This window comes from Boleophthalmus pectinirostris, unplaced genomic scaffold (genome assembly GCF_026225935.1).
Source record: "Boleophthalmus pectinirostris isolate CB_2022bp ecotype Guang Dong unplaced genomic scaffold, ASM2622593v1 HiC_scaffold_14, whole genome shotgun sequence".
Lineage (NCBI taxonomy): Eukaryota > Metazoa > Chordata > Actinopteri > Gobiiformes > Gobiidae > Boleophthalmus > Boleophthalmus pectinirostris.
The window spans coordinates 3,169,553-3,241,641 of NW_026571047.1; the positions used below are offsets into that span (position 1 = coordinate 3,169,553).

Here is a 72,089-nt window from a genome sequence, read left to right on the forward strand (position 1 = left end):
TCTTTCCTCATGCCCGGCTCTTTGGACAATGTGTCTTTGTGAGCAATTAGAGCGGAGGAAAGAAGGAGTGTGAACACAGCGGAGGAGTCCCAACAGAGCCTGAGCCGCTGTACAGGAGCTTAGCCACAACCTGTCATATCACAGGGACCAAGGTCGGCAAGGGGAGGACAACGTATGACCCACTGACTAAAGCTGATGGTGACTGTCATAGTGCCTGTTGTGAAGGAAATATATTGGACTATTTTGGATCTATGTCATAAGGCTGTTCCCCATCACAAATATATAAAGATGTGTTTTGTTTCTAGAGCCCGACCGATATATCGGCTAGGCCGATATTATCGGCCAATATGGGCACCTGGAGACATATCGGCTATCGGCCGATATGCTTGCTGATATGGGCCGATATTTCACGTGGGCATGTTATACCTCGTTACAAAGCTTAGCCTCTCTACATTATGTTCATTTAATCCAATTCACAGACAGATAAATGTCCTAATATGTGGCTCCACATCAGTATTTATCTGCGGTGTAATTTGTCTGTGTCTGTACTGTCTCTGAACACACCACCAGAGTGACGTCACTTCACTCGCGTGTGTTTGTTTACACCCGCAGCCGTGCGCAACACTGAGATTATATTCTTTTTCGGACAATCGTCTTGAGTCTGGATTAAAAGGACATTTATTAGTGTAGACTTGTGATGTGAGGAGGAGCCTGTGTGAGCGGTGAGTGTTGGAAATACATCGACTTCGAAGCTAGTTTAGGTTTTGTTATGGGTTAGCTGCTGTAGCTCCCACACATAAACAGGCTGTTTTCTATTGGTCTATTGTAAAGTGACTGTATTGTCCGTGTATTTGTTACTGGGCCTGCATTGATATGTAAATGAGCTGTGAATAGACGTGTGAATGATCCACATTTATGCATATAATTAACTACCGCTTTGTGCAGCATTTACGGCTAAAGGCTAATAGCGATAGTTTACTAGCTGGGAGTTATGGGTCGGTCGCGATCGAAGCGGCTCTTTGAAGCGAACAACGGGAGCCTGCTTCTGTATTTTCTTTTTTTTCACTTTTTCTCTTCATGTCGCATGTAGACCCGTAGTTTGACAGCAGCAGCGGCTGAAAACGAAACTTTCAGAAATCTGCGTGTGCATAGGATTAAAAAAAAGTGCATATTTGGCTGCAGTTCAGCATAAAACGAATAAACCAGGACTAATCTTGGGCTCGAGTGCAGGAGAGAGATAGAAACCGAGTCCCGACACTCAGTCCTGGTTCAGTTCTGGTTTAGTCCTGCTTGCAACAAAACAATCTCAAGAGTCGCTTGGGAGCCAAAAGAGCCAGCTGCTTTAGTGAGCCGAGCCAAAAGAGCCGGTTCTCCAAAAAAAAAAAAAAAAAAAAAAAAAATGGAATACCCATCACTAGCAGCTAGAATGTGATGCAAAAATGCCATTAGGCCAAACTACTGTATGTAAATATGATGTAAAGAGTCAGAATAACAATAAATGTTGCCTAAATAAACCCAATTTAGAATCCACTAGAGCCAAACCGAAGTTTTTTAATCAGTTCAAGATTTACAGTGAATTTTTACATCACTAAATATATCGGTGATTATATCGGCTATCGGCAGCTCCAACCTCCATTATATCGGTTTCATATCGGCCACAACAAAATCCATATCGGTCGGGCTCTATTTGTTTCATTCACATATTCACTTTTCAATTCTTGTTTATTCCAGACTCATGCTCCATTCCACAGTGAAAACACAAAACTTTAAACATTTATGTTTTTAAAAGACAGTCATACCAGTGTCTCCACATATTGGACTGAAACTCATATGTGTGTGTGACTTTATTATTTCATTGTCTGATTTGTTCAGTGTGCAAATATTTTATTTTATTTATTTATTTGTTTGAGCCGGGTACAACAAAATTCAAAAACAATAATACAAATAGTGATATGTATATGAACATATTTGGGACCTGGTTCTCAAAAGGAGGAGGAAGAAGTTTAAAAAACGTATAGAGTCCTACCCCAATTGTTTTACATAATCATGTGGTTCACTTTTTTTTTTTTTATTTTTTTTTTTTTTTTTTATATATATCATTTTTGGAGTGCCAATCTGTCATTATGCAGAAATATACCCACATATATAAAAACATATCCACACATGCATCCATACATACATCCATACATGTATATGTATACATGTACACACATATGTACATACACACATACATACATATACGCATCATAGATACCAGTACATATACTCTGTATAAATGTTTATACACATATGCATAACACACATATACATACATGCAGAAACATATTTTCGTATAGTCGTACTATAATAATAGTTAATGTAGGCACAAAGTTTATCGTTTATGATCATACAAAATAAACAGTAATGACAATGAAAATGTTAAGGATTTTTTTGTTTTTGTTTTCATTTATGGTCGTACAAACTAATAATAGTAATGAAGAAGGAGCAAAAGTTTATCGTTTATGATGGTACAAAAACTAAAAATAAAAAATAAAACTGAATATTAGTATAAGTATAGTATATGTATAAGTTCTTAGTAGAACTGCAAAGTGTTCACTCGAGTAGGAACAAACATCTGAGTCGCACTCGTCCATCAAGGCTTCATCTAAAAAACACCCACAAAACATCACTGTAGGCACCTGCACCTTAAACTAGCTTAATACCGTATTTTCCGGGCTATTAGATGTTCTCTTAAGACTCCAACCGCATCAAAAAACGACCGCGTGCCCCACAATCCAGAGCGCCCCATACACGAATCCACTCTGGTGTCCCAGCTTGACTTCAGTAAACTACAAAGCAGCACCACCTGCAGAACACACAAACACACACGGAGCAGACAGCGACCGCACAGCCAAAAACACCCAGAGACACACTCATCACTCCACGCCGACGAGGAACGGAACCGAAAAAACGAGTGCAATGTGCCACTTCTAGACACAACTGAACAACTGAGTCACTGTGAACACGCCGACAATCCGTTGGTCCCAGACAGCACCCTCCCTACACGCCACAACTGAACAAAGCCCAGAGTCACCGTGAACGAACAAACAAACAAAACCACTCACCCATCACACTGTTGGGTTTCCTTTAAAGTCCAGTGTGGTTTATTTGTGAAAAAAGTTTGAAAATAGACCATTTAATGACAGGCGTCTTATAATCCAGAGCGCCTAATAGCCCGGAAAATACAGTATGTTTGAAGATGGGCTATTTTTCTTGTATGGCATATTAACTACTAACACACTGCTAACATATTTCCATGGAGAGTCTACAAGGAGCAAGCGCTGGACATTTAAAATGGCTTTTTAGTAGGAGTGGGACATTAATGTGTTCATTACGATTAATTCATTACAAATAAAATAATGCATTAAAAATATGAATGCATTTTATCGCAGTTTTGAATGCCAAAGAACACAGACGGAGTTTGTCAGTGCAACATGTTACGGCACACAACATGGTGCACTCATACTGACGGACACAGTTCTGAACAATGGCACATGAAAGCGCTCTGGGTCTGCTGGACGGTAAATTTATATTTGAAAAATGACCCAACGGAAGTATCATTAAAAACATTGTTTATTACAAACTGTGCAGAAAAGAGTTTGCATTTCACATAAACACCTCAACTCTACGATATCATTTAAATGCAAAACATGTGAGAGAATCACAGAAACACGACGCTCAGAAGGAAACAACTTCAAGTAAAACAGCACTGTAACTTTAGTCTACTGTTTTGAAATGAAATGCCATTTATTTTTTCAACACATTTTGTCCAGACATTAAAAGAGCTCGAGTTTAAAAGTGTGTGTTATTTGATGAAGTCATCCACTAAAATCTAATTACATAAAATAAATGTTGCTTTGGGGGCAAATATTATGCGATTAATTCAGATTAATTAATTGTAATTAATTAGATTTTTTTTTTTTTCATTAAGTTTCACCCCTACTTTTTTCACCAAATGTTATAGATAATACTCCCTACAACTGTGCAACAATCACCCTTATGTAACAGATAATACTCCCTACAACTGTGCAACAATCACCCTTATGTAACAGATAATACTCCCTACAACTGTACAACAACTCATCCTTATGTAATAGATAATACTCCCTACAACTGTACAACAACTCACTCTTATGGAACAGATAATACTCCCTACAACTGTACAACAACTCGCCCTTATGGAACAGATAATACTCCCTACAACTGTACAACAACTCGCCCTTATGGAACAGATAATACTCCCTACAACTGTACAACAACTCATCCTTATGTAACAGATAATACTCCCTACAGCTGTACAACAACTCACCCTTATGTAACAGATAATACTCCCTACAGCTGTACAACAACTCACCCTAATGGAACAGATAATACTCCCTACAACTGTACAACAACTCGCCCTTATGGAACAGATAATACTCCCTACAACTGTACAACAACTCATCCTTATGTAACAGATAATACTCCCTACAGCTGTACAACAACTCACCCTTATGTAACAGATAATACTCCCTACAGCTGTACAACAACTCACCCTAATGGAACAGATAATACTCCCTACAACTGTACAACAACTCACCCTTATGTAACAGATAATACTCCCTACAACTGTACAACAACTCGCCCTTATGGAACAGATAATACTCCCTACAACTCTACAACTCGCCCTTATGGAACAGATAATACTCTCTATTTTCTTCTTTATGACCTTATGAGCTCCACCTCTACTTTTTACTTCATATGTGGCAGAAGAGCTTCAGAGGACATACTTTGAATGAACCATTTCCTCTTCAAGCTGCTGTGATCCTGCATGTTTGCTTTTATTGTTTGAACATACTGTATTCACCGAAACCAACATATCATCCTAACATATTCACATATTCAAACCATGTTTATTATCACATTACAGTCTGTGTGCATTTTGCTAATGAAACTACTGCACATCACATCAGGTTTGTAGAGTATTGTTTTGGATCCTGTTTTTGTATATTTATGGAGACTTGTTGTGTGGGAGCATGGGTGATGGGCGTTGGACAGAGATCACAAGATTACTCAGACATGCGTGGATGACATCTAAAACCTCTTGAGGCATGTTTTTGATGAGAGAACGTTATAACATGATGCCTCTGAAAAGTCAATTTTGCATAATACTCCCTGTTACTGTGAGTTGCCTGATTTGTGTAACTGCTGCTGCTAAAAAAGACCCCACAGGCCTTGAACTTTGATGATTTAATTTTATGACTATAAGCTTGACACTTGATCGTTTCAAATATGTCTATGAACTGACAAACTAATCCAAGAATCTCATGGATATTAGAAGGTGTTTTGACAGATCTGAACGACAGAATTAGCAGTTTTCACAAGAATAAACCAGGATATTTTGTTGTTTATAGAGGAAACACTTTTCACAGTCTCGCTGTTTCATGGATTTTGAGTGCAATGTTGCATGTTTTTTTTTTTTTTTCTTTTTACAGCGTATGAACATGCATTGTGTTCCTCCTCCTGCGTCCTGATTGGATAAGGGACTGTAGACCATTGTCAATCAATCTCCTCAGTGTCGTGTCTCCTGTACAGTACAGAATGTGTTCAGCCAAATTTACATAAATGTTGCACTATCATTCTGAAGTGTATGTTAGTAAGTTTCTCCCCGACAAAACCCACAATGTCAGTGAAATGTTCTGCACCGTCAAAGGCTCCTGCGGTCGCACCCAAAAGTGTGGAGCTCTGTGCTGGTCCTTTCTCCTGCGCTCACCTCCGAGCCAGTCCCGACAGTGAGTCCTGGTTCAGTTCTGGTTTAGTCCTGGTTTAATCCTTGTTTACTCCTGTAAACAGTCCTGTTCAGTCCTGATTAAGTCCTCCTGGTTCAGTCCTAGGTTAGTCCTGGGTTAGTCTTGGTTCAGTCCGTGGTGTATGCAGCACAAAAGTTTGATATAATCTTGGGTTAACGGGCGGGTGCGGAGCTGTACTGCGTGGGTGCGAGTCTCCAAAAATGGACCTGTGAAATGGATTCTAATAAGAATAAGAATAAGAAAGGGTCCGGTCAAGTGTTAACGGAGGGAAACAGGGGCAGATTTTTGACATTCAAATGTCTCTTATTCAGAAACTAGAGGGACTATTGAAATAAGTAAAGTATCAGAATGTAGGAAAGAGTTACACTCCAACAGGGTCAAGTTAAACCTGTGATATTCTTTCAAGTTGTTGACAAAAAATGTAAAAACTCATGTCGGTAACAGAGGGAATGAAATATGCAGCACTTTTTTGGGCAATAAATCCAAACAGTGATAACTCTTGGTTCTCACTTCCATATCCTTAACAAACTGGTTTGAATATTTGCTTCATATAGTTTTCTACCATATGGTACAAGATTAGGTTGAAAAACCTCTTACTTTTTGACTCATGAGATTTTTTATTAAGAAAGGTCATGGTAACGGAGGGAAAAGTAACGGAGGGAAAATTGTACAAACAAGTAGAAGGTGCAGGATTTTCTATAAGTTGTCGCTTTTTTCTTCTGAATACTTTAATATTACTTCAAAATGAAAGGAAACTATTTCTATAAAATATGTCAGTCCTTCCAAGCAAATTTTTATCATTTTAAATACATTAAAAGAAAAAAAAAAAAAAAACATGTACCTTCATCAACAGTTCAAAGATGGAATAACACAAGATATGATGAAATACATCCATTTATTGACATGATTTGCAGGTCTTTGAAATTTGGGAAATAATTTTTGTTCCATGTTTCATACATGGTCTGTTTAAAACATATGGAACTTTAGAACCAAAAATGGTACAGAAAAAAGGTCAACAGTTTCATAAACTAGAGTCCATATGTATCTGTTCAATACATTTTTATATCAGATGAATTAACTTGAATTTTTGGCCTTGTTGTTTACTTCTTCTTGACCGGGCCCGAATACATTTCAGGACTTTTTTTTGAAACATGAGGAGTGTGGGTGAGTCTCTGATGTGTTTGGGCAGTGAGTTCCAGAGGGTGGGGGCAGCAGCAGAGACGGCCCCGTCCCCCCCAAGGTCTTATGTTTCGTCCTGTTGTGGAGGGACTTGTACATGACGTTGAGGAGTTTGAACTGGACTCTGCGCTGTAGGGCTTCATTATGGAATAAATTAATCTTCGGTTTGTTACATAAAGAAGGAGGAAAACAACATAAAGACGACAGCAGCAATAAGTTTTAAGAAGGATGTAAAAAGTATTAATGTCATGTCTGAGAAAAGTGTATAACGTGTGTGGTGAGGGGTTTTACAGACTTAAAACAACTATAATAATTGTAAAATATAAAGTTGACTACTTCGCGGGTCATTTTTTAGAACGTAACCTCTGCGATAAACGAGGGACCACTGTACTTCAAAAATTACTGCCTTTGCGAATTTCCATTTAACTTGTGATTTTGACATGATTCTTATTAATCACGCAGCACTAATTCAAAACATAAGAGGGGCAGGGATAGTTATCGTCTTAAAAGATCTAAAGATGAACTATAAACAAAACCAAAAAAAATAAAATAAAATGGGACAAATGGAAAAAGCTTGTTTCTGGGCATCATTTGTTTTCCGCTTTGAGCAAAACATGTTCATTAAAGAAAGTGGTGTGTCTGTTTTTGTACGACGCTGGAGCTTTTATCCAATCAGGGCACAGAGTGGAGGCTATTCCATTGATTCTTCCACGGGCACCATGTTTGTTGTGTGTAAGATCAAAGCGGAAGACGAGGCACGACGAGGAACACCACAATTTAAAAAAAAAAAGGGACACAAGGACAGAGGAGCTCATTCTCCAACAGGCTCCTACAGCTCCACTCAAACAGTGACATATACAGGACTATATTGACACTATAATACTCCCTACAACTGTATGTAACAGATAATACTCCCTACAACTGTACAACTCGCCCTCATGTAAGAGATAATACTCCCTAAAACTGTACGACGACTCGCCCTTATGTAACATATAATACTCCCTACAACTGTACAACATCTCACCCTTATGTAACAGATAATACTCCCTACAAATGTACAACTCATCCTTATGTAACAGATAATACTCCCTACATCTGTACAACAATGCACCCTTATGTAATAGATAATACTCCCTACAATTGTACAACAACTCATCCTTATGTAACAGATAATACTCCCTACAACTGTACAACTCATCCTTATGTAACAGATAATACTCCCTACAACTGTACAACAACTCGCTCTTATGTAACAGATAATAATCCCTACAACTACGAACACTCCGCCAGAACGGCCTCTCCCAGAAGCTCCTAACCAACTTTTACCGGTGCACCATCGAAAGCGTTCTAACGTACTGCTGTACATCATGGTACGGAGCCTGAACAGCTGCTGAAAAGAAGGACCTGCAGCGAGTGGTGAGAACAGCTGAAAAGGTGGTGGGCTCCTCACTCCCGAACCTGGACACCATCTACTCTTCACGTCTCCACACACGGGCCTCCAACATTTTGCAGGACCCCACACACCCCGGGAACTGCCTCTTCCACACTCTCCCCTCAGGAAGACTTCAAACTCCCCTCACACGCACAAACAGGCTGCGCAACAGCTTCTACCCACGAGCAGTGGACGTGCTCCAAGGGCACAGGCACAGATAAAAGACCTGAAGGGACTCGGTGCAATAATCTATTTATTTTATTTAATAAATGTTTTTTATTGGTATGGATGTGAGGATGTGTGTATATTTGTAAATTTTTACTGCTACAGATCTGCTCTGCTGAAGTTTCGTTGTATTTCATACAATGACAATAAATAAATCTATCTATCTATCTAACTGTGAAACTACTCACCCTTATGAAACAGATAATTCTCCATTTTTTTCCTTATAATTTTTTTTGTTTGTTTGTTTTTTTTCTGTTTTGACTTGTACATTTATATTTATAAAATTATTTCACTTATTTGGAATCTATTATTACCCCTTATAATTTTTCTCAATATATTGTTGTTATATTATATTGTGATGTGGGAGTTACTGTGTCCAAATCATGTTCCTTGTGGATCAATAAAGTTTGTCTAAGTCTAAACTGGCACACACCAGTTGGAGTGAGGGCTATTAAGAGATTTGTGAAAATTAAGATGAAGAAATAATGTTCTTGGCCCATTTCTGGCTCATTTCTTCATTCACTGTGAGTCAGTATTTAGACTTCTGTCAGTGCATTGTGTTCTGGCAATGTCCACGCATGCTTTTCTCTGTTTTCACTAAACAAACAAGAATATATTCCCCTTTTTACTGTTAACTACGGAAGCCCTGAGCGGCAAGCAGCGGGAAAAAGACATTTGGACTGTTTATTTTTTTTGTTTTTTTTTTTTTATGTGACTGGTATGGCCTATTTTCTAACTGTTGGTGTGGCTTTTTTTTTTTTTTTTAATTCAATCCAATGTTCCTTCTTTCAAAAGTGTAGTTGTCCTAAGTATGTAATGTTTTTTTTTTTTTTTTTTTTTTTTTTGTAGATAGAAAATTAGGACAACTGGGACACACCCTGGACCCGTCAGTGTTTTTTTTTGGATAAATCTACATTGACGTGGACACTGCTTTCAAAACTGGAACTGTCTGAGGCAAACAGAGACGTGGTCACTCAGGCAAGACCCTTAGTCCGCCTATTTTGAATGAGCAACATCCAGTGATTACTTAATATTCTGTATATTTATATCATGTTTTTTACTTCTACTTCAGTAATATTATTTTACAGCTGCAGTGCTCCTACTTGTCTGAATCATTTGCTTTCTACTTAAGACAAGGTAATCAGTAATTATGTAAATATACGTAATATTTAAAGAGTTCTTAATAGATTATTTTCTGATCTTTACTGTAATGTTGTGATGGAGATGTGACGAAAACTCAGGGACAGCGGTAAAGTGAAACAATGATATGAATGTGCCTGTGCATATATCAGCACAATCTGTGTATCATTCATTAATCCATTTTTCAAAATAAAACCAACAATATGAAGAAAAAAACAAACAAACAAACAAAAAAAATGTCTTCATTATTTGTTTCAGTTTTGCATTTGGCATTTAAATGAATAATGGAAAAAAAAAAAAAAAACAGATTACGGCTGTTTCCCATTTCATCCAATTTTGACCCTAACGGACTGAACCAGGACTGAATCAGGTCTAAACTAGGACTGAGTGTCGGGCCCAGAGGTGCGCCCTGTAGACCGTCAGGTGACTGCAAGAGAAAGGACCAGTGCAGAACACCTCACCTCATGGAGCTCAGCACAGCTGTCGCCTGATCGCGCTTTGTGGACACCCTGCTCCACGGGCTCAGGGTTCTCTCTCTCAAGTCCAAGATTAATCCTGGTTTAGACCTGGTTAAGATCTGGTTTAGTCCTGGTGTAGTCCTAGTGTAGCCCTGGTTTTAGTCCTGGTGTAGTCCTGGTGTAGACCTGGTTTAATCCTGGTGTAGTCCTGGTGTAGTCTTAGTGTAGTCTTCGTTTAGACCTGGTTTAATCCTTCTGTAGTCCTAGTTTAGACCTGGTTTAATCCTGATGTAGCCCTGGTTTAGTCCTGGTTTAGATCTGATTTAGTCTTGGTTCAGTCCTGGTTTAGTCCTGGTTTAGACTTGTTTTAGTCCTGATTCACTCCTGGTTCATTTTGTATGCATGGATGTCCAGCATGACAGTTTAAGTCACTCAAATGAAACTCAAATCATTATCCTTTTTTAAATTTTTTGTTTTTGTTTTATTTTGACAAAAGAATGAATGAATGATACTCAGATTCAGCTCCATGGTATATAAATCCCTACGCAGGCTGAAGGGATTACTCCATCACAGTTTGCGATGAGGAAACAATCTAGATCAGAGGTGTCAAACTCATTTTGGTCCAGGGGCCATATCAAACCTACTTTGATCCCAAAGGGGCCGGATCAGAAAACTCATGACATATATACTCCAAAAATAACAATAAGTTCAAATATTTGTGCAGAGAAACACAAATCTGTTACAGAAATCTTTTTAAATTGATGAACTCTTTCTTTTACAATATATTATAATATTATGAACATGAAACTTTAAGAAAAATGCAATTTCAACACAATGTTTTAACATGAACTTGTATGTAAATAGGAATAAGTCCAAATCCTTATTAAGCCAAAGATATTCAATTTTGTCTTCTTATATACTTTAACTTCTTGGGTTCTTTTTAAAGACAATACAGTAAAGTGTATTTAGCTTGTTGACATGTTTCAGCTGCTGCATCTTCAGAACTGTCCCCAGTGTTGGTGGTGACGTGTCGTATATCAGCTGTTGTTACTTCCTGTAGGCGTGGTCAGTCTGATGGACCTGGCAGGTCGCTCAGACTGACCACGCCTCCCGTCGCCCGGTGTTCTCTGGAGGAGGGTGTCCCAGGTGTGTGAAAGGAGGAACTCGCCGTCATCACGGTTAATGCCTGTCCGTGCCTCGTTTCCTGATTTCAATGTCCTCCTTGAATCCAGCGTTTGAACTTGTTGTTTTCTGATCCAATGACCTGAGCCCCGTCCCGATCCAGAATGTGGTTGTTCCTTTTACAGTGTCTGACATGGCGGATTTTAGGTTCTCCTGTTCTGCTTTATCTTTTTTGAGTCTGCAAAAAAGAAACATCGTGGAGACTCACAAAAAGATAAAGCAGAACAGGAAAACCTCAAATCTGCCATATCAGACCGATATTAACAGTATTAACCATGATGATGGCGCGTTCCTCCTTTCACACACCTGGGACACCCTCCTCCAGAGAAACATCGGGCGATGGGAGGCGTGGTCAGTCTGAGCGACCTGCCAGGTCCATCACACTGACCACGCCTACAGGAAGTAACAACAGCTGATATACGACACGTCACCACCAACACTGGGGACAGTTCTGAAGATGCAGCAGCCGAAACATGTCAACAAGGTAAATACACTTTACTGTATTGTCTTTAAAAAAGAACCTAAGAAGTTAAAGTATATAAGAAGACAAAATGAACATCTTTGGCTTAATAAGGATTTAGACTTATTCCTATTTCCATACAAGCTCATGTTAAAACATTGTGTTGAAATTGCATTTTTCTTAAAGTTTCAGGTTGTTCATAAGAAGTTAAAGTCCAAATCCTGTACTCGGCTCCACTTTTCTCATGTTGGACATTTTGTTGATGAGGGTGTCACGGTCAACAGTCAAAACGATCGTCCTTTAAGAGCGTTTGGAAAGAGACAAGTCTTCATTTGTGCTGCTCTGGTGGGAGGGGCCACGTACAGAGACGCTGGAGACGCTGCTGTGATAAACACCACCGAAAATGAACAATATTTTAATAGAAAATATTAATTAAAATTATAATTTTAGCAGAAAATCAGCTGAGGGCCAGATTAAAGGTCTTGGCGGGCCGCATCCAGCCCCCGGGCCGTATGTTTGACACCCCTGGTCATACTGTAGTCAGAAAATGGCGTAATATGAGCCCTTTTATCTGAGTGTGTTATACGCTGTACATTCTCACGAATAACGAATAAAATGAAATGTCCTTACAGCAGTGGAAGAGAAAACATGATCACTTATGAAAGAAACACAAACAAAACACAAATTAGTGTAGAGCTAATAAAAGGCTGATCTTTAACTTCTCCAATAACAGATCAAATGAGGCGATGAGGAAGTAACATTTCATTTTGAGAAACAAAAGAAGAAGGAGAAACCGCCCCGGTCCCTTCAGAGAGCCCCGCACTTCTCTGCTTCATTGCGCTGTTGGCAGGCTGCAAATGTAAGCACAGATCTTCAACACTGTTTTCATCCCACAGACGCACTAGTAAACACGACGTATCGCTTACAAGCCCCACATCTTCAGACATTCAGACAGGGAAAGGCTATTTTGCACGCGCACAAATCAGCACTAAATTAAGTTGGGAGACCTGCCAGCGTCTGTGGGGCTCTCTGAGGACAGCGCCGCACACAATCTGACAAGATGAAGAATATTGCACTGTACTCTGGAGTCTTACAGTCGGGTTAGCGGCGAGTTTTTCCCATGAAATATATATATGCTTAAGAGGCGCTATTTTGCAATATGGACTTTTTAGAGCGTTCTGCCGTGTTATAATGTCGTTCCCTCATTTAAACCATGACTGAAGAGGTTTTAGATGTCATCCATGCATGTTTGCGTAATCTAGAGATCTCTCCTAAGCCCTATTCAACCCTGGTTTCGGTCAGGAGGCTCAACCCGCAAGCCTACGTCACCTATGCTCCAGTACGGACATTTTTACATAAAAATACAAGAGCAGGATACAAAAAAAAAAAGTGAGATGTTGATGGTGTTGTGATAGCGCTCTGAAGTTGGAGTGACTTAGAGCAGAGAGCATAGGCAGGGTAACAAACTTATATGTCCTCTGCAGGGTGGCTGGGTGCTCCGTTGAGAGGAGCAGGTGAGGTGGCTCAGGCATGTGTTCTGAATGGCTCCTGGACACCTCCCTCGGGAGGTGTTCCATTCATGTCCCACTGGAAAGACGCTCCAAGGAAGACCCAGAAGACACTGGAGGGACTATGTCTCTGGGCTGGCCTGAGAACACCTTGGGGTCCCCAGAGGAGCTGGAGGACGTGTCTGGGGTGAAGGAAGTCTGGGAGTTCCTGCTTAGACTGCTGCCCCCGTGACCCAGCCCTGGATAAGCAGAAGAAAATGGATGGATGGACCAAAGTTCCTGTTTAACCCCAAAATCAAAAGTTATATTAACATTTTGAGAGTAAACGGATACCACTTTGTAGGGTTATTCGGATTTAGCTAAACAACACACGACCTGCGTTCATAATATTTATAGGAACCCATGACGCGTCATCGACAGAGGGTGTGGATTTACTACCAAATAAAAACAAGGTCATATGAAAATGATGTCACAGAGAGGAAAATAACAATCATGGATCGCATCATCAACTCCAGGGAGCATTTGTACTTATACAAGTCATTGTTTGTGTGCCCCAAGCTCTGCAACAACATAAGGCGAAACACGGATACCCCAACTCCAACACATATTTCACTTTCAAATAGTTCAAATAACCCGTTTGACTTAAAATGAAATAATAGCAAAGTATATCGAAGTGCTTCGGATCTCCGTTTTCATCCAGTTAAAACAACACTTTTTGTGTTAAAAACAACTCTGACATTTGAAACCTCCTGCTTTTGCTGTGCATTATGGGGCCCAGACAAACTGCAAAAGGAAGCATGTGAATGGAATGATAGTTTTCTTATAATATCCAATGAGGAGTAAAAATGCAGTTACATATACACTGTACCAACTGTTTCTGGCATCTTGTGTGCGATGTCACTTCTCTGTCCATATTTTTCCGCCTGACTCAGCTGCTGACCAGACTGTCTCACACCCTGACACCAACAAAACTGTCCGAGAGCCCTGTTACCAGACGTCAACGTAAAACACGGCACGACTCAACAGGGGGCATGCAACTGCTGCTGCTCCTGCTCCTGCTGTTGCTCCTGCACGTACCCCAGACATCACGGCGCAAATGAATGACAACGCGGAGCACTTTCCAATAATTCCCTGTGCTGAATTAGCTTTGCATCGATCTGCGTTTAGTGCAGGATGTAGCCCGAGCTAATTTCTCCCACAGTATTAACCATGGAGTGTGAAATTGGAACAGACAGAAGGAAAGCGACAGCGCGGCGATAGCGCCGGCACGCAGCGTTCTGAGGAGGGCGCCGGGCGTTACTGTAGCTAAGGCTGGGTTGGAGTTTGCTTTTGTGGTGGCGTATCTCCAAAGAGAGCTAATAAGAAGTGGAAGTCAGTCAGCGGCGCCGTGGTTTTCCTTCAGTGTTTATCCACCTAAATATTACGGGCTATCGCTGTCCGCAGATAAGAAGTAAAACCTTTTCAAATACAGACTTCACTGAGAATAGTTCTTAAGGCGACTTCACAGATTCAAAGTCGTTGTCACTCAGTGGTTAGTCCCTCAGTCTTTCAGGTAAATTGGTTCACATAAAGTACTTTTTACTGCTAGTTTTAAATCCTCTACTGTCATAACTTTAATAATTGACCATTGTGATGTGAGACAGAGCTGATATTAACACTTCCACGCTGAAAATAGTGTATACGATACTTTGGAACATGTTTTATATAAACACACAGAACTTTCCAACCGTACAAAATAGAAACGTACTTTTTTTCGCCTTTAAAAGCTGAGAAAAGAGGCTTTCTGAGCATATTTTTTTCATCATCACACAGCGTGTAATGTAGGCAACACAAGTGTCCAAAAGGAACTTTTTTTCCGCCAAACTCAAGGAAAGTGACAGCGCAGCGATAGCACAGGCACACAGGCATTTTTACTTCTGATTTTTATTTCTGATCCATTTTGATTGGGCCAAACTTTGCCAAAGAGTGTAGTGAGTCAAAATGGTCGACTGCATTGAGTGTCTGTGGTTTTAACAATTAAAAAAGTCACGTTAAGTGCAGGAAGTTCTCAAATAAATGACAAATTACACATCTTGGTCTGCATAATTGTACATCAATTTCTATTTGTATTTGAAAGGTTTATTTCAAATGTACAAATCCAAATGTAATAAACACCAGCAGTCCCCAGCCTTTGTTTGCATCATGGACCAGTTTAATGTCAGACGGGGGAATGTGCATGGGAAAAGAAGAAGAAGACACAGAAAATTGACATCCATGACTGGCACCAGTAAAAAAAACAACTTACTTACAGACTTGACCTAAATTAAGCAATTGTATGTCCAAAAAAAAAAGTTATTTATAGATGTTTGGTGTGTGTTTTGTGTTAAAGAGTGTGAATTTTATTTAATGTTTTTTTTTTGTTTGTTTGTTTGTTTGTTTGTTTGCTTGTTTTTCATTAGTTTTTCTGGTCCTATAGTTTTTCTTACAGTTGTAACAACTACACAACTACAGTAGCAGATTGTGAAATAACAGGTTATACTGAAAAAAAAAAAAAGGGATGTATAACACTTCATTAGGGGGTAAAAGGGGAAGTTTTAATCGCAAAATTAAGAAAAAAGAATCTAGGTGAAGACAAATGTATTAAAATTGCCCTTAGGTCGGGAAGAATTAAGACTCTGAGATTGAATCAAGTTGTAGTTGTACTTAAAAACCTGAGAAAAATACTTTAATGAATGACTCACAGTACTGATCTCCAGTCTGTGCCCGTCCGCATGGTCTATGTTTGAATATGTGGTCCTCCATGAAAAACACCTCTGCTCTAAGACTGCATTTTACACACATTTTTTCATTTGCATTTGGGTCTTAATTGGAGTAACATAGTGTCTCTGTTTGCCACTACAAATGATAAAACTGCCACTAGAAAGAGTCACATTATAAACCAATTAAATGTTATTTGGTCACTGTATTACATATAGTGTGTTTTTGCCATTAAAAAGTGTAAACATTTCTTAGAATTATTTTACAAAGAGCTAAATTATCATGGTATTAAGAAGCACAAATACAGCTTTTGTTGAACATTCTGAATGTTGTGTTAACATCATGACACATCGCTTAGACTGCTGCCCCCGCGACCTGGCCCTGGATAAGCAGAATAAAATGGATGGATGGACCTAAGTTCCTGTTTAACCCCAAAATCAAGAGTTATTTTAACAATCTGAGAGTGAACGGATAACACTTTGTAGGGTTATACTGATTTAGCTAAACAACACACAGGGTGTTTTATTTTTACACTTTATTTTAGTTAATTTAAGATGAAACCAACTCAATCAGAGATACCAACCTGGTCCCCATGAGGCATTGTAGGGTCAGTTCATCACCACAGAAGCAGCTGATGAGGAGCCCAGCCCATACCCCGGTTATGTGTGTGCCAACTTGTGTGATGACTGGGTGAATATTTTAGGCCGCAGATGGTTCAGACATCGCCGAAATTGTCCGATCCTTATACTGATTTCGTTAAACAACACACGGGGTGTTTTATTTTTACACTTTATTTACACTTTATTTTAGTTAATTTAAGATAAAATTATGACCAAAACTGGTTCAAACTGGTCTACTCTCGTGGGAGTTTGAAGTGGTGGGTGGGAGGAGCCAACATTCTTGCTGTTGTGTTAACGTCATGACACATTTGGCTGATCAGAAGAACTGGAGGTGAGGTTGCTTCATCATGATCAAACTCTTCTGCTCTCATGTCCTTCACCTCAGATTTCCAGAACAACGTCCTGTCTAAATGTTGTAAATCTATTATAATTATATAATGGTGTTTCTTCATCATAAACAAAAACTATCAGTCAAAAGTTTGGACACACCTTATCTTTCACTGTATTTTTCCTTTGCGTTTTCCACTTTCTACATTTTCTATACAGATTTTATACTGAATTTCGTAAACCCTTGGCTTAGCTTTCCCACACTGAGCTTCTTGATGAAATCTCCTGAAACAGTTTTCACTTCACAGGTGTTTTGTCCTGAGGGCTGTTACACCCCTCACACTGCCCTGACACTGGGCCTGATGGCTCTACCTGTTGAGCTGCACTGAAACTTTTGTCTGAGCTTTTCTGTTATTATTGTATTTTACTGCCCCCCAGACAAATACAGTGATACTGATTGAAACAGCCCAAAGATAAAATCCACATACGAGGCTCCCTATAGTGTCTTGTACCTTATCCTGAGTGCACAGCTGCGAGGGGATGACAGAGAGGCCCCTGTGACTTTTCCTGCTGCTGTAACCAGACTGGAGCTTTGTGTTTTACATTCACACTCTATAGGACTCGATGGGGCCCCCTATAGAACAGCAGCATGATGTGCGCAAACACCCGAGGGCTGGTTCCTATTGCCAAGGCCACATTCTCTCTGCACGTTTTTTTTTTTTTTTTTTACTTCCAGGCAATGAAAATTGTGCATAGTTATTGATTTCTTGGTAACACTTTATAATAACTACACCTTACTTAGCCTTAATAAAGCATGAACAAAGACTTAATTAATAATGAACAAAGACTTGAATTAATAATGATTCACGCTTAGTAAATGCTTAATAAAGCATAATTCGTCTTCACTTTAGAAAAGCTCTCAAAAAGACAGGGTAAAACTTTATAATAACTACACCTTATTTAGCCTTAATAAAGCATGAGCAAAGTCTTAATTAATAATGATTCATGCTTAAAAACTACTTAATTACTACCTGAATTAGCACTTAACTTGCACTTAATTGGCCTGTGCTGTAAATAGTTACTCAATAGTTCTTAATTACTCATGAACTAACATTTACAAATGTATATTTAAGTACACATTTGATCATTTATTAATGATTAGTAAACAATGAGAGAATGATTTACTAATAATGCAATGTAATGATCATTCAGGCAGCTGTTATCTGTTAGTTAAGTCTTTCTGAGAGTTTTTCTAAAGTGAAGACTAATTATGTTTATTAATCATTTGTTAAGGTTGGTCAAATTCCAGAGAAACAATAATGCATTATTAGTAAATCATTCTCTCATGGCTTATTAATCATTAATAAATGCTTCAAATGTGTACTTAAATATACATTTACAAATGCACACACAAATGCTTAGTTTATGAGTAATTAAGTAAGAAATACTTATTAGTAACTATTTACAGCACAGGCGAATTAAGTGCAGGTTAAGTGCTAATTCAGGTAGTAATTAAGTAGTTACTAAGTGTTAATCATTATTAATTAAGTCTTTGTTCATGCTTTATTAAGGCTAAATAAGGTGTAGTTATTATAAAGCGTTACCCTTAACAGATAACAGCTGCCTGAATGATCATTGCATTGCATTATTAGTAAATCATTCTCTCATAGCTTACTAATCATTAATAAATACTCAAATGTTAGTCCATGAGTAATTAAGCAAGAAGTACTTATGAGTAACTATTTACAGCACAGGCGAATTAAGTGCAAGTTAAGTGCTAATTCAGGTAGTAAATTAAGTAGTTACTAAGCTTGAATCATTATTAATTAAGTCTTTGTTCATGCTTTATTAAGGCTAAATAAGGTGTAGTTATTATAAAGTGTTATAGATTTATTTTATAAGTACTTGTAAATATGAATGTGAAATGTATACAATTTATCAATTGCATGATTTTCTTCTGTTTAAATTCTTACCTAATAAAGAAAGTGATATTGATATATGCACTTCTTCTCTTGGTATTGCACTTTGTATTTTGTACATGTGATTCCCTGTCAAATAAAATTCAGCAAAACAGCTGCATCAGGGTTCAGGGGCTGATACATTAAAACATCATGCATCTCGTCAAATGAAATACTTCAGTGGAGTGGCTCATCATTGATTATGCTCGTGATATTTTCAAAAACAGGTGAAAAATGTAGGCGTACTTGAAAAGTTAACTACGAGCACATGGTAATGCACAAGCTTTTAAAATGCGGTTTTGCCAGCTTCATTTGCACATCAGATCTCATTATTAGTGATTTTGTATTGATTTTTTGCCAAGTTTCAGACTGATATAAACAGCATTTACTGCATTAACTGATTCATATTCACTCACACTTTTTAAAGACTTGCCCTACTTCACAGAAACTACGCTGAACTTTCCAATACGGTGTGTGACTCATTCATCTCAGTGTCAGGTTTGATGACAGTGCTGGTGTTGGAGAGTGGTGCCCAAAGCTAAGTCCCACGATCCTTTCTCCTAAAGCAGCTTGGAACCTTCCTCTGCTGTGAGCTCCTCTGAGGCAAAGCCAAGAGTCCTCCACATTATACGAGCGCTTTTGGAACAGGCCCAGCTGCGTCACACGAACAAATCCTCTGTGCTTAAAACACTGATCTGTAGTTTTAAAAAGACAAACATCTTTAAAAGTGCCAGGCCATTTGGTAACATGGAGGGCCCTTAAGCCTCAGAATTAGCTGGAATTAAAATGATTTGGAAGTGAGCCGAGGACAGAGAGGATCCACAGGTGCATCCTGGGTAGATTATCCGACCCAGAAGAGAGGAGCAGCGAAGGGCGAGTGGGAATTTACAGAAGTGGAGCACCATTCTCAGAGCACTGATGAGAAGGTTCAACTATCAAGGGCCCTGGCACATGAGTAACACCTGCTGTGTGCCAGTGGGCAAGGACCCCAGTCTTCTGCACATTTACACTGGCCTCTTATACCGACCATTAAGCGGAGAGTCGGGACTTCAACAGTGCCAACGGTGGACTTCACACTATCCAACAGATTATTGTTTGCCCCCATGTGGACAGATAATGTTCTGTATTTCAGTGAGAACCTGTAATGTTATTTGAATAATTAATGCTGATGAATAAATAATAAATAAATGAATAATAAAATGATTCTCCATGTATCTGAGCAAAATGTGTCTTGTCTTAGTACAGATAAATCGTATAAGCAGCTCTTGAGGCTGCATCTAATTAGAAAACATTTTATTATATACTTGAAATCAGGAAGTGTACATAAGCATGCTAGTTGTTGTTTGCTTTACCGTCATGGCAAAACTCCACACTGGTCTCGAAGGGTTGTAAAAGCTGCTTGTGGTGAATAATGATGATGGTCAGAATGCATAAGGTGAACGTGCACGGACAGTCAACTTTTTCAAATGAACTAATTCTGTTTTTCAGATTTTTAACAAGGACTCTGATACATAATCCTGCTCATTTGCAAACTAGGGAATAAAAGGCTGACTTAGGGCCATGTGGCCTAGTGGATAAGGCATCTTACCTTGGATAACAAGAGTGAGGGTGTGAATCCCTTCGTGATTACCAGCTCACGTTTGATTTTTGAATATTTATAGAAGAGAACAGAATATGAAAAGGCACTCATGGACTTTGAACCCAGGATCTCCTGTTTACTAGACAGGCGCTTTGACCAGCTAAGCCACAGCACCTACATTTTCTAAACTAACCATGAAAGAAAGGTAAAATTTGGGCACTTGGCGTATTGTGAATTACATTCAGACAAATGATCCTGCTCCTTCACAAGTTAGGAAATAAAAGACACCCATGCCTGTGTGGCCAAATGTGTAAGGCATCTGACTGCAGACCATGAGATTGAGTGTTTGAGGTCATACGTGGTTTTCAAATGTTTAAGTACGAGAACCAAACGTTGAAAGGCACTGCTGGGGTTTGAACCCAGGATCTCCTGTTCACGAGACAGGCACTTTGACCAGCTAAGCCTCAGCGCCTTCGGTTTCTGAGGTGACCATGAAAGGAAGATAAAATCTGGGCACTTGGCATTTCTAAAGAACAGTCAGATAAGGTATCCTGCTCTTCACAAGCTAGAAAATAGAATATAAGCATGACCACGTGGCCTAATGGATAAGGCGTCTGACTTCGGATCAGAAGATTGAGGGTTCGAATCCCTTCGTGGTTATTAGGTCATGACAAGTTTTAGAACGTTTACAGAAAAAAACTGAAAACTGTTCGGATTTGAACCCAGGATCTCCTGTTTACATTATTAGGCGCAGTGTAAACAAGCCCCAGTTATACAAATCATGCAGCACATTCAAAATCAGACAGTGACAGCACTTTGACCATGTGGCCTAATAGATAAAGAATCTGACTTCAGGTGTGAAGATTCAGGATTTGAACCACTTTGTGGTAATCAGATTATGCATGATTGTTTTTAATGCTGCTCCAGAGAACAGAATGTGAAAAGGCACTGCTGGGATTTGAACCCAGGATCTCCTGTTTTCTAGCCAGCTGCTTTGACCAGCTAAGCAACAACGCCTCAAACACTTTAGAAACTGTTTGTTTGTGAAATGTGCTATAGAAAGAAAGTAGATTGGACTGGATTGGAGTTACACAAATCATCAACCACATTCAAAATTATACAGTGATAGCACTTCCATGACCACGTGGACTAATCTGACTTCAGGTGTGATGATTCAGGATTTGATCAGGAGAGTGAGGGTTCAGATCCTTTCGTGGTTATCAGGGCATGATAGATTTTAGAATGTTTACAGAAGAAAACACACAAAAAATAGGCACTGCTGGGATTTGAACCCAGGATCTCCTGCTTACAAGACAGGTGCTTTGACCAGCTAAGCCACACACACATATTTTAAGCACCTGCACACAGACACAAACCCAGGATTAGGTAAAGCGTAAACAAGACCAAGTTACACAAATCACCCACCACATTCAAAATTATACAGTGAAAGCAATTTGATGACAATGTGGACTAATAGATATGGAGTCTGAATTCAGGTGTGAAGATTCAGGATTTGAAGCGCTTTGTGGTAATCAGAGTATGTTTGATTTTTCTAATGGTTACCCACAGAGAAGAGAATGTGTAAAAGGCACTGCTGGGAGTTGAACCCAGGATCTCCTGTTTACTAGACAGGCGCTTTGACCAGCTAAGCCACAGTGCCTACAGTTTCCTATCTGACCATGAAAAAATTTGGGCACTCGACACATTGCAACTAATATTCAGACGAAAGATCCTGCTCTTTTACAAGCTGGGAAATATTGGCTCTTCATGACCATGTGGCCTAATTGTTAAAGTGTCTGACTCTGGAGCAGTGGCTTGAGGGTTTGAATCTGTGCATGGTTGTCAGGGTGTGCTTGAACTCTGAAGAGAAGAAAGAACATGTGAAAAGGCAGTGCTGGGATTTGGATCCAATGTTTACAAGACAGGCACTTTGACCAACTAAGCCACAGCACCACCTATAGACTAAAATGCAGTATTAGGCACAGTGCAAATAAGCCCCAGTCATGCGAATCATGCAGCACAAAAATCAAAATCATACAACGATAGCAGATTCAGGATTTGAACCGCTTTGTGGTAATCAGAGTATGATTGATTGTTTTTTAGTATTGCCCCAGAGAACAGAATGTGAAAGGCACTGCTGGGATTTGACCCCAGGACCTCCTATTGGGCACTTGGCATAACAGAGTCAGACAAATTATACAACACATTCACATGCTGGGAAATTGAAGGCGACTGTGACCACGTGGTCTAATGAATAAGGCGTCTGACTTCGGATCAGAAGTTTGAGGGGTCGAATGTCCCCAGGGCATGATAGACTTTAGAACATTTACAGAAGAAAACAGAATGTGAAAAGGCACTGCTGGGATTTGAACCCAGGATCTCCTGTTTACAAGACAGGTGCTTTGACCAGCTAAGCCACAGCGCCTCTAAAGCATACATCAAGCACATGCATCGAATCACTTCATGGTTATTGTAGAAGAAGAGAGTATTTAGAATGTTTACAGGAGAAAACAGACGGTAAAAAGGCACTGAGATTTGAACCCAGAAGCGCCTGTCTGTTTACAAGACAGGCGCTTCGACCAGCTAAGCCACAGCACCTATATTGCTGGGTATAAACATGAAACAAAGCTAAAATTTGGGCATATTGGAATTAAAATCATAAAAATCTGATACAGAGCATTTAGGAGTGAATCTCTTGTAGAAACTCCTGCTCTATCTGTCTGAAAGTATTACATCTTTCATCTTTCTATGATGTAGAATATAATGCATCATATTGTAGTCCCCAGGGCATGATAGATTTTAGAATGTTTACAGAAGAAAACAGAGTGTGAAAAGGCACTGCTGGGATTTGAACCCAGGATCTCCTGTTTACAAGACAGGTGCTTTGACCAGCTAAGCCACAGCGCCTTGAAAACATACATTAAGCACATGCACACAGAGGAAATCAAAGTATTAGGTAAAGTGTAAACATGCCCCAGTTACACAAATCACTCACCACATTCAAAGTTAGACCATTATAGCACTTCGATGACCACATGGACTAATAGATATGGAATCTGACTTGAGGTGTGAAGAGCCAGGATTTGAAGCGCTTTGTGGTAATCAGAGTATGTTTGATTGTTTTAATGGTTGCCCACAAAGAACAGAATGTGAAAAACCACTGCTGGGATTTGAACCCAGGATTTCCTGGTTACTAAACAGGTGCTTTGACCAGCTAAGCCAGAGCGCCTACAGTTTTTGATGTGACCATGAAAGAAAACTAAAACTTGGGCACTTGACATATTGTAAATAATATTCAGACAAATTATCCTGCTCCTTCACAAGCTGGGAAATATGAGCCACTCATGATCATGTGGCGTAATGAAGAAGGTGTCAGACTGAGGGTTTGAATGCCTTCATGGTCGTCAGGGTATGCTTGAACTTTGAAGAGAACAGAGAACATGTCAAATGACTGTTGGGATTTGAACCCAGGATCTAATGTTAACATGACAGGCACTTTGACCAGCTAAGTCACAGTACCTCCCACAGATGGAAAAGCATTATTAGGCACAGTGTAAACAAGCCCCAGTTATACAAATCATGCAACACGTTCAAAATCAGACAATGATAGCACTTTGACTATGTGGTTTAATAGATAACAAATGTGACTTCAGGTGCTAAGTATCAGGATTTGAACCACTTTGAGATAATCAAAGTATGCTTGATTGTTTTTAATGTTGCCCCAAAGAACGGAATGTAAAAAGGTACTGCTGCTCATTTGCAAGCTTTGAAATATCAACTGTGACCACGTGGCCTAAAGGATAAGGCATCTGACTGCAGACCGTGAGACTGATTGTTTGATTTCCTTTGTGGTTTTGAAATGTGTAAGCAACCTAATGCAGAAAGGCACAACTGGGATTTGAACCCTGGATCTCCTGTTTATAAGGCAGGCTCTTTGACCAGCTAAGCCACAGCGCCTTCTGTTTTTGAGGTGACGATGAAAGGATGTTAAAATCTGGGCACTTGGCATTTCTAAAGAACTGTCAGATGAGTTATCCTGCTCCTTCACAAGCTAGAAAACAAACTCCGTACATGACCACATGGCCTAATGGATAAGGCGTCTGATTTCGGATCAGAAGATTGAGGGTTCGAATCCCTTCGTGGTTATTTTAGAACGAAAGAATATCATTCAGAATGTTTACAGGAGAAAACAGAAGGTGAAAAGACGCTGCTGGGCTTTGAAGACAGGCACTTCAACCAGCTAAGCCACAGCGCCTACGTTGTTGGATATAAACATGAAACAAAGCTAAAATTTGGGCACCCGGCATATTGGAATTAAAAACATAAAAATCTGGTACAGAGCGTTTAGGAGTGAATCTCTTGTAGAATCTCCTGCTCTATCTGTCTGAAAGTATTACATCTTTCATCTTTCTATGATGTAGAATATAATGCATCATATTGAATTAGTAACAATGCAATAACAATACACATTCATATTCCCATATTTAGCCTCAAATACCTTCAAACTGTTTAATGAGGCGGACACGCAAAAGCAATGTCTTTGGACATTTTTAGTAATTGTTAAGTGCTAACAATTAAACACCCAGAGAAGTGTAATACCCTGTCTTTAAACAACTACCCCAAACCACTAGCACAGCGACAAACAGACTTGCAACTTTAAATCAATTACACTTTGGATTTTTCACAGGGTCAGCACTGGCCTAGCCCTCTGAAATCTTTCATGATAAATGACTGTCCACTCGCCTAAAAATGGGAATCCTCTCAAAGAAATGTGGTAATTGACTCATTTTTCACTAAGCGACTGAAGACCGCGAAGCCTCCGTGTGACAGGCCGGCAGACCAGGCAGCCACCCCGGCCAAGGACATCTGGAGCTGGGTCATCATCGCGCCCGCTTCCCCCGACAAAGCAATCTGTTGTGTGGGCTTGTCGGCCTTGAGAGGGCTGGTACATGCAGGTGAGTGGTGCTGAAGGCTCGTCCTGTCCACATATGGAAGAAAGTGAGAGTCTGCAGATGGGCGTTGTGCATATGTTAAGATTAAAGACATGCTGTAAGTACATGACATAAAAAGTTGTGAGAACAGTGAGTTATCGTGTGAAGAATATTTGAAGTTCATATAGTTGAGGTAAAGTTGTCTGGCCCCAGAACAGATCTATTGTGTATAGTGTAAATGCAGCTCTTTGGTCAAAATTAAACCACTGTGTACTGTCTGTGTCTAATTATGAAACGTATAAACACTGTAAAATATAACACTAGGGTTCACTGGCATTCACCTCCTTTACTTTACTCACACTTACGAATTTGTGGATTATAATGATTGCAGTAAAGTACCGTATTTTTCGAACTATAGGCGAGTTTCATTGTTGACAAAAGCGCGCGTTGCATGCTGGGAATTATTTTGGTCGGCGGCAAGAAACACTAATTCAACATGACAGACAGAGCGAGAAAGCACGTAAAGGGTATTGATCCCGGTTATTTATCCACTCTAACAGCAGAGGACCCAAGACCATTTGACCAGAAATTGGTCATAAGCATCGATGGACGACAAATCACCCTTTTCAACCCCGACAAAAGGTGGACCAAACCAAATTTCTGGTCAGAATCTCCAACTACCTGGACAAATATTCACTTTGGTGATATCCACAATGACTTGGTGGAAACTCCTGGGCCATTCACAGCAGAAAAGATGAAAACCTCCAAGAGTCTGGATGTGTTGTTGAACTTGTTGGAGTCCACAGTTTGTTAGGATCTTCTACGTTTGCTCTGCGAATGTTTGAAAGCCGTTTAATTCACCGTTAGCGGTTCTTTTCACTCAGAATACGAAAAAGACATTTTCCTTCTTCCGTGCTTCTATTTGTGCATCTGATAATGCAGCAGGAATTGACCATTATCGGGGATAAATACGCGAGGTTACGCACTGTGTTTGACGCTATCGTGTTTCTTGCCTCCGACCAAAATATTTCCCAGCATGCAACGCGGGCTTTTAATAACAGTGACGTCAGCTGAAACTCGCCTATAAGTTGCACTTTTTTCATGGTTTGGTGTTTCCTGCGATTTACACTCTGGTGCAACTTATATATTAAAAATTTCACACTGAAGTGGCAAGAGGTTCTAGTCTTGTGTGTGAGTATCTGCTGCTCATGCTACTCCTGTACCACTGTCACTTCACTCTACTGCACATGTCTCCTGCAGAAAGAGCCTCTGTAATGCTGCAAGTAGTGAACTATTCAGCCGCAGAAAGAAAGTTTGTATTTTGAGACACTCCCGTTGCTCTAGCTCCATCCTTCACAGAGTTATGACCAAAAATGCATATTTGACCTTGGTTACCTTGACCTTCAAATGACCTTGATCGGTTTCAACCTGTAACATCCAGTGTGCCCCGGTTATGTGTGTGTCAACTTGTGTGATGATTGGGTGAATATTTTAGGCCACAGATGGATCAGAAATTGCCGAAATTGCTGATCCTTTATAATAGCGTGACCTTTCAATTGACCCGTGTGACCTCAAATGACCTCGGATCATCACCAAACTTTTTTTGCTGCATCGGGCACGGGGGCTTGACCCACGAACCAAATTGGGTTACAATCGGTCCATAAATGGCGGAAATATCGCGGGTGGACACATACACAGTTTGAATACAAAACCTGGTCAAATCTTCGGGGACCAAGTAATGACATAAATTATCTGAAGACCAAATTAACCTCACTGGACCATGATCACTTTTTATTTGGAATGCGGTGACAGGTTAGCTATGTCCAATTATATATCAGATCTACAGTTCAAACCAAACATTAAAGGAGCATTCACACATTGTATTTGAAGGTAGACATAAGTATTTTCACATATTGACTTTTATTAACAGTATTTTTAGAGAGTATATTTGACATATATTTGACTTTTTGACTAATTCTGGTACATTATCTTGTTATAAAAATGGACAGGAGCAGAACTACAACAGTATTTAAGTGATACCAAATCCAGTCTACTTTAAAACTAGGCCAAATGAGGACCAAGCACCACAAAACAATATTTTTTTAAACCTGCTCATCACTCAAACCCCGAGTTGCTCTTCATTTTTTCACAGTTCTGAAGTATGTTTTGTAAGGGACATATTTCTGTTCCATCTGACTCAGCTTTTAACCAGACTGCCTCTCACATATGCAGCACCAGCATGAGCATCTCCGAGCTCTTACCGTCTATATATGCAGGGTGTAGCACAACCCTAAGAGCCAGTGAGTGTGAAATTGGAACAGCGGGAACAACACTGACAATGACACGAGTTTATCAAAGGGGAGAAGGCAGCGCAAACTCAACATATAGTTCTTTAAAGACGCGTTGTGTCACTTTTTTGTAAGGTTATGATGTGTTTTCCGCGGTACGGCACGGTGTTATGACATTGTTCCTTCATCGAAAACATGACTGATGAGGTTTTTCGATGTAATCCGTGCACGTTTGAGTAATTTAGTGATCTCTACAACTGTCCTACAAAGGCAAAAGTCTTTAACTCGCCATAGTGTGAAACTGAAGAAAAATACTTAAAAGTTTTTGTTTTGTCCAGACAAAAGTAGAATACATAGGGCTAATCAAATTTGAGCAGACCAAATAAGAGCTGGGTTTGTGGAGATGCAAGCCCGCTCACAGTCAGACAGATGTACTGAATGTTTCGGAAGGACATTTTTCCTTTTTTTTCTTTTTTCTCAAACGTGGAGGTTTAAAGGGCCCATCTCATGCAAAATAACTCTTTTCACATTGTATCTTCTGCACATATACAAGCACAATTTGGGTTTTGGAACATCCATTACACAATAGTTATGAAATCTAAGGCTGCGTTCAGACTGCAGCCTGAAGTGACCCAAATCCGATGTTTTGGCCTCTATGTGACCTGTATCTGATCTTTTAATGACAGTCTGAACGACACAGATCCGATTTTTTCAAATGCAACCCAGGACACTTGGATATGTGCTCCTGAAACCGATGCATATCCGATCTTTTGACATGCGACTTCAGTGTGAACGGCCAAAGAGCATTCATCCGACCTACACGTTATCAACAAGCCACAAACGTCACTATTCTGTGCTGAAGTAGTTGAAAATTGTTAATGAACTCCGTGTCACTGAAGCGAAGCACATCACCACTCACCACTCTTGGCTACGTCAACACATCCACACGTTCCTTTCAACGGACGTTGCTGCCGCTGTCCAACAAAACACCACGGCCAAAAACCCCCTCCTTCTCAATCTGTTCTGGTTCTGGCTCTGGTATGAAAGGAACTTTAAAATCTCCAGGTGCTCAATGCTCGTGTCCAGCTTCTGTAAACACAGAGCACGCTTGCTGCGGTTGACGTCGTCGTGTCTCCAGTGTCACATGTGGGACACTTTTGGACCGTTTAATGTTCACACTGGAGTCACATACAAGTCACATTTAATTGGAAATGTGAACGACGTTGCAAAAACACAATTGAGCATTAAGCCCTGCAGTCTGCACATAGTCTTAGTGATGTCGTTGCTATGGAGATTAGCAACAGTACACTGGCAGCACAGCTGTTATAAGTGTTAAAACATTGTATATGTCCGTCACAATGACAATGGATTAAATTTTTTTATCTTAATTTTATCTTTATTTAATCTTAATTTTTCTCCAGTGCACATACGGGACACTTTCGGGGCATTTACTGTTCACACTGGAGATCACATACAAGTCACATTTAATTGGAAATGTGAACAACCTCGCAAAAACATCGGATTTCACAAAAAAATCTGAATTGAGCATTAAACCCTGCAGTCTGAACGTAGAATTACTGATTTCTTGGAGACAGTCACAGACTAGGAACTATGAAAGGCTGACTACTGCTCATCCCCCCGCCCGTCCTGACACAGGCTCCGCCTTCCAAACGTGACGTAGGCTCTGAGTGAGCCGCCCTTCCTCCGCCCATCTCAGGGAGGGAGGGGGAGACAGGCGTGACCCTGATAGTGACAGGAATAAACTTTTATTCATCATGGAGATACAGCGCGTTCAGCCGCATGTGTTGGACCCGGAATCGGACGAGGATTTTGAGGAGCACGAAGCTCAAGCACCGCGTCCACATCAGCTGAACATTACTGATTCGTAAAGTATTAATAAACACTAGTAGATCAACTTATTATATCGTGGACACTGCAGTGTAGAACAATGAGCTCATGCTGAGGCGGGGTGGAGGTGGTGGAGTGAGGGAGGGGGTGGGTGCGAAGCACTTTCTGCTATGTCAAATGTGTCATAGGTGTATCTGCTGCATCATTGTTGTAGCAGCTTTAGTTCGTTGTCACGTGGGAGAGTGGTAGAAATATGCTGCAATTTGTCACAAAAAAAATAATAATTGTCTCAATCTAAAAACCACTTCAGCGACAAATACAAGGCCCACACATCACTCTTAGAAGGTAGAAAGCTCTGAAAAGTTGATTTTGCATGAGATGGACCCTTTAAGAAGACTACAAATAAGTGTCTCACAGTAGTAAAATGTTTTTTTTGTTTGTTTTTTTTCTGGACAAACTACTGCCATGGACCACTCCAGGACAAATGACGGATTACACTGAATTGGTGTTTCACTTAAGATTTTGATCGCAATAATAAAAGCCTTGGTCACAGTGTTGATAATATTTCTAATCTACTTATTACAGTTCTAATGATGTGACTGCTTCGTTTTAGTCATTCAATTTGCAGCCATTAATCAAATCAAATAATATTAAAACACTTTTTGTACCAGTGTGTGTTATGGTCAATGTTCTTATCAAAGCAACTTTCAGGTTTTAATATTTAATGATGTCAAGTATAATGATAGTATATGATGAAAGTATAATGATTACAGATGTAACGATATCCAAATCTCATGGTATGATATTTATACATGTCATGGTATGGTATTTATTGCGATATATGACTAGGGTTACCCAACTGGGTTACACAACTGCATAAAAAAAACAGACTTCTACAAGTGATTATAAATGATTTTGTAGCAATTTTGAAGCAATTCTGTCATACATTGCATCTTGGAAAAAAAGACTGAAATATTTCAAAGGACTCAACTGAGCAACATCCAGATTTCGGAGCAATTTTGGTTCATAACCGAGTGTAAAGTCCCAGATAGTTTGTTGGGATATCGGAGGACTCCATACAGACGCATCACCGGCATTGTCACCTTCGTAAGTTTCACTCTCTGAAATTCAATCATCTGGGAATTATTTTCTTCTGTTGATGTTTCACTGTTATTTGAATCATATCAAAATGTTCTTTGTTATGCACCAAATCAAGGTCCAAAAGGGGGCGTACATGAACCCAGTAGCCTGATCAATATGTCCACGAAGTATCCTGCAAAACAAGTTGATCAGTATGTCTGTGAACTACTCTGCTGAAACGAGCTAATCAGTAAGTTAATATTTTAACAAGACGTGTGAAGAATCCCTCAGTCGTCCAGGTAGAATCCATAGCAGGAGAAAATTTAGTTTGTCGACTGGACAAAAGTTAGTTTGTTTGAAGACGTTTCACAGCTCATCCAACTGCTTCTTCAGTTCTGGAGAAGCAGCTTGATCCTCAAAACATCTTCAAACAAACAAACTTTTGTCCAGTCAACAAACTGAATTTTCTCCTCGCCATTTTAACAAGATAAGAGCTGTCTAATCTGCTGTCATTTTGAGACGCTGGTGACCGAATCTAGTTCTGTAAAATGCTTGCGCTAAAATAAAGAGACCTATACGTAGACCTTTCCTGGAGTTCTTTCTTAAGTTACTCGTAAGTCACGTCTGGAAAAGCCGACAGTCGCTATCGCTGTTTTCCACTTTATAATCAACTTCATCATCACTTTGAAATGTATAAAAGTCACTTTCTCTAAACTCATCCATAAAATACGCCCGCTCCTCATTATTTCTAAAACTGTGCACAGCAGCGCCGCAGTTTTTCCATTGCACCTGTTTCGTGTTGTGTTTTTTCCGGAAGCTACAATCGTCACTATTTTGATTAACTTTGGAAAAAATCTGTGAAAACTTATCCTTGAATCCTATTTGTCAGCCTCGTATGGGTTGCAGTGGCCCACACCTATCACAGCCTCTGTTTACATGTGAAAAACAGGAACCGTTTCTAATGGTTGTCAAATCATGTCTTTAGTGAAACAGCGGAGGTGTCAAAACACGTCATTAAGGAATCAAGGGGGTCGTCAAATGTCGTCTTCGTGGGGGAAAGAGTTAACACAATTATGAATATGCTACTGATTACTCTTAAAATGCCTTGACAAGACTTAATCCAAAGAACTAAGATTTAAAAGTGCTTAGAACTGTTGTTTCTTCATGTAGTTTGCACCTAAACTGAGCAAAGGATCATGGTTGATGTATTTCCCTCAATTTTTTTTAGCTGTTGCTACAGCATAACAATGAATTTAAGAAAAGAAACTCGTGATTTGATATATTGTGATGGCCCACAATATAAATGAGAGACTTTTGACAATACAATATCATGATAATTTGGTCTCACCCCTAATAAAAAATAAAAAATAAAAATAAAATAAAAATACATTAGTTTCTGCTTACAGAGAAGAGAAAACTTTGTGTCAGTGTTACATAATTAGGGTCATGGTTTCTACATCTAATTATGAAGTGTTTTATTGTTTGATGAACAGGAGGATCATATTAGCATGCTAGTTATTAGATGGGGCAGTGTAGCAAAACTCTGCACAGGTTTTGGTTGCTTAGAATGTATGAGGTAAATGAGGAATAAGTTTGACCAGTGCAGACTGTTTAAAATGAACTTATTTATTTGATGTATTTATTTGATTATTTGTTAGTGCATATTAATGAACATCTGCAATTAGAGTGTAAATATGAGAAATTATAGCAAAAAAGTTCATTTCCATCTGTCGTCCCTGGGCAGGTGACACAGAAAACAATAAAACACAAAACAGTTCTGTTTTTCTTTGAAAACAGTAAAACTTTCACATCACATTTTTATCACATTTTGACACATCCTCAAGCTCAGTCTTAAAGGTTAATTACTTAATAACTTCTGGTGGAGGGTTTGTCAAATGCTTTTCTCTGTGGAGATGTTTGTTTGGAATGTTTCACCTTGAAACCTTTCTGACTTCATTTAGACCAAACCAGACCAAGTTAGGTTGTCTGGGTATTTTTGAGCAATAAAACAACTTGTACCTTATTTTCCGGGCTATTAGATGCTCTGGATTATAAGACTCACTGTCATTAAATGGTCTATTTTCGAAATTTTTTCACAAATAAACCACACCGAACTTTAAAGGAAACCCAACAGTGTGATGGGTGAGTGGTTTTGTTTGTTTGTTCGTTCACGGTGACTCTGGGCTTTGTTCAGTTGTGGCGTGTAGGGAGGGTGCTGTCTGGGACCAACGGATTGTCAGCGTGTTCACAGTGACTCAGTTATTCAGTTGTGTCTAGAAGCGGCACATTGCGCTCACTTTTTCGGTTCGTTCCTCCGTACCGTTCCTCGTTGGCGTGGAGTGATGAGTGTGTCTGTGGGTGTGTTTTGCCGTGTTTTTCTGCTCCGTGTGGTGCGGGTTTGTGGTTTACTGAAGTCGTGCTGGGACAGTTAATTTATTTTGTTAATTTGTGTTTATTAAGGACATCACAATTGCATTAGACAAGCCAGATGTATTGCTTTGAGTGTTTTAGCACAAGTGATAGTTTTCAACACCTGTCCATGTAAAAATATAAACTACACGCATAAAAAGACACATAAGTTACATACAGATAAAATATATACAGCACATTTTTCAATGGTTGCATTTTTGATTGGAAACATACAATAAATTTGAATTTCCTTTTGAATTTGTTGTTATTGGTTTCCAATTTTAAATGAGCTGGTAAATCGTTCCACAGTCTGGCCCCTTTAAAAGAGAACGAGGACTGACCAAGAGTCGTCAAGTACATAGGAACAACACAATTACCGCTAGTAGCTCCTCTTGTGTTCGCTCTGTGTGAACATTTTATGGTCCTGGCAAATTCTGAGTGCAGTGGTGTTTCGCAGTTAAGACACTTAAAAAATAATTTAAGATTATTAAAATTGGTAAAATTTTCAAAGTTAAAAAGTTGTTTCTTTAAAATTTCGCAGTGGTGCCAGTGTTTGGGCTTTTTGTCAAGGACCTTAAGGGTCAGTTTGTAAAATGAACAAAGTGGTTTCAGTGTAGTTGAGGAGCCTGGGACCATGAGGTGATACAATAAGATCGATGAGAGAAGATCATTGCGTTCATGAATAATTTAGAGGTGCGGAGCGATAGATCTTTACGTATGAAATGAAAGCAACTGAGACTAGTTTTAATTTTCTTCACCAAGTATTTTGTGTGACCGATAAATTTGAAATTTTCATCTACAATGAGGCCAAGGTATTTAACTTCACTGACTGCTTGAATTTGCTCATTGTGCATAGTCACTTCAAAGTCACAGTTTTCTGTTTGTGTACGCACTGAAAAACGAGAAACTATTTTTTTTTTCACATTCAGAGTCAAGTGTGACACTCTAAGCCATTTTGAGACAAGCTGTAAGGCATGACTCAGGTGTGCACCAGCCTGAGCAGGTGTTTTTGAAGATACATACAACACATACAATTACATACAGCACATGGGCCCGGTCAAGCAGAAGTGAACAGCAAGGCCAAAAATTCAAGTTAATTCATCTGATATAAAAATGTATTGAACAGATACATATGTACTCTAGTTTATGAAACTGTTGACCTTTTTTCTGTACCACTTTTGGTTCTAAAGTTCCATATGTTTTAAACAGACCATGTATGAAACATGGAACAAAAATTATTTCCCAAATTTCAAAGACCTGCAAATCATGTCAATAAATGGATGTATTTCATCATATCTTGTGTTATTTGATCTTAGAACTGTTGATGAAGGGACATGATTTAAAAAAAAAAGTATTTAAAATGATAAAAATTAGCTTGGAAGCACTGACATATTTTATAGAAATAGTTTCCTTTCATTTTGAAGTAATATTAAAGTATTCAGAAGAAAAAAGTTGACAAATTATGTAAAATCTTGTACCTTCTACTTGCTTGCACCATTTTCCCTCCGTTACTTTTCCCTCCGTTACCATGACCTTTCTTAATAAAAAATCTCATGAGTCAAAAAGTAAGAGGTTTTTCAACCTAATCTTGTACCATATGGTAGAAAACTATATGAAGCAAATATTCAAACCAGTTTGTTAAGGATATGGAAGTGAGAACCAAGAGTTATCACTGTTTGTATTTATTGCCCAAAAAGTGCTGCATATTTCATTCCCTTCGTTACCGACATGAGGTTTTTTAAATTTTTTGTCAACAACTTGAAAGGAATATCACAGGTTTAACTTGACCCTGTTGGAGTGTAACTCTTTCCTACATTCTGATACTTTACTTATTTCAATAGTCCCTCTAGTTTCTGAATAAGAGACATTTGAATGTCAAAAATCTGCCCCTGTTTCCCTCCGTTACCACTTGACTGGACCCAAATCCAACAGTGGATTCGTGTATAGGGGCTCTGGATTGTGGGGCGTGCAGTTGTTTTTTGATGAGGTTGGAGGCTTAAGAGTGCACCCAATAGCCCAGAAAATACGGTAGTTGATGTAAAGTAGAGCTGTTTAATGTCATACTGTGGAACATTCCAAGCAGAGCAACGGCATATCCAAAGAAACAAGCAGGTGATGAACCCCCTGCCAAAAAAGTTACACAGTGCATCTTTAAACTATAGGCACTTTGCAATGCCAATATAGAGTATGCTGAAAACCTACTTCTTTGCCCAAACTATCCAGCAGAAACATTCCACAACTTTCCCCCTCTTCGCGTGCACTAGCGGCCGGTGTCCCGTTCCACCCTTGGATCTTGGCTCACTCTTGGCGCAGAGGCAGATGGTCGTGGTCGGTGAACCTTGTCAGGACGGCCGGCGGCGCTGCACTCCCGACGTGTCAGCACTTACTTAAACTAATGACCCCATCTCTGGGAGCTGGAAGCACGCCACAAAACACCAGAATAGGAGCCCCGCGGAATCTTCTGGGACTTTTCAATTCAATGGTCCGCATCCGGAACATCTCCCCTGCTCCCCGTTGCCCACGGCGATCAACATGCCAGGTAATTGCTTCTGCCACTTCGCCCCATGTTAAATGACTTTATTAATCAAATTTCTCCATTCAACTCATTGGTCAAGGTTGAGTGTTACATTGGATATGGTAAACGGGATGATTGGCGGTCCCCGTGTGTCCGCCTGTCATGTGTTTTGATTGCCTCTAACAATGTCGTCTAATAACCAAGCCATTATATCGATTCAGGCGATGAAAATGTTTACACGGGAGAGGGGAGAGTAGACAAAAATGTTATTTAAAGGGCTTCTTGTTAATAGGAATTCACTATGTCATGAACTAATATAAACAGGTATAGAAAAAAAGTGACTAAAATGTATCATCCATGCATTTTACAAAGGATTTTGTAGTGTATCAGTTATAGCAGGGGCCCCCAATCCCCGGGGCCGTGGGACATTTGGTACCAGGCCGTGAAAGCACGAACCACCCCATAAGCTGTGTGGACCGTGCCTCCTCCTGTGCACCGCATGGGCTATGTCTTCTCGCGTACAGAGAGAGGTGCCTTCCCCCAAGTTTCCCACGCCACTAAACCAGAACTAAAACCAGGTCTAAATCAGGTCTAAACCAGATCTAAAACCAGGAAAAAACCAGGTCTAAATCAGGTCTAAACCAGATCTAAAACCAGGATTAAACCAAGACTAAAACAGGATTTTAGTCTGCTGAAATGCAGCTTTAGTTCATGCATGAGGTAAAATGATAAAATATATTTATTTTGCAATTCCAAATGATCTTAAACAGGCCGGTCAGAGTGAACCAAAGGACTGTACGTGGCCCGAGAGCTGAACAATGCCCAGGTCTGATACAGAATCTTACCGTTGACCCTAAAGAGGGTTCGGATAGAGCCCAGGAGAGATTGCTAGATTACTCTACATCTAAAACCTCTTCAGGTGTGTTTTTGAGGCAACAAAATAACATGGTAGAAAACTCCAAAATAGTACCCCCTACTTAAAGTAAGCAGAGGTTAGACAACCAAATGCAAACTACCACAACACCATCCTGACAGCTGGTTCTGCGTCATGGCGCAAGATCACAGCAGCAGAAAAGACTAAGTGGATGAGGCTAAAAGTTCAAATTAAAATATGTTCCTGACTCATGGGTTAAAATCCAGAACAGGGTCTTAAACCCTATAAAACCATTTGTATCATATTTTATACACAACATTCTCAGACCTCTGCCCACCCACACAATCAAATTTTTTTAATTTATTTTTTCCTGAAAAACCTGTTGTATACAATTAAATACTTGTCAACTGCCCCCTAGTGGCTTTCCGTGGTTTTCAGGCTCAGAAGAGACATTTTCAAAATGGACGCATTAGTGCGTGTGACTTTCTCTGTTTCTGGACAAACAACTTTGTCAATTTAGAGAAAGAACTGCCTAAATATTGTTAGTGATTCTCCAATATGAACATTTACTTTTTTTAGATGAATCTATAAAGTCTTCATATTTGTATTTTCATTTTGTAGAAAAAATCTTGTTAAAATTATATGTATCAAATTTGATACAGCAGGTATTTGTGATTCTGTTCCTCATCCATCACTATAATGTATTTTATGATGCAATCTTCATAATTCATGCAATTCCATGGAAATTTAACGCCACACAATTTTTAGTATTTCATAACTAAGATGTCACCTTAAAAAAATATATTTTCACTTGTTATTATTATTATTATTATTGTTGGATAATGGTAGAATTTTGATCTTTACATGACTTGATAAATGAATGGTGCAATGGTCTGTTTGGTGTAACTGTCCTGTCTCTTCAATTTTCATACACAAAATCACTTATAATCTTTATTAATCTATATCTATATTTGTTATTATTATTATTTTTTTTATTATTATTATTATTATTATTATTATTATTACTTAAAATATATTTATGATCATTTCACACACATGTACGGTGGGAAAACTAATGTACATCTGAGCTTGAACAAGGACCCAAAGTGTTTTCTCTCCACCACATGGCAAAATAAAAATCATCCTGTTCAGTCATTTAAAAACATAAAAGGAAATGTTCAGAAAGGTTTTTCTGACTTCTAAATGCATCAAAGAGAATTTAGTTTGGTCCTAAAATAAACATGGTTGGGTTCTATAAAATTGCCATAAAGGCCTAACGTATCAAATATGATACTATATGATTTTTTTTATTTTTTCTAAAATGGTCAAAGTTATTATTATTATTATTATTATTATTATTATTATTATTATTATTATTATTATTATTATTTTTTTTACATTTTGTTCAAAGCTCTAATAATGAGTTAAATATCAAATCTGAATTTTCTGTCAATTATTTTATGTGTCAGGCTTTACAGGGGTTAAATTAGAGTCCTCCAAAATAATATCACTTGAGTAGAAGTACAACGCTGTGGTCGAGGAAATCAATCAAGCATGAGTAAGAAAGTATTTCGGGAAACAACTACTAAGTAAGAGTAAATTCAGAGTAACTGTCATCTGATTTATAATTACAAGTGGAAGACACGGAGGCACATCATTCAGAACACAATCCTATTTTAAAACATAAACTGCAGATCTAATCATAATTGCAGTGCTTGTCAGAAAAATCATAATTAGCTATTCTTTCCAAACCGTTCAGCCCTAATGTGCGCAACTCATAATAATAATAGTAATAATAATAATAATGCATGGGTTTCATACAGCACTTTTCACTCTAACTCAAAGCTGCTTCACAATTAATGAATGCACACATTTTTGTATAAATAAGATGACAGTTACTCTTTCCCCAAATACTTTCTTACTTCTACTTGAGTGATTTCCTCGACCATAACGTTGTACTTCTACTCGAGTAATATTATTTTGAAGAACTCTAACTTAAACAAGCAGTGAGGAGCTCATTTGTGGGGGTTATCGGCTGAGAAGGTGTTGAAGGGTAGAGAGGTCCAGAGGTTGGGGGCAATGGTGGCGAAGGTTCAAGGTAATGAGCTTTTGACTAGAGCTGAACATTATGGGTGACGTCACACTCCCTTTGTCGACTTGTTTCTGCAGTGTGTGAAGAATCTCTCAGTCGTCCAGGTAGAATCCATGTCGAGGAAAATTCTGTTTGTCGACTGGACAAAAATTAGTTTGGTTGAAGACGTTTCTCAGCTCATCCAAGCTGCTTCTTCAGTTCTGGTCAGACTCTGGTGGACACTTCCTTATATCTGTCTGCAGGGAGGAGCGAACTAACTACTCTGAAACTAACACACACACTTGTTTACAGTTTCTGTTTGTTAGTTCAGCCTATTGACCTGTACAGGGTGTGAATTAGCAGAAAAAAATCATGGCCATAATGGAGCTTCCACACCTCTGGACCTGACCTGGCTACACCTGTTGTTTTCTTGTTTGTTTTGATGTGCATCTCCACTTAAAGTCACAGGCCACTCATTTGAGGAAGCGAGGTACAGATTTTAGCCAGAGAGAAACAATGGTTTGAGAGGGGAGTGAAAGAAGCCATATTTGTTAAGAAAGAGAATCCTTCTTGTTAGCGTGTAAAAATAACAACTTGAATCGATCGATTAAACTCATAAAAATGTATTCCCTATTCAATACAATTCAAATACAGAGTTCTGGGTCAAATCATTGTCCCTGACGGCCTACAGCTACACAGGACTTACATCAGGCGATCTGAAAGCCTGTGTGTCCTTCAACCCAGAGATATAAAACAACAGTATGAATATGCAAATAGTATGTTCACGCAGATTCACGTCTTGGATCCTCCTTCAAGTGTCTCTGCATTTCTTCAGTGTGAGGGGATGACAGCCAAGTTTAAATTACTGCCAAGTCTGTTTGGATTCACCTTAGCCCGAACCGTCTCCACTGCTGCTGCTCTGCAATGGATTTCCTTAAAAGCACAAAACCTTGACCTCTGCAAAAGGAGAACCTGAAAAGCATATATGTTTCACACAGTGGTCCCTTTAAACATATATATGATTTCAGTGTTTAAGCATTAACTCAATGTGTAACTGCATTAAACAATATTCAAACATATATATAAATTCAATGTTTAGTATGCACATGTGATGCACTCAAGAAACTTCACTACTTGATACAGCCTTCATTCTCTAAACAGAAATGGAGGCCTCAGACACCATCTATCTCCTATTTACAACTCCATTATAAAAACTTAAATTAAAACAAAACTAACTTTTGTCCAGTCGACAAACTGAATTTTCTCCTCGACTTGTTTATGCAGTCTATGCTCGAGGCCCAAGGTCCGGCGCTTTGATTTGGTTTGAGGAGGTTTGAGTCAGCTGATTGAGGCCGGACGAGGTGAAGCGAGGTACGGAGGGACCGGGTATGGAGGGCTTTGTAGGTGATCAGGAGGGTCTTGACATTGCTGCACTGTTGGATGGGGAGCCAGTGGAGATGTTGCAGAAGGGTGATTGGGTGTGGGTGAGGACAGAGTTCTGAACATATTGAAGTTTTTGAAGGTCAGTTTAGGAAAGTCCGTAGAGGAGGCTGTTGCAGTAGTCGAGTCTGGAGGTGACGAACGCGTGGAGGAGTTTGAGCTGTGGAGGGGGGTGAGGGACGATGTTGCCGAGGTGGAATAAAGCAGTCTTGGTGATGTGGTGGATGTGCGTTCGGAAGGAGAGGATGGGGTCAAAAATGAATCAGAAGTCTCTGATCTCAGCTGAAGGAGTGACTGTGTGGCCGTCTATAGTGAGAGTGAAATTCAAAGTAGTGATCGACTGATATCACAAACCCTTTTTAATCATAAACCTGCTATAAGAGAGCACTTCAGTCCAAATCCAAATCCACTTTATTTCTACAGCACAGTTTACAGACAAAGTGGTTTATCTGTGCTGAGATCACAAAATGAAGACAACAAAAAGGTAAACTGCTAAAATTTGGTCATACCAGTCCTAAAACAATAAAACCAATAAAAGAAAAAAAAAAAAAAAGCATAAAATAGCAGTAAATAGTAAAATGAATGAAATAAATATGATAAATAAAAGACAGAGACACAACTCGCACTGTGTTAAAAGACAGCGACTTAAACTCTCTGGTCTGAGCAGTGTTGGGGAGTAACAGATTACATGTACCGACGTTACGTAATCAAAGTACAAATTATGAGTAACTGTATTCGGTTACAGTTACAGTTTCAACGAGTGGTAATTGGATTACAGTTACTTTGCTGAAATAAATGGATTACATGGCGGTATTTTCCTGTTTTCACAGTTTGTGCTACATCTCATTTATTTATTTATTTATTTTTATTTATTTCGGTAATTCCACTCATTGTACGCTGCGTAGACCGCGCTGCCTCCTGTACGCCTCTAAACCAGAACTAACACCAAGGGACTAACCTAGTCCAGGACTAAACTAGGACTAAACCAGGACTAAACTAGGACTAAAACCAGAACTAAAACCAGGTCTAAACCAGGTCTGAACCAGGACTAAACCAGGACTAAAACCAGGACTAAACCAGGACTAAACCAGGACTAAACCAGGTCTGAACCAGGACTAAAAGGTCCAGGACTAAACCAGGACTAAACCAGGACTAAACCAGGACTAAACCAGGTCTGAACCAGGACTAAACCAGGACTAAAACCAGGACTAAACAATATGACACCTCACAGTAGGTTGGACATAATTTAAGGTGATCTCGTATATAAAGCATTTCTCTATCAATAATATTTTTAATACGGTTAAGTAAAGACTGGACTTTTTATTGTATTATTTTATTTATGTTAAGATTTCCTAGTCTTTGCTTCTCTGCAGCAAACAGTTGCTTATTCATGGAGACTTGGGCTCAACAGACAATTTGAAGACAACAAACAAGAATTCTCAGGCTGTGGTCGCTTCATTCATGTAGTTTAAAAAAAAACATGACAATATCAAGTAATCCAAAGTATTCAGATTACGTTACTCACTTTAAGTAATTTAATGGATTACGTTACAAACTACATTTTGGGGTATCTAATCTGTAATCTGTAGGGGAATACATTTTAAAAGTCACCTTCCCAACACTGGGTCTGAGGCACCATGAGCTGGAGCTGGACCTTGGACCTCAGAGTGCACAGGGTGAGTAAATCTTGATGAGGTCTGAGATGCAACGTGGGGCCAAAACATTCAAAGCTTTAAAAACAAACAATAAAATCTTAAAATCAACAAAAAAATTTACTTGAAACCTGGGCAACAACACTAAAAGCAGGGTAATGTGCTCACGTTTTTGGTTTCTGTAAGTGAGAAAGTGAATGGTGGCTGATGCCGGAAAAAAGTGCATTACAGTCGTCTAAACGAGAGGAAATAAAAGTGTGTGCGACCTGTTCAGATGATTTAAAAGATTAAAAAAAAAGAAAAAAAGGTTTAATTTTAGATAAAAGCCATAAATGATAAAAGCCCTATTTTACAACCGCATTCACTTGGTTGTCAAATTTTAAATCTCTGTCCATAGTGACACTGAGGTTGGTGTCAGTCATGTATAAATCTGGTACTAATCATCTTTTCTTTTGTAGGACATGAGCCCTAACAAACAAAGAAGAACGAGCATTATGTCTTCTCTTTAGGCTCTAACTAAATACTAAACTAAATATCGGCCTGTGCTGGACATTTAGGGCCGATAGTCAATACATAAAAGTGAAAATCTCGGCCCCAGTCAGCCAATCATTATGTCAGTCTATCTAATTGAAAGCTAGAGAGTGAGTTATTCTAAACACGTCACTCTTGGGCCATCAGCGTCATTGAAGGGGCTTGATTAAAGTTTATGAGAATTTATGATGTATAAAAATATTTGAGTGTGTTTGAATTACGGAGCAATGGACAGGTCGCCTGTTAGTAAAATATCACTGACCTTTGGGTTCATTTGTAAAAGTCAAACTGCGCCGTTCATTAAAAAGAACATTTGCTCTGGAGCACGCCGGCGAGCTGCTAATCACCAGGTACATTACACTGTGCAAGTGAAAAGCCACTCAGGGATTAGTTAGAAATGTCTGAAATGGACTGAATGATTTGAATTTGACATTTGAGAATTTGTCCCCATTAAAGCAATGACCATTTCAAATATGCCACTGATTTCATTATGGTTAAAATCTGTTCAATTTGTCATCAGTTATTTGAGTAGTCATCTTCAAAACAGAATATTTACAAATATTCAGTTTGGAAATTTCTGGTGGAGGGTCTGGTGTTCTGTGGAGCTGGTATGACTAATCTGCACAGCTCTGCCCCAACAAGCCGTCTTCTCATAAAAAGATACATGTGCTATATAACACATGTATATACATACATATATATATATATATATATATATATATATATATATATATATTTTTTTTTTTTTTTTCTGACAAGCCATGTGATTAGAATTAGATTTGTGATTCAATAGAACCCTGTTCAAAATTCCCATTTAAACCATATGTAAATAGTTTGGATTCCCATGATGCATCTGGACCGTGATGAGCTCTGGAGAAGCTTGAGCCCCACGCAGAACTATAAAGCAGCTTCAACTTGGAAATCAGCTGACTTGTGTCTTTTATGAAGTCATTTTAGATTAATATTGCTATAAAATGGGTGTCATAGATTATAACTACTGTATTTTTTGGGCTGTAAGTTGCACTTTTTTTCATGGTGTGGATGTTTCCTGCAACTTATACTCCACTGCGACTTATATATTAAAATGTTCACAGTGACAGCCACGAGAGGCTCTAGTCTTGTGTGTGAGTATCTGCTGCTCCTGTTCCTCCTGTACCACTGTCACTTCACTCTACTGCACATGTCTCCTGCAGAAAGAGCCTCTGTTCTGTCTGTATCATGTCAGTCGATCGCAACATTACTTCTGCACCACTGAACAATTTAACATTTAAGTGACACCGAAACCATCCTGTCAAAGGCCAAAATAATTCTAACTGGAACTGATGCTGAGTCTGACGACAGCGACACAGAAGAGGAAGCGACGCTCTGTTTACCTCCGGAGGTCGAGGCCGAGTTGTTCAGAAGTGACACCGAGGATGAAGAATTGAATGGATTTAGTGATTTGGAGTGAGATGGAGAGTTTGGTAAACTTGTTCTGTTCTGTTGTTTATGTTATAGTTTATCTGAAGAACTGTTCATATGTGACGTTAACAGTCTGTTGTTCTTTCTTCTATTGTTATTACTACAACTTGACTTTACACAGGAAATGTTAGTTTCTGGTCTTTGATTTTATAAAATAAATTTCCCCACAAAAGTGCACCTTATATATGATTTTTTTTCTTCTTCATTATGCATTTATTTGGCTGGTGCGATTTATACTCCAGAGTGATTTATAGTCTGACAAATGCAGTACATAGCAGACACAAAGACAGTAGGTCTGCTTTAATCATGTCGCCCTAATTACACTACAGTGTTGAATATACACTTGTAGTGTGAATCAAGGTTAGTAGATAGTTAGAGACAGAGTCTGGAGGCACAGAACCAAACCCCATCATTTCCTAATCGTAAACCATAGTCATAATCTTATTTATAGCCCTGTTTCTAAAGATCATTCCTTTTAATGACCAATCACAGCAGACCGTCCCACTGCACCAGAATATTAAGACAGCACCAGACTAATAATAAACGCCACATATTGGATTAGATCCTGGGCAGATCGACTCAGTGGTTACCTTAATTCAACTGGACACAGGCACCTGTGTGCCTCATGAAATGTTATTGCTTTTGTAATTCGTGGAATGTTCCACAATATAGCACGAAAGTGAAAGACAAGCAGGCGAAGGCAGCAGTCCGAGTTACAGGCCAAATGAACGAAGAGACACTGTAAGAATGAAAACAGAATTTAATAAAATAATGGAACATAGGTGAGTTTGATAACATTTAAATCAGACATGACACATGCTTGTGTCTGTTCTGCAGTTATAATCTGACACTCGTGGATCATTGTTTTCATTTGCACATTTTTAATTACAAAATAGATCTGAAACGACCACTGACTTCTGCATTAGAAAAGAATAGGTCTGCTTTAATGCCATGCTGAGGAACATTCCAGGCAAAGTAATAACACCTAGACAAGCATGTAGCTCATTGAAAATCCTGCTTTAATTACAATTGTATCTATTCCTGAGTAAAAAACAATGTACAATAAATTATAAATCATGATGGCTTTTGACATTATTTTCCCTATAAAGTATTCAAGTAGTATTCCTCATATGACTGTTAGCCTTCTTCTTATACTGTTTTATCATGTATTCTCTTCTATTTAATTACAGCACATGTATCGTTGTGTAGTGCCATCCTCCGTTAGTTCCTCCGTCTACTCACTCACGCGTGTTTTGTTTTCCGTTGTCCCCGAGGCCTGATTGGCGTGAGGATTTCCGCCACTAATTAACTCTCTCTTGTTGCGTGACGCTTTCGATCACGGTGTTTCGAGACTATGTTCCTGAATCTGATCCTTCTCTTCCTCCCCCTTCCCTTTTTCCTCCCTCCATCTCCATCCATCCCATTGAATTGAGTTGTATCTCGTTCTTGGCGTGCTGCTCGCCCTCACCTGCTATCTGGGGCCAGAACTCAACAGATGGCGCTCCCGGGGTGTACAATTCTCGCTTAATTACTTTGCCTCAATAAGCAATTTGCATTTGATAAGGTGGCTTACAAGGCCCACCAATTAATTTGCACAAATCCGATTTAATTAATAGGGAGTGGAGTCTGGGGCAAACAGTGTAAATATTTTCAGAGGTGAATGAAGGAATGTTTTGAACCTAAAAGGACTCTTTGAGACGTATCGGCCTTGATGGATTTTCGGGTATTGATGAATTGATCTTAGCCTGGAGTGAGCTTTTTGCTTCTCAAATGGTCAGAGCAAAAGCAAAAAGCTGTGGACTTGTGTACGTTTAGAAACACTGTGTATTAAAGGTATGGAGGTACTACCATAGACTGTAAAAAAAAAAAGACTTAAGGGAGTGTGATGTCATCCATAGTGTTCAGCTCCAGTTATAGGGGTCAATTTGGAGCCAAGTTCCATATTTGGAATTCCAGTTGTGATTATTATGGCAACCAAATAGCCAGTCCAGTGCAAACCTGTTGTAGATCCTTTTTATACAAAAAAAAAAAAAAAAAAAAGACATGGCTTAAGCCGAGCGTACACTGTGTGATTTTTGACTCTTTTTGAGCCGATTTTTCACTTGTGTGACTGTTTTGGGGATCAGGCCGAGTTTTGGCTTCAGCGTGTGTCGTTCTTTGTGAAGTAAACATAGGGTAAAGAGAAATGATTTATACTTCATGACCAGCTCCCGATCGGCATTCGTAGGTCACAAGAATATGAAACTTGTTTGAAATCCAGTCGCCTCTCGTGAGGGTTTCACTCTGTTGAAGTCGTTCCACGAGCCGATTTGCCAGAATCTGTCAGACTGAGCATGTGTGGACACAGAAGAGGAAGCAGGATATGAGGTTGTGGAGGACGATGGGGCCGGTGAGTGTTGTGGACACAGGACATGGAGGCGCAGCTAATCGAGCAACACAGAACAGAAGTTTGGTGAAAAACTTGATGCTACTTAACTCCAGTTCCCTCTGAAGAACTGACAACCCGTACTGCCCACGTCTGCCCACCTCTGCCCGTGTCTGCCCACGTCTGCCCACGTCTGCCCACCTCTGCCCGTGTCTGCCCACGTCTGCCCACGTCTGCCCAGCCATTTCTTTGACCAGATTTGTCAGCTCTTCTTTTTGGGCTTGTCTGCGCAGAGAATGGCACAAATTGCCAAAGCAGCGTGTTTGTTTTTTGCCTGGATCAGCATTGTGTCTCCGCACATTTGTTGTTTTCTAATTCCGTAGTTTTCTTCTTTGTGGTTTTCTGCTTCTGGAACAACAACTCCGGTTGTTATGTGAACGTACAGTGTGCGCAGGCAGGTCGCATCTGAGCATCGGTTTGTACAGTGTGAGCACATGATTCGTGAACTGTGAACTTTTAAACCCTGTGATTTGGTCGTACAGTTTAAGCTGGGGCTGAGTGACACGACTGAAAATATCGCACAGTGTATGTCCAGCATTACAGCAGCCGCAGCAGAAACAGAGAGCAGCAACAGTTTCTCGATACAAAGTGAACTGGAGTCGATGGAGCCAGAAGCACGCCCATGCACACTTCCTATCTGGAAAATGAAGCTGTCAAAATGTAGCCAGGCTACAGCCACCTAGTGCCTCTGCTCAATTAAATTTCTCTCCAGTGACTAGGTCAGGAATCGGAATACATTAGATGGTTCACAAAAACCCCAGAAGTGCAAGTCTAGGCACCAGCCAATCAGAGAAGAGCCATAGATTCTGTGTTGGCAACGATTCCCGAGATTGAGGATTTAAGCCTAAATAAAGAGAATGTTTGGTGAATTTTATCAAGGGGAAAGACGTTATTGTTCTTCTTCCTATGAGATTTGGGAAAAGCTTAAATATACCAGTTAGCCCCGTCAGCGGTGCATTACATACCAAATACCAGAGATTGGTTAAAGTAAAAAAGTACCTGCCTATCATCAAGTGAACAAATTCTAATGCAGCGAGGTCAGACCGTTTCCAAGAAGTGAAACTGGCTGATGAATCAGGCTAGTCGAAATGGCCTGCCATGATGAAATGAGCTTCCTGCAGCCTAAACTGACCCCGCCGTCTATCGATTCACGCTGCCCCGTTGAAATCGGCAACCTTAAACTTTTCCGTTTACAGTTGTATAGATCCAATAAAGCCAAACCCTGACCCTGACCTCTCCAGTTTTACAACACATTTCTTTGGATTAGTGACACGGGTTTGATGCTGTTTGCACACGGTGATCACACTTTATATCTTAATTATGAACAGTTTCAACTCATTTATATGAATGTGCATAGGTAGTTCATTTGGACAGTTGTATTCTGCTCAAATAGGCTCTGATTAAAGGTCGCAGATATCCACAGAACAATTTAACCATCAAATAAAGTCCCACTGTAAAATCACCATTATTCACTCATTTAGATGAATTAAAGTAGAGGTAGCTCATTTTGACAGGCCGATATCAGGCTCCCACTATATAAGAGAGAGAGAGAGAAAAAAAACTGAAATCTTTTTTATTAAAGAACTTTAAATATATCATATGTAACAATAACATGAAAGGTGTGAATTTCCTATTATTATTTTATTTATACAATGCCTTTCTAAATAAAGTTACATTTTCTACACATGGAAACAAAATATAATATGACGTAATGAAAATGATAAAGAATGAAATGACATTTCGCAGCTCATCCAAGCTGCTTCTTCAGTTCTGGTCAGAAGTGTCCACCAGCGTCTGACTAGAACTGAAGAAGCAGCTTGGATGAGCTGCGAAATGAATTCAACCAAACTAACTTTTGTCCAGTCGACAAACTGAATTTTCTCCTCGCCATGGATTCTACCTGAACGACTGAGGGATTCTTCACACATCTCTATAAAATCAAATATTAAATCCAAACTATTCAATCACCCAAAGAAAATATTCTGCTTCAAATCTAAAATGCACATACACTTTTAAAATGTGACTTGTTACTCCACTTCGATACGGCATTTAAACTGGAACAGCTTTTGGGGGTCGTGCGTATAGTCAGTAGCGCTAGGTAGCTCAAATCGACAGGACACTGGCTGGAGGTCGGGTATGTCAGTTTAAATATACAGTCTATAGATATTGCATGGATTATGAACTTGTTTTGAGAATGCTATATTTACTGAAAATAATGTATTAAAATGTTTAATTTGTTTTGTTTTTAATGCTTTGAGTCGCCCCTCCCTTTGCTCGCCACAATAAGTCACTCCCCATTCAGAGCACTATCAGTGTGAATCCAAATAATTAAACTAGTACACATTGCATCAGGTTTATCAAGATGTAGAGTACAGTTTTGTATCATGCTTTTTAGACCTATATTTATGGAAAAAAATGTTGTGTGGGAGCATGGGTGATGTAAGCTTCTGACCTGAGCTCTGTACAGAAGGTTTTGAAGGTTTGATAGAGATTACAAGATTATTTTTGACATCTAAAACCAGTTTCAGAATGTTTTTGATTAGGGATTTTTACATAATACCCCTCTGCAAAAAGTACACGTAAATTGAGTTCTGTTACTCAAATGAAAAACAACTCAGTGACCAGAGTGGAAGGTACTTTAGCAGTAAATTAGTTTGTTGTGTCCTCAGGTACACTCTAACTCTCTCACTCTTGTTTTTAATGTGTTAAAAATGTGTTATTTTAACTATTTGAAAGTTAAATGTGGGTTCGAGTTGGGGTTATTTGCCAGAGTTGATGTGGTTGAGTTTAATTCAACTTCCTCTAGTGTTAATTCAACTTCCGTTAGTGTTAATTCGGCTCCTGCCATTCACCATTTCAAACTCTTGCGAGAGAAGACCAGTTTGAACCAATTTTGTTCATAATTTCATCTTAAATTAACTAAAATAAAGTAAAAATAAAATAAAACACCTCTGTGTGTTGTTTAGCTAAATCAGGAACTGGGTAACACTTTAAAATAACTACACCTTATTTAGCCTTAATTAAGCATGAACAAAGACTTAAATAATAATGATTCAAGCTTAGTAACTACTTAATTACTACCTGAATTAGCACTTAACTTGCACTTAATTCGCCTGTGCTGTAAATAGTTACTCATAAGTATTTCTTACTTAATTACTCATGAACTAACCATTTGCATGTTTACAAATGCACATTTAAGTTCACATTTGAGCATTTATTAATGATTAGTAAACTAAAGAGAGAATGATTTACTAATAATGCAATGCAATGATCATTCAGGCAGCTGTTATCTGTTAGTTAAGTCTTTCTGAGAGCTTTTCTAAAGTGAAGACTAATTATGTTTATTAATCATTTGTTAAGGTTGGTCAAATTCCAGAGAAACAATAATGCATTATTAGTAAATCATTCTCTCATGGCTTATTAATCATTAATAAATGCTCAAATTTGGAACTTAAATATACATTTACAAATGCACACACAAATGGTTAGTTCATGAGTAATTAAGTAAGAAATAATTATGAGTAACTATTTACAGCACAGGAGAATTAAGTTCAAGTTCAGTGCTAATTCAGGTAGTAATTAAGTAGTTACTAAGCGTGAATCATTATTAATTAAGTCTTTGTTCATGCTTAATTAAGGCTAAATAAGGTATAGTTATTATAAAGTGTTACCGGGAACTGTACAAAGTGTTATCTGTTTACTCTCAAAACGTAAAAATAACTCTGGATTTTGGGGTTAAACAGGAACTTTGGCCCAGTGTTACTTATTTAACATTTCCAAAAATGTTAAATTAACTCTAGAACTGACTGGACACATATAAACTCTGAGAAAATGTTAAAGTTGTTTCTGTGAGAGTCAATTTTAACACTCCACTTTTTGCTGTGTATGAACATGTTTTTGCCTTTGCCTGGTGCCCTCATGACCCGCCTCAGATACACGGGAGATGGATGGACAGTCACATTATCAATAAAATGTCTCTGTATGTTATAATAATTTAATATAAAGTTTTAGATCATAAATAAAACTCTCTTTATGGTCAGAGAGGTGGAAATTACTGAATGAACGTTTCAGCAAAGTAGAGCGACTCTTGGTTTGAATAGTCTGCAAAGTTACACAGTGGAAATGTATTTGCTATTCCCTATCCAGTTTGTTCCATAGCTTTGAATTAAAACCATTCAAGTGTGTGACTGGAGCTGCACATTTGAAAAAGTTAGACTTAGATTTCTTTTAGAGCAGGTCAGCGGGTGCCCTCCACAGCACAGCCACTCACTTCTATTCAACTCATGGATATGTACAGACTGAATGAAACTACAATCACTCCAACATTTTCCATAATAGTCCCTCTTTAAATGGTGTCCCGAATAATTTGTTTTTCTTACAAAATGACACAGTGTTTTGATTGTTCTACTGATATCTAACTAACATGTAGCCTCCATAACCTTGAATTACGCAGGATAAAGCCAGAACAAACAAATCAGAAAACCCAACAGATACCCGCAAATAGTTGCTGAAATGGACGGGTTTCAGTGTTTTGGAATTTTACGGCTGGGTATGCGGGCAGGTAGTGTTTAAACATGGGATGGCCAGGATCAGAATCAAATGAACAATGAACAAAAGAAAAAGACTTGAGTCATGTCCAGGACGTCGTTTGACTGGGAAACAAGTGATATTTTCAGGTCTTTTCCTGGAACAATGGCAAATCAGACTGAGAGAGACTTAATGGTTTTATTACATAAAACCATCAGCGGAGGTGATTGGCTTGATGGCTGCGTTCCTGGTTTAGATGTAGTTCAGTCCTGGTTTAGTCCTGGTTTAGTCATAGTTCAGTCCTGGTTTAGTCCTGGTTTAGTCCTGGTTTAGTCCTGGTTTAGTTGTAGTTCAGTCTTGGTTTAGTCCTGGTTTAGTCATAGTTCAGTCCTGGTTTAGTCCTGGTTAGTCAGTCCTGTTTAGTTTAGTCCTTAGTTTAGTTGTTTAGTCAGTCCTGGTTTAGTCCTGGTTTAGTCGTAGTTCAGTCCTGGTTTAGTCCTGGTTTAGTCGTAGTTCAGTTTTAGTTGTTTAGTTGTAGTTCAGTGTCCTGGTTTAGTCCTGGTTTAGTCGTAGTTCAGTCCTGGTTTAGTCCTGGTTTAGTCTGGTAGTTCAGTCCTGGTTTAGTCGTAGTTCAGTCCTGGTTTAGTTGTAGTTCAGTCCTGGTTTAGTCGTAGTTCAGTTCTGGTTTAGTCGTAGTTCAGTCCTGGTTTAGTCCTGGTTTAGTCGTAGTTCAGTCCTGGTTTAGTCGTAGTTCAGTCCTGGTTTAGTCCTGGTTTAGTCGTAGTTCAGTCCTGGTTTAGTCGTAGTTCAGTTCTGGTTTAGTGTTCAGTTAGTCCTGGTTTAGTCCTGTAGTCGTAGTTCAGTCCTGGTTTAGTCTGTTTAGTCGTAGTTCAGTCCTGGTTTAGTCGTAGTTCAGTCCTGGTTTAGTCCTGGTTTTGTAGTTCAGTCCTGGTTTAGTCGTAGTTCAGTCCTGGTTTAGTCCTGGTTTAGTCGTAGTTCAGTCCTGGTTTAGTCCTGGTTTAGACGTAGTTCAGTCCTGATGTAGTTCTGGTGATTGGCTTGGCAGTTGCGGTGTGTATATATTTATGCTAATGACACTGATTTAGTCCTGGTTTAGCCCTCACGCTCTCCTCGGGGTCATTTTGACTTGAAGATTTTCTTTTTTTTCCTTCCCACTCTCTTTAGGTGGGTCAATCAGACCCAAAAATTTATTTTCAAATAAATTCTCGCCAGGTGAGAAAATACATTTTTGGAGAGCGTGAGGGTTAAACGTGGCTAAGTCCTAATTTAGACCTGGTTAAGTGCTGGTTTAGACCTGGTTTAGTCCTGGTTCAGTAATGGTTTAGTCCTGGTCCAGTTCTGGTCCAGTCTTGGTGTAGTCCTGGCGATTGGTTCGGCAGTTGCAGGAGTGTAAATATTTATGCTAATGACACTGATTTAGACCTGGTTAAGTCCTGGTTAAGTAATGGTTTAGACCTGGTTTAGTCATTTTTAAGTCCTTGTTCAGACCTGGTTTAGTCCTAGTTCAGTCCTGATGTAGTCCTGGCAATCCACTCTGCAGTTGTGGCGAGTGTATATATTTATAATCTGCTAATGACACAGTGTAGGTTCAGTCCTGGTTTAGTCCTGGTTTAGTCTTGGTTCAGTCCTTGTTCAGTCCTGGTGTAGTCCTGGTCCAGTTCTGGTGTAGCCCTGGTGATTGGCTCTGCAGTTGCGGTGTCTATATATTTATAATCCACTAATAACACGGCGTAGGTTCAGTCCTGGTTTAGTCTTGGTTTAGTCTTGGTTTAGTCCATGTTCAGTCCTGGTTGAGTCCTAGTTTAGTCCTGGTGTAGCCCTGCGTATCAGCTCTGTGGTTGCGGTGCGTATATATTTATAATCCACTAATGACGTGGTGTAGGTTTAGTCCTGGTTTAGTCCTGGATTATTGGGCTGTCGGACTAATGGGCTGACCCCAATTTATCACAGGTACGGTCGGATAACGGGTGGAATGTAAACAGGTCTGGGCGAGTATGTCTTTAACTCTGATATAATCACGGGTTAACACGGGTGCGGTGGTGCTGTACTGTGCGGGTGAGGGCGGATGAGGGCGGGTGTGGGTGGGTGTGGTGGTGACCGCTGGTGTGGGTCTCCTAAAGAAGGGCTGGTGCAGGAGTCTGAAACGCATGTACGTGGTGGTGTTGGTTGCAGAGCGCACCCTCCTCCGCTGCTCTGTGGGTTGATGAGTTTTCAGTAGCCGGGTCGGCCAAGTGTAAAATCCAGTGTAATATGTTCCTTTTTAATTTGGGGAGCGACCAGTCACTGAATACCAATGCATCCTGTGGGAACGGGGACTTGTTGGAAGCACCCAACTAGAACAATCTGTATTTCATCATTTTATGCTTGGTCTGGTTTGTGTAAAAAAAAAAAAAAAAAAAAAGGAAGAAAAAGAAAAGAAATTACATTGATAACAAATCTACAGTCAAATTGTTGAAGATAAAGTAGGTGATGGAAAGTGTACGATGTTGTTTTCAGGTGGAAAGTCTTCTGCTTGTCTCCATTTAGATGTTATTTCTTTGCCTAGAATGTTCCACAGCATGGCATTAACTGCATTTATCTGCATTTGGACCAGTTCCCACAGAAAAGAAAACACTCGGAGCCACAAACCCCTTTTGACTCTAAAATGAGGAGAATTTTTTTAATTTTTTTTTTTAATTGAATGCTCTGTATAAAAGACTATAGTGTGTTGCATTTATGAAATTAATGAAATGCTACAGAGAACACGGAATGATATTTGTGCATGTAATAAAAAAAAAACATTTTGAACCCCCCCCCCAAAAAAAGACACTTGGTTGGTGCTTAAGTCCAATTTATGGTTGTGCGTTAAATTGCAGACAATTTGATGTAAACCATGAACTCAGTTCTCTGCTCACCTGCTTCATTTTGTAAACACAAACGCAATCCTAGCCTCCTAGTGTTGTGGCAGTGAATTACTTTGTGGCCGATGCAGATCAAAAATCAAAAACAATGGCGACAATACGATGGCGGCAGTGTCCGTTGAGTCAACGCAAAACTATAATTTGGCTTTTACTTTCAAATGAACTACTCACTGTCTATTTCAGTCCTCGTAGAAAATAAAAATCCAAACTTAAATTATCCAACCAAAACTGCATCTGCTTCTGTATTACATCATCATTTTATCGCACATACTGTGTTCTGTTTTCTTCAGAAACTTTTCTTTTGTTGGAATAATCCATCATTTACCTACCAGTGGTCGAAAAGCTCAATAAATCATGCTTCATCTTACAAGATTACTGGTATCTACAAATTTAGAATTACATTCAAAAATGAACAAACCAAAATAAAAAATATATTGTAATTTAATACTCTTTATTTTCCAAAGTCAAAGGAAGCCACGACAGAAGGATCAAAGAGTCAAATGCAGCTCTGGAGCCACAAGTTGCCAACACCTGATCTAGAAACAAGCAGATGATGCCCAGTTCTCCAAAATATTTATTGTGTTCTGTGGGAGAATTCTTCCTGGGCTCCAGGAGCTGCAGTACCTGAAGCGACCACAAGTCGATCTCAGGACAGAGGAGGAGTGTCTTATCCACTTCTTATTGTAGATCCGTAGTGGTTTCCCAACCTGAAGGTGGGAAGATCGATTCTCGCTCGGATCAAGTCCTGGCGTGTTCAAGACACTTCAGTCAACTTTCCTAATATGAATGTGGTCAGTGGTGGAGACAATGGTGGTGGTCGTATTAAAATAGTAAATGCACAAGAAGCAATCAACTGTGAACTTTTTTGTTTTATTTTTTTAATCTAACAATGACATTATTGACTTCATAGCATAATTAAACATTAGACCACGAGCTCACTGTGCTTAATCTGAACCGGAGTAGGAGTATTTCTTTGTAAAGCTGTTTCTTTAAGTGTCATTGCTTCATTCACAAGACGGCTAATGGTCTCCTCCTTGTCATTAGTGAAATGGTCTTTAAACGTGGATCAATGAAGCAGGCCCAGTTTAAGCATGTGACAGGAATCACACTGCTGCAGGTCTTCTAATGTCATGTTCTTCATGTGTTTAGTGGGAACATCATTCTCATCCTCATTAAAAGGTTCAAGCAGATTCCATACTTTCTTAATTACTAGTATGTCACTGTCCTTTGTTTTCTTCTGACTTTACTTTTTTTCAGCTCAGACAGAAGCAAGGAGTTTGTAAATACTCACTGCACACTCTTCTCTTTCTTTCACAAACAGTATAGCTGAGATTATGACCAAAACAGCCAAACAGTCATGGAAGACCTGTCTGTTATAACACTTTCTATATACTCTGCCTGGGGATGTGCCACTGCTCCAAAGTGTTTTCAGAGAATTCAAAGACGTTCACAGAAGTGTGGTCCTCTTGAAAAGCAGTCGGCTAGGAGACAAAAAGTGAACAGTGAGCCCAGGATAGGTAGCGAGTCTTTAGTAGTTTAATGATGCCTGTGAGAGACCACAAGATCACTCAAACATGTGCAAATGATTCAGAAAACCTCTTCAAGCAAGTTTTTGATGAGGGGAAACGTTAGAACACGGGAGAAAGTTCCAAAAAGTCGATTTAGTATAATAGCCCCTCTTTAAAGTCCTTCATTACATTAGTGGTGATACTTACAGCGCTCAAATAGCCTTCACGCTGCAGCTATGGCACTTTGAACTTAACCTAATAGTAGACCTGTAGTAATAATACATTCATCCATGTGTTTAGCTCCTTTTCCGCTCACTTGTAATTGCATAAATGATTCATACACTCTCCATCCACACTCGCTGGTGCATTTTTAAACAGTATTATTAGAAAGAGGTTTCAATAACGTAAATTAACTGGAATATTTATTCATAAGAAATAACCTCTGTGATCATAGATTACGTCATGTTTTAGCACAACTCATGAGCAGCTCCTTCTGTAGCCATGGCAACCCAAGGGCTGACTGACGCACTCACACTGTAGCCTACATTTATATTCATAGGTTTCAGCTTTTCCATGTGGATGCCATTTTGAGAACTTTTGATCATTCAAAAGATAGAATATTTGGTATTCAGTTGTTAGTTACCATGGCATCAATCCCCTTTGTCACTCAGGAATCCACTGATGGTTTGCAGATTCTAAAATGTCATACTTCCAGACTGCAAGAGCCACTTTTCCAGATTGATCACATTGAAGTTTGACATGTAATATCCAAAAGTTAGATTCACAAATGTTGAATGTTTCTATTAGAGACTAGACCCCTTGAACTCACTGTGTTTCAACAAATGTGTGAATTTGAACAATAGTAATTTTAGTTGCCCATATTCATAATAATTGATCAGTAGAATGTTGTGACGTCTTCTAAAACACAGTAAGAGATACAGTATACGCAAGGTGTGTGAAGTACCATCCCCAAGTCACCTGTCCAGCCAGAAGAACACGCTTTGAATACACTTTACAAAAATGAATCTGGAGCTGCCTTCTTGACTGTAGAGGGTGTGATTGACAGGTGTATGGACCAATCAGAGAGTGCGTTTACATGCACATCAATAACCCGGTTATGATTGGGTTTTTTGAGTATCCCGGTTTCTTCATGGTGCATGTATACGCAGTACCCCGGTTTCAGTATCCCTGTTATGGCAGTATCCCGGTTATTAGAAACTGGCATACTGTAGCTGGTATATTCCGATAGTAACTGGGATACTGTGGCATGTAAACACAGTATCCTGGTTACTGCAACATAAAGTTGAGTGCACATGTGTTCCAAAAGACAAACACTTTCCAGTCTTTTCACCGCAGTAGTGACATAAATAAAGTGACCAACATAAATAAAGTGACCAACATAAATGTGTGAAATGACTGTAGAATAAAAAGCTGCACTAAACCTGCACACAAATCTGCACGCGTATGATCACCGAAAAGATAAAACATGAACTATCACCTATTCGATATATGCACAGAACAAACTCACCATCATCAGAACCTCCTCTGTCACAAAAAGAACTCACATATTCCACTGAGTCGTGTCCTTTAGTCCGAAAGAAGCTGATCGCATCAGTGGCACAAGGAGTGAGATGTTTTTATCAGCGCTAACAGTTTATGCAAATTAGCCATGTGGTCTTAAGTTTTGTTTCTATAAAATGTAAACAAATGTGATCAAAGCTGAATTATCTGATCAAACGGGCTGATGTGGCTCTACAGTGGTTATGTTTTCTATGTTGTAAAGTTGAGTTTATTTATGCAGAAGATTTTAATGAAGAATCTGTTGGGTTTGATTTGTGCAGTGGATTGTGGGAGATCTCACAGCTCCTCACCGCTGGTTAAACCTCCCGAAGCTTCCGACGCTAAAGGAGCTCAAGGTTTGTATTTTTCCTGGTTTATTAAATTGATGTAAGTTATTTTTTGCGCTTGTGCATTTGTAAGATTATGTCAAGAAACCGGGATACTCCATTTGATCATGTACACAGGGATATGCATATCACGGTTTCTCAGCGCTCATGTAAACGCAGTAACCCGAATACTGACATAACCAGGATATGGCTAATAACTGGGATACTGATGTGCATGTACTCAGAGAGAGTCATGCCACCATCCCAGTAAAACAAACAGGACAGTTTAGAATCAACAATCAAATCGGCAAACTCTTACTTATCACACGTAAAAGAAGTTATATTTTTTGTTCTGAATTATGTGAGCATTTCTGTGAGGACATGTCTTTTCCATTTGAGAGACACTGATACAGATTAGAGGCTGTGGCTGGACTGTCTCCAGTTAAGACGGAGGTTTTTCATCCTCTGTGGTCCAGTTTCAGACCCTTCTGGATTCAAACTGGGTGCAGAAAAGACTGACTGCTCAGGCAAATGTCCAAGTACACAACAGGAGATCAGAACGAGGACTGACCCTTCCCATGGAGCCACTGCCACCTTTTATACATCCTCCAGGGCTGGGGCTTTTAGAATAGCTGCGCACACAGTCCTGGACCGAGATAAACCTTTTATCCCATTCATTTTAACAGGACAGTAAAATAAAAAGCTTTTGCCAAACATGATCTAACCTTCAGCTCTAATGGTCTAAGGTCACTCATTAAAGTAGGATTTGTGTTGCATGATCCAATAGTCAGACTGTTTTATTTTTAGTCCATTATAACATTAGAATTGAGAAGTGGTTCTAACATGGTTGTTTGTAAGTATGCTCTTCTCTGACCTAATTGTAGTCGAGTAGTTGTCAGTCGCCGAAACAGCTCCTGGCTTTTCATAGTCTGTGATGTTTGGAGGTTAATGCTAAACCCTCATTACAATGCATCGGGGCTAACATAAGGAGGGCACCAGCTTTTAGAATACAGATTTACACAGGAAAGGTTTATGTCAGAGGGGTCAGACAGAACCAGCGCTTGTTTGGCACTAAAGGCCACCACACGCTACAGGAGAATGTGCCCAATTTTGGCTGCAATTTGCTTCTCCCCGAGTTCAAGGAGGCATGACCCGACTTTGTGTCTTTGTGTGGGATTTTGAAGTCGCTGTGCTCCTCGTGTGTGTGTCAGACCGTAACCAAAATGTCTGAAGAAGGGCTTGGCCTGAAACGTCACACTGCGGTGTCACTGAAATAAAAATTTGGGAGCTTCAAAGAGCTGCAGCGCCGATCTCTTTCCTTTTTCGTTACAGTTTTTGTCCTTGGACCCAACACATAGTTGCAGTTTTTCGTTGGATGTGCATGTCCCTGTCTACCAAGATTGTAACCACCAAACATGAGCAATGCTACGGCAGGAGCCAATAAAATAGAGCATGAGGGGCAGAGGAGTGACGGACACAGACATAAGATACAGACTCAGGAAACAGAGAAAATAATGAGAAGACTTTATTACTCGTCTCTCATAAAGTGATAAATATAAAGTGATAAAGTGCAGCATCTCATCCACATTCTCCATAGAAATTGTCCTCTGCAAACAATGACATCCAGTCTACAAAACTGCGCCGTGAATCCAGCTTGAGGCGTTCTTTAAAAGTAAAAAGGTGAGAATAGTTCTACATGTGTGTCTGTTTACATCCAGACTGAAGTATAGAGGCTTTGCACCGTCACGTGACTCCTACAGCAACGGTACCTACGCCGCCATGACAGCGGGCACACTATGTCATTGACTTCAGCAGCATCGGAGAAACATGGGCAGGTTTTGTTGTGTATTTGGTTGTTCTAGACGCTCTGAAAGGAATAAAACGAATCGATTTCTTTACTGTTCCTCTGGAAATGACTCATCAGGAGCTCACACAAGGGAATTATCAAAAAAAAAAAAAAAAGACGCAGATTATGGCTAGAGAACATAAACCACGAAGAGATTTCCTATGGTACCATCAAGACACCTGAAGTTTCATCAAGGTATTTGCTATTTAAATAGTTTCATATCTTATTTAATGAAAGAAGCACATTTACTGAACTAAAATGTCATTAATTTATCCAGGAAAACCTGCACTAGTTTATGATTCAGCAAACCCACCAGTGTTGGGAGTAATGTATTATAAAAGTAATGTATTACAGTAATGCGTTGATTTTTGCTGTAACGCAGTATGTAAGGCATTACAGGGGGAAAATTGTAATATTTTACTCGGTACAAATGTGAGTAACGCGCGTTACAATGAACCTGGATTGAAGTGGTGGGTTTTTCTTCATAGAAATTCGCTAAAATCACGTGAAATCAGCAGCGGTGAAACGCCGGAGACCTTCAGAACCGTGAGTGACTGTGAGCCTGAACCTGACCTGAACCTGACAAAATCAATCATGGCATGAACAGAAATCCTCTAGCATCTCTGTATGTCTGCATGAAAATCCACAACGTCGACGAAATCTGGTCTCCTGCACTCGGACTCTGGACACGTCGCGCTCAGAGTTCTTGTACCCGCAAATCTGATCAGGACCATTCTGTCCATAAAGCGCGATCGGGTGACAGCCGCTCTTACCTCCATGAGTCGGAAAAGCCGGTCTTTCTCCTGGTCACCTTCGAACCCATCCTGACAGTGAGTCTGTTTTAGTCCTAGTTCAGTTCTGGTCTGGTTTAGACCTTGTTTAGTCTGGTTCAGTCCATATCAGGTCAGCTTTTTCGCAGTCTTGTCTGCAGTAATGTCTTGTCTTTGTCAGTCGCATTACAGTTTAAAGTAACTTGGTCCCACACTGGGCTCCTATGATCAACATGACGCACGAGTCGAAGAGTCTGTGAGCCAAACCTCGAAATAATCATGAACAGATCCTCGCGAACGTTAGAAGGATCCGCTCGCTCGTCTTGGTCTCAGTTTTTAAAAATCTTGGTCTTGTCTCGGTCTCAACCCTCAGAGGTCTTGGTCTTGTCTCAGGTCTTGGTCTTGTCTCAGGTTTTGGAGAAGGTCTTGGTCTTGTCCCGTCCTGTGTCTGAGAACACAGGACTGGGCCAAGACCAGTCCTGTGTTCTCGGTCTGGTCTTGGTCTTGATTAGTGCGGTCTTGACTACAACACCAGACTGTGAAATATTCCAGACAAAAGCCACAGCATCTCCATGGAGAAAAGCATTTGACAGACCCTCCACCAGAAAAGTAACACAATGCACCTTTAATTAAAAATAAAGAAGTAAATACACCTATAATGACACACACCTCTAATCTAAAACTACACACTGAGCAGAATTTGGTGATTCTTGCCGCTTGGTTGCAGATCTGGCTCAGAAAAAACAAAGCCAGAAGAGTGAATTAGGTGTTTTAAAGGCTCCATCTGGCAGCGGGTCGGCGTGGAGCAGAGAGTACAGTGACACCAAACCCGCCTCATTCACTCTGCGCATAATGCCAGTATTCATCCGCCCCTCTCGTTTTGTCCTCCGCTCGGTGCACTCCTTTTTGCTTTGAAAGTAAAAGGCTAATTATGTGTAATGACCAGGCCCAGACTGGATTGTAGACGCACATTGTGGGTTTTTTGTTTTGTTTTTTTTGAGTTTTTTTTTTTTTTTTTTTTTTGATGAGAGAAGAACTGCTGCTAGGTGTAATTTCGTACTACCTTTAGCGGCAGTAAAGTCAAGCAACTTCCATCTCTAACACCTGAAATTGGTGCATGAGTATAGTATGGTTTTAAATTAAAGGTGCACTGTGTAACTTTTCTGGCAGAGGGTCTGAAACGTACTTCTATATACACTGAAAAAATAAATAAATAAATAAAATTAATAATAATAATAATAATAATAATAATAATAATAATAATAATAATAATAATAATAACATAAGATTTACTAGAGAAAAAAAAAATCTCATAACAATTTGCACTAGCACTTTGTAAGTAAATTTTACTGCTGTAATATCAGGCACAATTTAGTCAGAATTAAGTAAAATGTACTTACCTACTTACCACCTTAGAAGTCATATTCATGTAAATAAATTAAGTTAAATATAAATTACTGTCATAATTAACTGCATTGCTGTGATTAAATAATTAGTATTTACTGATGCACAATAAATGATCACATTTTTATACCACACTGTTCCACCTTCAACCCTCAAAGCCCTTTACAACAAGGAACCACACACCCATTCACACATTCACACACACATTCACACACATGTTCACACACACATTCATACACCAGTGCACACAGACACTGGGGGTGAGGTGGGTTAAGTGTCATGCCCAAGGAAACAACAAGAGTATTCATCTGTGGGAGCTGGAATCACACCACCAACCTGTGGGTCAGTGGACTTGACTGCTCAACTAATGATCCACCCATCCATTTTCTTCTGTTTATCTGGTTGCGGGGACAGCAGTCTGAGCAGGGACTTCAGACTTCCTTCACACGAACACTTCCTCCAGCTGCTCTGGAGGGACCCTGAGGTGTTCCCAGGCCAGCCCAGAGACATAGTCCCTCCAGTGTGTCCTGGGTCTTCCCCGGGGCCTCCTCCCAGTGGGACATGCCCGGAACACCTCCCGAGGGAGACATCCAGGAGGCACCCGGAACAGATGCCCGAGCCTCAACTGGCTCCTCTCAACGTGGAGGAGCAGCGGCTTTACTCCGAGCTCCTCCTGTGTGACAGAGCTCCTCACCCTATCTCTAACGGAGCGCCCAGACACCCTGCGGAGGAAACTCATTTTGGCTGCTTATATTCGTGATCTCATCCTTACCCAAAGACCATGACCATAGGTGAGGGGAGGAACGAAGATTCTATAGTAGAACTTACTCATTAAACACTATACTTTGACTACATGAGTACAATAAGTACATTTTGTCCATTGTTATTAAATAAGTTGCAGTTCTCACAGAATTGTGTTATTTCATATAATTTAATATAATAATAATAATAATAATAATAATAATAATAATAATAATAATAATATATGAATTTAATATATTTTACTTCACACAGAAGTTACTTTTCTGTGTATTGCCTCAAATGTTCCACAGTATGGCATTACACTTATTTATCTCTACGGAGACAGCAGGTGACACCACAGCCAAGTTACATGTCAGAACTACGGAAAGGCAAGCTCCCTCACAATAAGAATGGATGCTTTTAGGTCAATAAAAAACCCAGTTATTGAGTAAATGCAAGATGGATACGTTTAACGCCAAACCAGAACATTCTAAACAAAACAACATCTCCATGGAGACAAGCAGGCGTCGGTCCCTCCACCAGAAAAGTTACACAGTGCACCTTTATACTTAATGGAATAATCTTTAGAATGGAAGAACAACTTTTTACATGAGGCCATTTAACCAGACTGAGATTCTACTATGACATGGCCTCTATTTGAAGGTTTAAATGTCCTTTCACTTACTTTTATTAGCTTTACATAAATGAGCTTTACATTGAAGCACAAGTACATCGTAAAGAAAGGTACTTGAAAAGATTAGACTGAAGGATAATACTAGTACTGTGCCTTTTTGCTGTTTTGCAATGGCATTTCAGCAGCTGCTCTCTTAATCTGATGTATTTGTCTGTCAGAAACCTTCCTCATTGTGCCTTTATCTGCATGAATCTGTGTGTGCTCTGAAACAGCTACAAATCTCTTCATAGTACAATGATCAGGCTTAAAAGGCTACGTTAAATATCAAGGCAAGACAAGGCAAGTTTATTTGTACAGCACAATTTGTACACAAAGTAACTCAAAGTGCTTTACAGAATAAGAAATACATTAAAATGACAATAAAAAAACTAATCAAAACATAAATAATCATCACAAAATTAAAGATTAAAATTAAAAAGAGAGAGAGACATTAATTACATAAATTAGAGAGAACAGTGCAGAGTGAAAACCTTTCAGTTATATGCAGTGAAACCGTTTTGAGCCTGGATTTAAACAGCGTCAAAGTCGAGTCTGTCTCACATGTTCAGGAAGATTGTTCCAGGTTTTAGCTGCGTGAACCTGAAACTCTGACTCCCCTTGTTTAGTTCTGACTCTGGGCACCAGCAGGAGGTCGGTCCCTGAGCTCCTCAGAGTGTGAGATGGTTCATATGACACTAACATGTCACAGATGGACTTTGGTGCTCGGCCTTAGAGACACTTGTACAAGCAGAGCTGCTTTAAAGTCTCTGAACCACAGAAGGCAGTGCAGAAACCTGAGCACAGGACGCATGTGCTCGTACTTCCTAGTTCGAGTCGGGACCTGAGTTGCAGTGTTCTGGATGTTCTGGAGCATCTCACAACTCGTTTCCAGAGGCCAGTGAACAGACCATTACAGTATCTAACCTACTGGAGACAAACGCATGGATAAGTCTAAGGTTTTCACAGCCTGGTGCATCAGCCCGTTTCACTTCATGGAAACCATCTGACCTCGCAACATTAGAATTTGTTTGCTCGACTTCGCTGCTATTTGGTCGTGATGTATATAATGCGCCAAATCTCAATAACGTCTTTCCCCTTGATAAAATTCATCAAACATTCTCTTTATTCAGGCTTTAAATCCTCGATCTCAGGAATCGTTGCCAACACAGAATCTAGTCTTCATCTACATCCATCTCGACGCTTTGTTTACTGTTGTGCTGTTCCACAAAAGGGACACAGGCAGGCGCGACGAGTTTGACGTCATGGTTTCACAACTCTTCACTGATTGGCCGGTGCAAGGTCTAAAACTTTCGGGGTTCTTGCAAACTGTCTAGTGTATTCTGATTCCTGACCTAGTTGCTGGAGAAAAATGAAATTGAACGGAGGCACTAGATTTTTATACCTTATCCCAGATATTCAACTACTTCACGCTTTTTGGCACTAGAGAGCTCCTTTCCCCCCATTGCTTAAAAATGGTGGTCTGCTTAATAATATGTGTTCTTCTAAAGTCATTTTTTTCCTTTAATTGGACTTACGAGGCAAACTAAGAGATTGATTTCACTGACCCAAAGAGCCTTGAGACACAAAACCATCCATGAGTTTCACTGGAAAAAATTAAACAAACAAACAAAAAAATCCCTTTATGACACTTAAACACAATTTGCATAATAATTTGGAACGCAGTGTAGTTTAAAAGCAGAGGTGGGTAGACTAGAAAAACATTTTATTCACGTACGAGTAGTGTTACTTCAAAACAACATTACTCAAGTAGAAGTACAAACTAGTGCTTAGTGTTGGGAAGGTGACTTTTAAAATATATTCCCCTACAGATTACAGATTACATACCCCAAAATGTAGTTTGTAATGTAATTCCATTAAATTACTTAAACTGAGTAACGTAATCTGAATACTTTGGATTACTTGATATTGTCATGCTTTTTAAAATGACATGAATGTAGCAAACACATCCTGATAGAGAAATGATTTTTATATGAGATCACTGCTGCCTTCAATTATGTCCACCTACTGTTACGTGTCGTATTGTTTAGACCTGGTTTAGACCTGGTTTAGTCCTGCTTTTAGTCCTGGTTTAGTCCTGGTTTTAGACCTGGTTTTAGACCTGGTTTTAGTCCTAGTTTAGTCTTTGTTTAGTCCTGCTTTAGTCCTGCTTTTAGACCTGGTTTAGTCCTGCTTTTAGACATGGTTTTAGTCCTAGTTTAGTCCTGCTTTAGACCTGCTTTAGTCCTGCTTTAGTCCTGCTTTTAGACCTGGTTTAGTCCTGCTTTTAGGCCTGTTTTTAGTCCTAGTTTAGTCCTGGTTTAGTCCTGCTTTTAGACCTGGTTTAGTCCTGCTTTTAGTCCTGGTTTAGTCCTGCTTTTTGTCCTGGTTTAGACCTGCTTTTAAACCTGGTTTAGTCCTGCTTTTAAACCTGGTTTTACACCTGGTTTAATCCTGGTTTAGTCCTGGTTTAGCCCAAAATGTGAAAACAGGAAAATACTGCCCTGTAATCCATTTATTTCAACAAAGTAACTGTAATCCAATTACCGTTCATTGAAACAGTAACTGTAACTGAATACAGTTACTCATCATTTGTACTCTGATTACGTAATCCCGGTAAATGTAATCTGTTACTCCCCAACACTGCTAGTTGGGCCAACATTATTAAGAGTAAAAGAAGTATTTGAGATGTGTTCCATTTGTGGTGGAGGGTTCGCTACCTGTTTGTCTCCATGGAAATGTTATTGCTTTGTCTAGAATGTTCCACAACCTATGTATCACAAGGGAGACAAGCGGGCTACAGAACTATTCACAGAAGAAATGATTGTATTTTTGAGCAATAGAAACATAATGCGAGTTGGAAAAGTTTAAAGTCAAATCCTGAGCAAAGCAATTACATCTCCATGGAGACAAGTTCTGGGACGTTGCATCTGATTTATGATTTGAAGTTAATCTAATTAAAAGGACAAAACATCAAATAACGCACAAAATCTCAGATACAAAAATGAGTCAAACTAAATCAGATCTGAAGGAGCTGCGAGAAACACAAAAGTCCAGATCATTTCATTCATCAACATAAAGTTTTTGTCACTCGTAGACTTACTCACAGAGGAGCCACAACTTTTACTCAAGAAATATAAATCTGTATTAATAAGGAAAGAAACAATGTTACTCATGCTTACTTAAATTACTATAAATATGTTGCGTGAGAAAAGTACTCTGAAAAATAGAATATCTACTACTACTCAAGTAAGGCTACGTTCAGACTGCAGGGCTTAATGCTCAATTCAGATTTTTTTGTGAAATCCAATGTTTTTGCGAGGTCGTTCACATTTCCAGTTAAATGCGACTTGTATGTGACTCCAGTGTGTCAACATTAAACGGCCCAAAAGTGTCCCGCATGTGACACTGGAGACACGACGAACGTCAACCAGCAGTAAAGTTTGTAGGTGAGATGGAATGCGCTTTGGCTGTGTTCAGACTTCAGAAGTGCGTGCATGTCAAAAAGATCAGATATGTATGTGATTTCAGGAGCACATATATCCAAGTGTCCTGGGTCACATTTGAAAAAATCTGATCTGTGTCATTCAGACTGTCATTAAAAGATCAGATACAGGTCACATAGGGGCCAAAAAATCGGATTTCAGACTGCAGTCTGAACATAGCTTAACTGTAACTGAGCAATGCCAATGTATTTTTTGGTATTTTTATTTTTTTGAGGATACGTGGAAACTTATATATGTATCCAAGACAGTGGTTTGTCTGTTCTGGTTCAACATCAGACTGAGAGAAAAGGACTAAGTGGGCGGACCTGCCAGATTGAAAATCTGAAATCTGCAGGATGGAAGTCGAAACCTTGTTCAGATGACTATTTTTGAAACTGTTTCTACCTTTCTTTCATCAACTTTTTTTCTTGCTTTTTTATCAGTACTGCGCACAATTGTTGAGTGGTGGAAATGGGACAATTGTGTTCGGAAATAAAACAGATTAGACTAAAATTTGGTGTGCGTGCTTGAAGCGTGTGTAAGCAATAAAAAAACATAATGGTTCAAATAAATATAAAGATGATTGGTTTGTCTAAAAATATCTTTCGCAGAAATATGGCTAGGCCCAGTTACCAAAACTCAAAGCAACTGCTCACTGTCTCCTCCTGCTCGTCTCCATGGAAACGCTCGACTGGCTGTAATATTCCACTGTGGAACATTATAGCCAAAGGGATGTTAAAGTGTATGTTGACTTATTGTATGTCTTACACTTAAATCAGACCTATACCTGTTTAACCATGTTGCAGGTGTTTTACCATGTACTCTTTCAGTGTGATCTGAACATCTTTGAGTCATTTTAATCACCACATTTTGCAGATCAATTTCTGTTTTTGCCACCGTCAGTACTGTTTCCATGGCAACATGAGCTCAAAGGTCTCAGTGCAGTTTACCAGGTCAGGGAGGGTCAGCAGATCCTGTGGAAGAGTCAAAAGTGTCCCTCTTCTGTGTCCTGCAGCATCACATCAGTGTCCAGGGGCGCCAGGTGAACACAACAGGAAAGACCTCACTCTTATGCTGCATTCGTTTGTGCTCAGGACACGGGGAAAACCGACCTCCATGTCGACAAAATGCAATGGAATGGCCAATCTAATGGGGGTTCCGAAACACAAGCTTGTTCGGGCTCGGAGTCGTTTGAATTTACGTCGCAACAAAAATGTCGGTGCACACAGTAAACGTGAAGAACTGTCTTGGTCATTTTGATGTATTAACCTTCTTGACGCCACTGTCGACTTAAGTTGACAAGATGCCGCTCTGAATAAAACGTCCGATTTTGTCAAATAGTCATTCTTAGTATTTCCCTAATTTACAGAAAGTCTCTATCTGTTATCATTTTTACATTATAGCCTTTAAATATCAAGATGTCAAAATCAAACGTTGTAGGAAAAAAAAAAAAAAAAAAACTCTGGCGCCTAGATGGTTAAGTTGCGTATGTGTAGAGTAAGTGTCTTCTCAAACAAATTTTTTTTTCACAAATATTTTTATTAAGATTTTACATATTGAAACATAAAATGACATTACACACAACGTAAATAAATAAATAAATGAATTAAGACCCTCCCTCCACCCTAAAACACACACTTCACTCAATTTGAATTATAATTTCTATGTGTCAAAATTTACAATGCGCAAAAAATGGGCAACCAAATGTCTTTAAAATCCTCAAGTTTTCCGTTGTCGCTCAACTTCTCCAGTGCCAAATTGCTGGACATTAGTTTAATCCACTGGTTTACTCCGAGTCTCTTCATTCCCTTCCAGTTGAGAGCAATAACACGTTTGGCCTGTAATAAAGAAAAAAAAAAATGACAAGCTTCTTGGTATTTAAATTAGCACTAAAGCTGTTGGGGAAGATGTGCAATCTCACATTCAATTCAATCTGAAATTACACTAGTGACCTCTTTCCAAAACAGTTGGACTTCTTCACACTGCCACATACAATGAAAAAGGGCCTTTGTAGTGACATTTAAACTTTCTTTCACATCATTTCAGCAGACACAAGTTGTTTTTTTACTGAACATGTAATAGTCAAACTGCCATAACTGAGTCGCCCACAGCTAATGTTAACAGACTCTATTTATGTTACATTAAAGGGACAGTTCAGAGTGTTGGAGACGTGTTTAGACACTTTTTGAAATATTCCATCCAGTCCTTGTATTTGCAGAGGTCGCTGGTGTTAGACTAGTGCATGTCAATGGTCATAGTTCTCCTGCCGCTAAAAACAGTCTTACCCACTCCACAAAACACCTGAAACAAATCTATTATTACACCAGACTGTTTATGTAAATGTCTATGTTGATTAATAGAGAATAATTTTAGAAGTAAAACCAACATTGGATTTGAAGGATTTATATCTGAGCAGCAGCAGTGAGTTGTACTTCCTGATAGAAAACTCGGCAGCGGCGGACTGATATATGAGAAAATAGGTCCTCAACATGCGACGATTCATGCAATGCAAGGTAAGTTTGATACATAGTTTGTTTTGTGGAGGTGCAATTACTTCGAGGCACATAAAACTTTCTGTGACAGCTGCTGATCTGAGAGTATAAGTGTTTTCAGGCATCCACACAGTGCTGGATCAGATCTGTATTCAGATGAATTCATGGGAGCTTGTGGCACCAGATCGTTCCGTCTCTGGAGCTGTTGTCAGTCAGATTAGTGTGGACGAACACTGCATCCATAACGAAAATGACTCAAATACGTACCATTGTGGACGGGGCCTTAAAATTTCCAAATGATAACATAATGATCCACGGGTGTCATAAATTATAACTACTATAGAACACCCACAAGCACAATATGTCTTCTTTAAAGGGTATATGTCTTGTGTAAAGGGTTTACATTCTGTACTTTATCTTTTGTCCTGTTCCAATGCCACGAATGCATAGAAAAGTACAAAAGCAAATTGATAGGACAAAAAAAAAAAAAAAAAAAAACGAGAGAAAGAAAAAGAGTTGAGTTGTCCCCAAGTGCATTTGCCACAGTCCTTCATAGTTGTGGCACAAACAGCTGTCTGGAGGATAGGCCACGCTGCAGTGGGCTGGGGGTCAGTGCTAAGTGCGCTTCCCGCTCCTCATACAACACAAACACATTTAGGCTAAAGAGAAGGGAATATGTCTTCATCTGGGTCCAAGGCTGCTAGCATAGCCGCGACGCAGATCAGGCAGTGGGCAAACTCTTAACGGCATTAGAGCGGCGTGTGTGCTCAGGCGTTTACAATGTCTCACCACTAGAGGCACTTTTATGTGAGCTGTCAGTGTTCACTCTGCATTATAGGGCTCTACAAAAAGTACTCACCCACAAACCATTAGAGACTTAACAGAGCAACAGGTCCTCTCCACAAGTATTATGGCTCATGCTATTGATCGGGGGATGAAGCACTGAAGCGTTGAAGCACCTGCCGGCTTTGTCCATCAAACCTCAAGTGAGACACTACAGGACAACATTTGCTATCTTATATTTATTCAAACAAAGGTGATTTTATAGCTCAAAAATAGAGAAAAACAGACATTCTCACTGGGAGTGGGATCTGGTTGGTCTGGTTTGATCTCTGTGAAGATAGAAAGGTTTAATAACACACGGGTGAACATTCCGCAAAAGTAATAACATCTCCACGGTAAAAAGCATTTGATGGACACTCAACTTTGAAGGCCGTAACACGTGGTGAAGTTTATTGAGTGCATCACATGTGCATGTTAAACATTGAATTGAGACAAAAAAGATGGCTGGATGGAGGACTGGATAAATGTTGTTCACACCATTTATGTAATGGAAAAACTGACATTTAATATGAGACTGGACTTTGACAAATGTGACAGTTACTGGAAAACTTGAAGAATGTTTGTTGCCCCGTTTAGATCCGATTTTAATTGAGTACGACTCGATGAAACCATTGTATTTTTATTTCTGACCGTGTATGTGTAGAAATGTACGTATATGTATATATATGTATGTATATGCATATATATATTATTTAGTTTTATTATTATTTTTTTTTTTTTTTTGTTATTATTAGTTTTAATATTACCAAGCTTTTTTTTTTTTTTTTCAAGCTTGATAATTTCTATAAGTACAGTGACTTGACTTTTAGAAAAGGAGAAAGGGGACTATAATTGATATGATGTGTCAGTGTACGATATATTTTGTTCCGCGTGCGTGTCCTCGTTGTAAAGTGCTATTTCCTGGTAGTTGAAATAGGCGCTGTTCGTGCCGTGGTGCTGACCATGTGACGCGCGTTATGTAATATGATTTTCTTCACGTTTTTCAACTATTATTTTTGACATTTAATGTATATTATTACTGTGTGCTCAACGTAGCATAGACAAGGTAGGTTTATGGTTAAATTGTCTGTTTCTGTAATGATTTGGATATATTGCTCAGTGGGAGGAGCCAGGGGGGTATAAAGGGGAGCCGTTCCTGGCTGTCAATCAGTCTGCCACCAGTTACAGAGCAGGTAACGTCGGTGCGCTGTACAAGGATTTTAAAGAGGACAGTTAATGCTGACCTCGACCCTGTTTTCTTGCTGTAAATACTTTTTGCACTGTTTTGGGGATTTTTGCACTTTGGACACTGGCACAATAAACCACCTGCACTTGGAATTTCGGTCTTGCCTGAGTTTTTAATAGAGCCCCGCCACAGACTATAAGACTAAGAGACTATGAGACTATGAGACTATAAGACGATGAGACTAAAAGACTATGAGACTAAAAGACTAAAACAATTCAGTGCTTTCAGTGCGCATCAGGACGCACACGCGCACTCAAAGCACTTTACAACGAGGACGCACACGCGCACTCAAAGCACTTTACAACGAGGACGCACACGCGCACTCAAAGCACTTTACAACGAGGACGCACACGCGCACTCAAAGCACTTTACAACGAGGACGCATACGCGCACTCAAAGCACTGACGCGCACTCTAAGCAATTTACAAGGAGGCTTTGAGTGCGGGTGTGCATCCTCGTTGTAAAGTGTTTTGAGTGCGCGTGTGCGTCCTCGTTGTAAAGTGCTTTGAGTGCGCGTGTGCGTCCTCGTTGTAAAGTGCTTTGAGTGCGCGTGTGCGTCCTCGTTGTAAAGTGCTTTGAGTGCGCGTGTGCGTCCTCGTTGTAAAGTGCTTTGAGTGTGCGCGTGTGCGTCCTCGTTGTAAAGTGCTTTGAGTGCGCGTGTGCGTCCTCGTTGTAAAGTGCTTTGAGTGCGCGTGTGTGCGTCCTCGTTGTAAAGTGCTTTGAGTTTGCGCGTGTGCGTCCTCGTTGTAAAGTGCTTTGAGTGCGCGTGTGCGTCCTCGTTGTAAAGTGCTTTGAGTGCGCGCGTGTGCGTCCTCGTTGTAAAGTGCTTTGAGTGCGCGTGTGCGTCCTCGTTGTAAAGTGCTGTGAGTGCGTGTGTGTGTGTCCTTATTGTAAAGTGCTTTGAGTGCCTTGAAGGTGGAAAAGCACTTTAGAAAAATGAGACCATTGAATTTATAATATTGTTTAATGCAGTTACTCTGAAATCTTATGTATGTTTAAAGGTACCCCTATGTGAAACATGTATGCTTTTAATAGTATCTCTGCATTCCCTGAAGGAATGCAGAGATACTCCAAGGAAGATTCAAGGCGTTACCTGTTCAACATATTATATGCATATTCATAGTGTTGTTTTATATCTCTGGGTTGAGGGAAACACAGGTGTAGGTGTAGCTGTAGGCCGTCAGGAACAGCGATCTGACCCAGAGCTCTGTATTAGAATTGTATTGAATAGGGAATAAATTCTTTTTGCTTTTAATCGATCGTTTCCAGTTGTCATTTTTGGGAGAACACGCTTAACGGTTTTTTGAACATGCCTAACAACCTGAAAAGTTACACTATTGAGAATGGGAATGTGACGTCACATGACTATGCGGGTCAGAAGTAACCACCCACGAGGTACTAGACCTGTAACGATAACAGATTTTGCTGGATGATTAATTGACCAAGAATTTATTGCGATAAATGATAATATTGACATTTTGAGACCAATCTCAACTATTATAATAATATATAATTATAATGACCATGAAATAAAAATGCAAATACACCCTTTCAAAGATCAATAAACTTTATTTTCAAAATAACATTTAACACAGGAACTGTAAAACAACCAAA

General features: G+C 39.5%; 6 non-coding genes across 6 annotated transcripts; 2 read left to right on the plus strand and 4 right to left on the minus strand.

Annotated features, from left to right (window-relative positions):
- Positions 1-21,030: 21,030 nt before the first annotated feature.
- On the minus strand, positions 21,031-21,104 carry trnat-cgu (transfer RNA threonine (anticodon CGU)). Its single transcript has one exon. It is a non-coding gene; the product is annotated as a tRNA-Thr (tRNA).
- Positions 21,105-21,219: 115 nt separating this feature from the next.
- Positions 21,220-21,292, plus strand: trnar-ucg (transfer RNA arginine (anticodon UCG)). The gene has a single exon. It is a non-coding gene; the product is annotated as a tRNA-Arg (tRNA).
- A 926-nt stretch (positions 21,293-22,218) lies between these two features.
- trnat-agu (transfer RNA threonine (anticodon AGU)) lies at positions 22,219-22,292 on the minus strand. Its single transcript has one exon. It is a non-coding gene; the product is annotated as a tRNA-Thr (tRNA).
- Positions 22,293-22,983: 691 nt separating this feature from the next.
- Positions 22,984-23,057, minus strand: trnat-ugu (transfer RNA threonine (anticodon UGU)). Its single transcript has one exon. It is a non-coding gene; the product is annotated as a tRNA-Thr (tRNA).
- Positions 23,058-23,465: 408 nt separating this feature from the next.
- On the minus strand, positions 23,466-23,539 carry trnat-ugu (transfer RNA threonine (anticodon UGU)). The gene has a single exon. It is a non-coding gene; the product is annotated as a tRNA-Thr (tRNA).
- A 1,166-nt stretch (positions 23,540-24,705) lies between these two features.
- Positions 24,706-24,778, plus strand: trnar-ucg (transfer RNA arginine (anticodon UCG)). The gene has a single exon. It is a non-coding gene; the product is annotated as a tRNA-Arg (tRNA).
- The last annotated feature ends 47,311 nt before the right edge of the window (positions 24,779-72,089 follow it).